At 41.1% G+C, this 60948-nt stretch overlaps 3 protein-coding genes across 3 annotated transcripts; 2 read left to right on the top strand and 1 right to left on the bottom strand.

Annotated features, from left to right (window-relative positions):
- Positions 1-2828: 2828 nt before the first annotated feature.
- On the top strand, positions 2829-12567 carry nr1d4b (nuclear receptor subfamily 1, group D, member 4b). Its single transcript, XM_054616634.1, has 8 exons — positions 2829-3279; positions 8668-8979; positions 9088-9176; positions 9294-9438; positions 10855-11417; positions 11547-11732; positions 11847-12057; positions 12150-12567. Exons 1-8 carry the CDS (start codon positions 3264-3266, stop codon positions 12344-12346), a joined length of 1719 nt encoding a protein of 572 aa, XP_054472609.1. The 5' UTR covers positions 2829-3263; the 3' UTR covers positions 12347-12567.
- Positions 12568-16847: 4280 nt separating this feature from the next.
- On the top strand, positions 16848-19707 carry faim2b (Fas apoptotic inhibitory molecule 2b). Its single transcript, XM_054617145.1, has 12 exons — positions 16848-16862; positions 17547-17595; positions 17930-17997; positions 18086-18150; positions 18241-18294; positions 18417-18467; positions 18590-18629; positions 18728-18765; positions 18872-18959; positions 19062-19157; positions 19393-19446; positions 19555-19707. Exons 1-12 carry the CDS (start codon positions 16848-16850, stop codon positions 19705-19707), a joined length of 771 nt encoding a protein of 256 aa, XP_054473120.1.
- Positions 19708-23382: 3675 nt separating this feature from the next.
- Positions 23383-49847, bottom strand: rbms2a (RNA binding motif, single stranded interacting protein 2a). Its single transcript, XM_054617221.1, has 14 exons — positions 49709-49847; positions 39290-39453; positions 35375-35433; positions 34630-34721; positions 31532-31689; positions 31336-31415; positions 31099-31208; positions 30874-30917; positions 30571-30664; positions 30329-30379; positions 29917-30027; positions 29659-29739; positions 27978-28065; positions 23383-27183 (listed from the first exon to the last, which is right to left on the bottom strand). Exons 1-13 carry the CDS (start codon positions 49778-49780, stop codon positions 27985-27987), a joined length of 1197 nt encoding a protein of 398 aa, XP_054473196.1. The 5' UTR covers positions 49781-49847; the 3' UTR covers positions 23383-27183; positions 27978-27984.
- Between the last annotated feature and the right edge of the window lie 11101 nt (positions 49848-60948).

Below are 60948 nucleotides of genomic sequence, written 5' to 3'. Positions count from 1 at the left end.
AGGAGGAGGTGCTGTGGGAGCGTGATGGGGGGAGGAGGAGGTGCTGTGGGAGCGTGATGGGGGGAGGAGGAGGTGCTGATGGGGAGGGGAGGTGCTGTGGGAGCGTGGGGGAGGAGGAGGTGCTGTGCGTGATGGAGGGGAGGAGGAGGTGCTGTGGGGCGTGATGGGGGGAGGAGGAGGAGGTGCTGTGGGAGCGTGATGGGGAGGAGGAGGAGGTGCTGTGGGAGCGTGATGGGGGGAGGAGGTGCTGTGGGAGCGGGGGGCGAGGAGGTGCTGTGGGAGCGTGATGGGGGAGGAGGAGGTGCTGTGGGAGCGTGATGGGGGGAGGAGGAGGTGCTGTGGGAGCGTGATGGGGGGAGGAGGTGCTGTGGGAGGTGCTGTGGTGCGGAGGAGGAGGAGGTGCTGTGGGAGCGTGATGGGGAGGAGGAGGAGGTGCTGTGGGAGCGTGATGGGGAGGAGGAGGTGCTGTGGGAGCGTGATGGGGGGAGGAGGAGGTGCTGTGGGAGCGTGATGGGGAGGAGGAGGTGCTGTGGGAGCGGGGGGGAGGAGCTGATGGGAGGTGCTGGGAGGAGGAGGTGCTGGGGGGGTGATGGGGAGGAGGAGGTGCTGTGGGGCGTGATGGGGAGGAGGAGGTGCTGTGGGAGCGTGATGGGGGGAGGAGGAGGAGGTGCTGTGGGGGATGGGGTGAGGAGGTGCTGTGGGAGCGTGAGGAGGAGGTGCTGTGGGAGCGTGATGGGGGGAGGAGGAGGTGCTGTGGGAGCGTGATGGGGAGGAGGAGGTGCTGTGGGAGCGTGATGGGGAGGAGGAGGTGCTGTGGGAGCGTGATGGGGAGGAGGAGGAGGTGCTGTGGGAGCGTGATGGGGAGGAGGAGGTGCTGTGGGAGCGTGATGGGGAGGAGGTGCTGTGGGAGGTGCTGCGTGATGGGGAGGAGGAGGTGCTGTGGGAGCGTGATGGGGAGGAGGAGGTGCTGTGGGAGCGTGATGGGGAGGAGGAGGTGCTGTGGGAGCGTGATGGGGAGCGGAGGAGGAGGTGCTGTGGGAGCGTGATGGGGAGGAGGAGGAGGTGCTGTCAGCGTGATGGGGAGGAGGAGGTGGATGAGGAGGAGGTGCTGTCACGGGATGGGGAGGAGGAGGTGCTGTGGGAGCGTGATGGGGGAGGAGGAGGTGCTGTGGGAGCGTGATGGGGGGAGGAGGAGGTGCTGTGATGGGGAGGAGGAGGAGGTGCTGTGGGAGCGTGATGGGGGGAGGAGGGAGGGGGAGGAGGAGGAGGTGCTGTCACGTGATGAGGAGGAGGAGGTGCTGTGCGTGATGGAGGGGGAGGAGGTGCTGTCACGTGATGGGGAGGAGGAGGAGGTGCTGTGGGAGCGTGATGGGGAGGAGGAGGAGGTGCTGTCACGTGATGGGGAGGAGGAGGAGGTGCTGTCACGTGATGGGGAGGAGGAGGAGGTGCTGTCACGTGATGGGGAGGAGGAGGTGCTGTCACGTGATGGGGAGGAGGGAGGAGGTGATGGGGAGGAGGAGGAGGTGCTGTCACGTGATGGGGAGGAGGAGGAGGTGCTGTCACGTGATGGGGAGGAGGAGGAGGTGCTGTCACGTGATGGGGATGGGGAGGAGGAGGTGCTGTCACGTGATGGGGAGGAGGAGGAGGTGCTGTCACGTGATGGGAGTCACGGTGAGCACCGCCCTTCCCGCACGTGCCAGTTTATTCAGGCAAAGATCGTCTCTGGATGGAAAGACGACCACTCGTTGATTAAAGACTGCACCAGTTTCCGTGTTGAGAACGTGGGCGTTGGCTGTTGCGCATGCGCACTGCTCGTTTATAGTTAGACACATTGCTCTGTTTTGTTTTTTATCTTCTCTGTCTTGTGTTTTATTTAAAATACGTTTTATTTGTTGCAACTTGATATTATGTCCTTTAATGTGAAGTGTGCTACTGAAATAATTACAGACTTGTTTAACTGTTTAATCGATTAATAATAAAAAATAAAATAAATAAATATAATCATAAATGTACATTTAGGCGGTTGAAACTAAAATACTTTAAACATTTCTTTGAATGATAATATCATAAAGTATTAACATCACAAATTGATATAGTTGTATAGTGATTTGTTCATACATACCCTTAATGTATTTACTATGCATACTATATACATATACACATATACATACATATACCATGTATGTATCTGTACCTGTAGCCTCACGTTATGTTTTCATCCATAAAGCTCGAAATAATCTTAAATATTCAATGCTATATATATATATATGTGTTTGTGTTAGCTAGTAATAATATATTACTTATTAAGATCACTCTCAGTAATGCCATGTAGGCTGTCCCATCACTCTGACTGCTTATAACGTCATCAACAACATCTTCTCTCAGGGCTTTACAGCCCGTTACTGTCTGTCCTCGGGATCCTGCAGAGTGAGACCTCTCTCCTCCTCTCCTCCTGTCCGCCTCTCTGCGCGTTGCCTAACCGCTCATTAGCATAGAATCTGTGTCAGTAGGGCAGCGCGAGCTCACATGCCATGCGCACACGTTCCTCTCCACGCGCGGCTCTCAGCCAATGACAGAGCGGGGAGGGGGGGGGGAGGACACACAGGGGGGGGGGGGGAGAGACATAGAGAGTAGAGGGGGAGAGAGAGGGAGAGGGGGGGAGACATAGAGAGTACAGAGAGAGAGGGGGGAGAGAGAGGGGGGGATGTTTTTCAGAGAGAGAGACACAGAGGGAGAGAGAGAGAGAGGAGAGAGAGAGACATAGAGAGAGTACAGAGAGAGAGAGAGAGTACAGAGAGGTAGAGAGACATAGAGAGTACATAGAGAGAGAGTACAGAGGGAAACATGGTCACATTTCTCGGGCACCTGAAAACGTGCTGGTTATTCTGGGCCCCGTGTTGCTGGTGAGGAGGAGTGTTTAGTTTAAACTACATCTCTGGTGACTGAACGCGTCCTCAGTAATCTACAGAGTGAGACCTCACCTCATAGACCTGTCCTCTCTACAGAGTGAGACCTCTCCTCACAGACCTCTCCTCTCCACAGAGTGAGACCTCTCCACAGAGTGAGACCTCTACAGAGTGAGACATCAGAGCCGAGCTGTCACTCTGTCTCTATACCGCGGACGTTATTTGAGCAGTCACAGATCTGCTGTAATTTATTTTGTTCTATAACTGATTTCTCTCTCGGCTGAGCGGGTGTTTGTTGTTCTGATCTTTGGATATTCTTCACTGTTTCACCGACATCAGAGGAACAACCAGAGAGACATGGAGCACAGTCCTGGTGAGTAGCCTTACATGTAGTGTGTGTTTATACATTAACATTATTACATTAACATTATTAATGTGCAGTGAGACATTATTAATGTGCAGTGAGACATTATTAATGTGCAGTTTAACATTAACATTATTACATTAACATTATTAATGTGCAGTGAGACATTAGGAACCCAATGCAACGTTTACTGGCTGATTCTAAGGCTGGTTTATCAGTGTATTTATGTGTAATTATATCTCCATAAACTCATCACAGAGTAGAAATTACCTGTTTTTTCCTGTTCCATTGCATGTCTTTAAAAAAAAAAACACTGTCTAATTAATTTAATTGTTTTATGCATTTTTCAAATGTATGTTACTGCTGTGTTTAAAACATTATGTGCAGCTGTTGGGAAAGTCACTGTTACAGGATGTAACTGGGATGTATGGACAACTGTGACAGAGTGACACCGGGCTGCAGAGTGAGAGAGAGAGAGAGTGAGAGAGAGAGTGAGAGAGAGAGTGAGAGAGAGAGAGAGAGAGAGAGAGAGAGAGAGAGAGAGAGAGAGAGTGAGAGAGAGAGAGAGAGAGTGAGGAGAGAGAGAGAGAGAGAGAGAGAGAGAGAGAGTGAGAGAGAGAGAGAGAGAGAGAGAGAGTGAGAGAGAGAGAGAGAGAGAGAGAGAGAGAGTGAGAGAGAGAGTGAGGGAGAGAGAGAGAGAGAGAGAGAGAGAGAGTGAGAGAGAGAGAGAGAGTGAGAGAGAGAGAGGAGAGAGAGAGAGAGAGAGAGAGAGAGAGGGAGTGAGGAGAGAGAGTGAGAGAGAGAGTGAGAGAGGGAGAGAGGAGAGAGAGAGAGAGAGAGAGAGAGAGAGAGAGAGTGAGAGAGGGAGTGAGAGAGAGAGAGAGAGAGAGAGAGAGAGAGAGAGAGAGAGAGGGAGTGAGAGAGAGAGAGAGAGAGAGAGTGAGAGAGAGAGAGAGAGAGAGAGAGAGTGAGAGAGTGAGTGAGGGAAGTCCTCTCATGTCTCTGCTTCCTATCCTCTGCATGTAAACAAACTCACGTGAGGCCCCCCCCCAAGACACCCCCCATTATGGCCTTTATTCTGACGTCATCAGTTCAGACGTTAAAGGGGTCTGTTACTCTGTTACTCTGTTACTCTGTTACTCTGTTACTCTGTTGGTCTGTTACTCTGTTACTCTGTTGGTCTGTTACTCTGTTACTCTGTTGGTCTGTTACTCTGTTGGTCTGTTACTCTGTTACTCTGTTACTCTGTTGGTCTGTTACTCTGTTACTCTGTTACTCTGTTACTCTGTTGGTCTGTTACTCTGTTGGTCTGTTACTCTGTTACTCTGTTGGTCTGTTACTCTGTTGGTCTGTTACTCTGTTACTCTGTTACTCTGTTGGTCTGTTACTCTGTTGGTCTGTTACTTTGTTACTTTGTTGCAGTGTCGGATACATTTAACATGTCACACGTGTGAGTCAAAAAAAAAAAAGAAGAAAATCAGGTCAGAGTCAAAATCCAAAACTAGGTTAATATGTCCCTTTAAATACCAAACAATAAGATCCTTCATATCAGGTTTAAAGCGTTCCCCGTTCACACTGAGGTTCACTGTATATTATATGTATTAAGTATTGTATGACATTGACATGACAGGCAATAATAACGTCTGTGTTCATCTCTGCTGTTGACTACAGTGGTGTACTGCTGAGATAGGTCAGAGGTCAGAGGTCAACACCGATTTAAATAGAAACCATGTCAGAGTAACCTGTCAGTGACGTAGAACATGAGATAAAAACCTCATAATACACATCTACGTCACCTCTTACACCAACATACATATTACATTCTGTGTAACCACACAGTACAAAGACATGATAACATCTTTGTACTGTCATATCTTCTCATCTGCTCCTCGCAGTGCACCCTGGGAATCATAAATACGCAGTTACCCCGCCTCGAGCTGACACACGTGTGTACAGCCCCAGAATCCACGTGCCGAGCTTGGTTCTCACCCCCGCCTCTCCCGGTCGCTCCTCTCCTCTGTGCTCAGCTTGCACGGGGATTCCTCTTCATCTGCTGATAGCTTGGTCAGTGGGTCAGAGAGGTTTAGCAGCCTTTTCTTTCCTCCTGGTTACTATAACTGGTTTAAAATGTTTAATAGTGGTTATAATGGAACATATGTAACGTGATCTTATTTTTTGGTATTTAAAGGGACATATTAACCTAGTTTTGGGTGACATGACTCACCAGTTCCTGTGAACACTACCATCGTATTTATTTAAGTTTAGTATAGTAGCAAAAATAAAAATGTTCATGCCAAAATGAACCATTATCACGCAGGCATTGAGCAATAGAGGTATTAACAAAAAAAAGCCAAAGATATTGGTACAATGTCTAAATAAGTGTCTTATGATTCATGATCATAAGACACTGATATGATTTGAAGATATGGAATTTGTAGACTGCAAGCTGTAACATATTCCTAAGCGTTCAAATGGGATGTAAATGCTCCAGTAAGTCATTAGATAGAGAGTGAATCTATTAATAGATATGCACTTAGTTTGGCCTATTGCCCTACATTCTGGCAAAAGTAATCAACCACAGTCTCTGAAAATTAAACTGTATAATTACTGCTAATAATATGGTTGTTTTATTAGTTGAATTTTAAATAGTTTGTGTCCGTTAAACAGATGATTAGCGTTATCCCATGGTATGAACGCCCCTAATGTTATCTCCAGTGTTCAGACTATGCCAGAAATTAAATGGCCAGTACCAAAAATGTCCACTATGTATAAGTAGATGAATGTGTCACAAGGGTCATTCAATAAGCTTAATGTTCTGATGCCAGTCCTGAAACAAGATTCCTTCATGTTGTTACCTTGAAAGACATTCACACAACTCGTTAATTCAGGTGTCAGATAGTATTTCTCTCTCAGTACTGGGTATCGCCTGCTAATCCTAGTCTATTATATATGTATTGGTTAACCCACAATACCAACATTTTGCACTACATATCTCCTTAAGGTTCAAACTGGAACAACATTCAATAGAGTTATGAATATTTTTTAACATAGCAATAAAAGACCAGTGGATTTAAAGTAAATGTTGGACTCTGTTCTCTGCCGTCAGAGACCCAACCCTCTGGAAACATGACATGAGGCCAGCTGTTACACGTGGAGGACGGCTTACTGCCCACGCACATTTGCAAATGTTCACACGAAAGAGGACAGACTAGTATGAAGTTAAGAGGGGGCCTCTCCCGCCCACACATGTATGCGTGCTTCCTATACATGCATGCATGCCCAGGGGGTGGGAACAAACATGAGAGTGGAAGTTCACGGTGTTCTAGCAAAAGGGAGGGGCGGTGGACTGTTATGTTTATTCCGTACTTCTTATGGCTCCACGGGTCACATGTTGTAACCTGTGCCTGAGTACAGCGGGGATGATATTCCCAGAGCTCATTCTGGCACCCAGTCAAACCAGATTCCGGGAAATGGTTACGAGGAGACAAAAAAGGAATGTTCTTTTACGGGGGAGGGGGCGGAGATGCAATTGTGAATGTAGAAAAAGGGGTGTGGAACTCATGTGACGGTACTGCGGATGATACACATGTCGGCAAAGCTTTATATTTCTCACATATACACAGAGGATACAACATGTCCAAGTCTAATATTGGAGCTCCCACTGCACACAAGACCCCCGGCCCAGAGTACTTTGCATTCAGAGTAGACACGTGTGAGCAGTGGAATTAAGAGGCCCTTTGAGATAAACAGAAAGGCAGCACGTGTTTTCTTACGGAGAGAAAGCACGAGAGATGAGGGAGGTCTTTTCTCCAATGAGTCAAGGTCATTGAGAGGAAATGTGCACGGAATAACTGTGAAGACAATCCAAGGATTTAGCTACTACTTGAGATAATACTGGCACTACGGTGAGACTGGAAGGCTGTCTGAACGTGACGCACATCACGATGATCTTGATGTGAATGAATGTGGAGCATGCCATCTCCACGCATGGGAAATATTTTGGTTAGCAGACTTTTATGCCAAGGCATTAAGACACAGTGATCTAATTGCAAATAAAAAGGAGGGCACACTCTGCAATGAATCCTACGATCATTAAATTGGAATGCGAAGTTATATTTAAAATAATTTTTTTGCAACAGTAGAGAATTCCCACCTCCTGTTTTTAGTTTGTATTTCTATGTGACTTTAAATTTAAATATTTATGTAAGGCAGAAAAGTGGGAAAATTACCGGGAGTATGCTATTTTCCCATTCTTTAACAACTGTGACATAAATGTATAATGAAATGCTCACCACAACGGATTAAAACCCCTAAAGCAAATCATTTAAATGTATAATAATAATGGGCAGAAAACAACGTGACTGTTTCTGGTGTGACTGTGGAGCCCAGTGAGTTAAGCTGGCCGTGCCCTGGTTTGCCTCCCTCTACGCATTAAAGCCCCTCTGTTCCAAACGTGATCTGCCCTAGCGCTTGTTATTGTACTGCTGCTGTTGTCTACACGGGACTGCGCAAAGAGCCTTGTGAGCCGGGCGGGAACTGTGTCAAGAGTCCATGTGAGCTCCCGGTCAGGTGGCTGGCGGATAGATGGGTCTGCATGCCCGCAGCTAGAGGGGGGAGGAGGAGGAGGAGGAGGAGGAGGAGGAGGAGGAGGATGGAGAAGAAGGGAGGGGCTGGGAGGAGTTAGAGGAGGAAAGACTGGATGCTGAAAGCGAGCAGGCAGGGAGCTGGCTGGCTGAGGCTGCACGTGAGGGGCAGGCTTTCATCCTGCAGGAAAGAACACTGTCTGAAAAACAGAGAGGGGGGCGGATGGGTGGTGCGTTGAGGGCTGTAGGGCATTTCCGACGTGATGAAATCCGTAAACTAAGGCCTGTTTACAGCATGTTGCACAATGTGGAATGTGTATGAACATTTTATGGCTACTATTCCACACAGATTCCACATTTTGTTAGGATATATAATACATTGTAGGCTATAGTATCACAGACATGTATTTTCTGTAGAAAACATCCCTTATCGGACCCAACATTTAGCTCTTCTTTTTTTATGGTTAAATAACCCATGTGTGGGTGTTGGTTCACCCAACAGATAAGGGTATTTATCTTTCCTGGCCATTGTGTGTTTAGCATTATTTATTCACATAAAACCAAACCCGCCCATTGGCATGACAAAGTTGTCGTTGCTCTAGCGCTGCCATTTTGTCCAAATTATTCATCAGATAAAATTTCTGTTGTCTCAACGTGATCGGGGTTTTGTGTGTGTTTTTGGAAGTCTGCCAAGTAAGCTCACTGGATCAAAGTAGATCATTGCTCAACACTCCCACTCGCATTGTGCATGTGAACACGACCCAGATGAGGATCAGCAAACTGAGCTTTTTTTTGCCCCTCTCTGTTCCTCCAGGTGGTGTTATCTTGTACGCTGGCTCGTCCGGCAGTGCCAGCCCGAGTCCTGGCAGCCCCTCAAGTGGATACCAGACCCAGTCGCCCTCCTCCCACTCGCAGCCCTCATCCCCAGAGGGTGTCTCCTTTCAGGAGATTGGGCCCCTGAAGCAGAGAGGGGAACGAAGGGGAGGGACGCCTTCCCCGAAATTGGTCTTCCAGTTCCCCGAAGTAAACAATGCTCCCGCTGCCCAAATATCGACAGTGTCGTCTGCAACCTACAGCCATCCCACGGTGGCCAAAAGACCTTGTGGTTTCACAGGCACGTTCACCAGTAAGTACCCACTCGTTCCCTACTTCCTGTTCTCTTCTATGTCTACCTGCTAGCACTCTGTTACTGTATTTTCCCGTCTCTGATGATGGTTGTATGCTTCTTTCATAGAAACCGGAGGTATGGTGCTTCTGTGTAAGGTGTGTGGGGACATCGCCTCTGGATTCCATTATGGCGTGCACGCCTGTGAAGGCTGCAAGGTGAGACTTTGCGAAGATACTACTATGTGATGTTTTTCTATTTAGGTTCACACACGCAGACACGTTGCCACAAAAGACGCTCTATAAAGCCTTTTCTTCTTCTTGTGTCATCCCTAGGGTTTCTTCAGACGCAGCATTCAGCAGAATATCCACTACAAGATGTGCGTGAAGAATGAAAACTGTCTCATCATGCGCATGAACAGAAACCGGTGCCAGCACTGCCGCTTTAAGAAGTGTCTCTCTGTGGGCATGTCCAGAGATGGTAAGAGACAGTAATGTTCATTAAAAAAAGATATTTAGACATATGGAAAACTAAAACTGCAATCTTGTTTTCCTAATGTAGAGGGGAGGACTTAATGTATCTATGTATGTAGGGTTACATGGAGAATCCGATGTTCCTGCTGTAGTTTTTTTTTACAAATTCAGATTCTAGTCTTGAAATTGTCCATAAGGAGGTCTCACTCCTCATCACAAAACTTAATTTTCCCTTCATCTTGCTGTTTCTTTTCTCTCTCCATTCCCTTCCTTTTTACTTGGTTCTTTCTGACATCCTCTCTCGTTGCCCTGCTGTCTGATTTACTGCAAGACAACCTCTAGAGTCCCAGTGGTCATCAGTCATGGAGAAACTGTGACAAATATAGTTTATTTTAGGAAATTGGGGCACACAGTTGTAGATTAACCTGCACATCCACCAAGATGTAACCTATTTTATTTTTTTGTCAACACTGATACTAACAATCAATCATTTGAGACATAATGCTATTCTGTCCTGTTAATCATGAAAACCTGCAGTGCTTGGCTTGAACTATAAAAATATCACTACAGTTAATCTGCTCTACTGCAACATTTCACCGCAGGACTCCAATCTCTGGGGACACAGCTAAAGTAGGCGATGATAAATCATGGTTTTTCTGGAGCAAACATTTTTAGCTGACCTAAAAAAGCCATAATGTGGAAGTGAAAAATCACCTGCTTGAGATCACAGCAGGAAACTTTGTTATTGATAACTATATTTGCATTTTCTGAAGATGCACTTAAAGTGAAAATATCCAAACCCACAATGATAAAACTATAGATCCTGAAAACCTTTTTTATTCCATGTTTATGACTTAACAACATGATAACTGCTTGCAAATCAATTTTGATCATCCAATTTTTTAACCACCTTCAACCCTTTATCTCTTCACCTCTCCTACCTGCCTTCTCTTATCATTTTGACCTTTACTCTTCTCATTTGCTGTCATTTTACAATTGGCATCATATTTAGTGTTGCTGACCCAGTTACCTACTTCCACAGAGAATAAGAGATCAATTGCTCAACTGGAAGACAGAAAGGAAGAGAGAGCTAGAGAGACTGGGGGAGGTGGTATAAAATACAGCGTGCTATAAATAGGGATGTCAGTGGAGGAGCAGAATTGAAAAGGGGGGGGAAGGGAGGATTGTAAAGGCTGGAGAAGAGGTTGAGGCAGTCGAATGAGATTGTGAAACAGCTGTGATGGACACAGAACAGCTAGACAGTAGAGAGGTATTGAGGATAGTAATCCACATAGATAGGACATTTTGAACTCTGTATTAAAACAAAAAGTGTTTATGTTGTTACATGTGTTAGTGAACATGCTGCCAGTAAGGAGTTGGCAGTGATGTCAATGCTAACCGAGGACGCTTCTCTTCTCCTCAGCTGTGCGTTTTGGGCGTATCCCCAAGCGGGAGAAGCAGAGACTATTGGATGAGATGCAGAGTTACATGAACAGTCTCAACGAATCAGCTTCCATGGAAATGGAGGTGTCACCTCCAACCGATGCCCCCTGCAGTCCACACAACCAGACCAATGAAGGAGCGGGCTCCATATCGCAGTCTTACCACAGCAACTTAATGAACAGAGACGAGAAACCTCCCAAGATGGCTGCCGGCAACGGCAACGTTGGCACTTCCTCTTTCCACAACAATTCAGCGCAGCAGCCTTCACTGTCGCACTCGGCGACCCAGACTCACCACACAGTCCACGGGGAGCATGCGAGTTACCTCGTCTCGACAAGCTGCCCTGTTACCTCCACCAACAATGAGAACTCCGCCATTGTCGACAACGCCAAGTACACCTTCTCCTCCAATCAGAATAAGTGCCCCGTCAGTGGCCGCCTATCATCTCAGTCCTACTCAGCCAATCACAACAGCTACCAAGCCAGTGATTCCCACAACCAAAGTCCCTGCCCCTGGAAGCTAAACGGAGGAGCCAAAGTGCTGGTGAGACTTTTTTTTTTTTTTTTTTTTTTTTTTTTTTTTTTAAATTAAGTTAATTTTAATATCTTTCAATTTAATATCAATAAAAAGTCCATGATGCTTATTTTCCTTTCTTCTCCCGGTCTTTTGCAGGCATGTCCACTCAACTCATGTCCTGTAGCTCCGGCCAGTCGCTCCAGTCAGGAGGTGTGGGAGTCTTTCTCCCAGTGCTTCACCCCCGCTGTTAAAGAAGTAGTGGAGTTTGCAAAGAGCATCCCAGGCTTCCAGTCTCTCAGCCAGCATGATCAGGTCATGCTGCTCAAATCCGGCACTTTCCAGGTACATTCCAGCTAAAAACGATGTGTTGGTGGGACTGTGGGATATTTTCTTCACTTTTTTTCCTAACAATTGGAGTTTTTTTCTGATGCTCATCTGGTCTGCTTCAATCCACAGGTTCTGATGGTGAGATTCTGCTCACTGTTTGACCCCAAGGAGAGGACAGTGACCTTTCTCAATGGACAGACATATTCACTGGCATCACTTAGGGCTCTGGGAATGGGCTCCCTACTTGATGCCATGTTTGATTTCAGCGAGAAGCTTGGATCTTTGTGTCTGGAGCCAGACGAGATGGCCCTTTTCATGGCTGTCGTGCTTGTTTCTGCCGGTAAGCAGGCATACTAATACATGTACGCAGAGCACATGATGTATGCACAAATTTCCTCGATTCTAAACTCCATTTCTCCCCCCTTTCTCCAGATCGCTCTGGTATAGTGGATGTGGCAGCAGTGGAGCAGCTGCAGGAGAATCTAATAAAAGCTCTGCGCTCTCTCATCACCAGTCGCCGCCCGGATGATAGCAACCTTTTCTCAAAGTTGCTGCTACGTCTGCCCGACCTGCGCACCCTGAACAACCACCACTCCGACAAGCTTTTAGCTTTCCGCATAGATCCTTGAGTTCAAAGAGCAAAAGCTTCTTGAGGTATCTGCTTTGGGGAGCCTCCCTGCTCCCCCATGCAAGCCTGGCCTGCCACTTACAGTCCACTGGCCAATGCATGACGGGCAGTTGTTGTGGTGAAGTGTGCCAAGTCTGATGCCATCAGAAAGTGAACTTGAAAAAAAAAAAAAAAACAGCAGAGAAGGATGTAGGCACAGAAAGAGGGGAAGGCTCCTGGACTGATTCTTCCTCCAGTTCCAGGATCGCTAACACAGACATTTAAACACAGAATATGTTCTTCCTCTGGTTCTTTGAGTCAACCTCCAACCACCAAGTCATCACCTCTCCCTCGGGGAGTCCGTGCTGAAGACCAAAAAGAAGCGAGAGCCTGTTATTCCTCACTAGACTTTGTCCTCCTTTTGTCCCAGCACACAAAGCTAACATGAGGGAAGCACATTCTCTTGCCCAGACAAAAAGGAACATGTACAAACATTCACCATCCATGATTTCTTACTGTACATTCATGCTACAATATGTAAAGGGCACTTTCCATACATTAACAAGTCCTCCTAAATCAATATAACATAGCAATAGAAATGTCTAATACACAGATTGGAGGGCGGTTTGTGGGTGCCCTGTTGAAATGACATAAGCTATTTTCACAACATGTCACCATGTGGGAAACCTTTATGAAAATCACCCATTTGTGATTGAGAAATGTATAACATTTTTAAGAAATGAGAGTAAATTGCATTGTATTTGTATGCGGTAATCAGGGAGAAATTATTGGTCATTTTAGACCTTGTCTGATGGGATATATGTTTAGGTGTTTTCTTGTAAATTTTGTATATAACCTTTATTCTTGGTCCTTGTTAGTTTGCAGATTCTTGGATATGTAAATGAAGCTAGTATTGAATTATTGTATGTATATCACACATAATAGATTGCTCGACAGACTATAAAGAAAAGGCAGCATTTCAACCTGACTGAGTATAAACTTTTTATTTGAAGATATATAATTGAAATAAATGTATTGTCAACTGACTGCATCACCTTGTGAATATTTTGCAAATGTTTTATGGTTGCACCATAGAATACCATTATTAAATAATGATGCATAGCATTTTACCTTGTGCTCATCTTTTTTTCATTTTCCTCTTTAACGTGACGCTACCATCAGTGTTATTAACAAGGCATACCATGGAGCCGTAGCCTAGCAACAGAGGCAATTGGCCAATCATGCTTCAGGTCTGAGAGCCATTAGGGGCTTTATTACAAACAAGAAACACCACTTTATTTTTGAGAGTGTGATAAAAGGTCAAAGCAATTTCAAATAATGTCACCTTTTAAATAAATACAAGGTGATATTCTTTGCCAAGAACACACAGTGACTTCATCCAGAGCAAACACAGAAAGTTGCCATGGAGAGAGACTATCAGCTAAGATGGTTTCTGTTCAGTGATCTATGCAAACATGGCTCTGACGACAGCTTCACTGACATGCGACCATGTAAATGCTCCTGGTACCAGAAAGCACAAGGAGAAGACGTCAGCACTGCTATCACTACAGTCTGCCTTAGAGAAAACATATTAGAATAAATGTTTTGGGAACATTTCCCATAATGAGCAACGCTGGCCTTCAAAAGTCTCCATAATAAGCTGAGTCATAAGATTGACTGACGTGGACGTATACAGTCCGTTCATATAATATATCAATTACTGCTAAAAAACACACAAATATATGTACTATTTATATACAGCAAATAGAAGGGATTTGTGCTGAGATAGAATTCTCTCCACGGTAATTATATTGACTAATGTTCAGGAGAACATGTGACTCATCACATGAATATCAGGAGACACGTATCCACCAGTATATTTCTTTTAATACAGCAACTGGCTAAAAGCAATACATCGCCTACGCATCAGGTGATTCTCTGGCAGTAAAACTAACCAACTCCAAGCAGCAGGACTGCATGAACAGCACGTATCTCTCCCTCTGTGCCAAGACATGGAAGTGAGCCTGAAGCTGCCCTCGGCCCTCTGCCCTCAATTTATTTGAACACAGACAAACTTTTATTCTCAATGCTGCAATAGATGAAGAAAAAAAAAGAAAAAAAAAACACTGAAAGCCTTCTGCAGTAAAAAATCTCTGCTGGAGCTGTGACAAACACAGTGTTCCAGTCATTTCTGTGTTGAAATGTTCTGAAGTCTTCATGTGCCACCTACTGGATAGGATGATAACAGCACATTATTCTGTGATGAGTAGACAGAGGGACCTATTAATGAAACCAAAAGTCCATTCTGTCAATCAATAGGACCGCCTATTATTGCAAAGCAAATGTAATGTCAACAAAGAGTCAGCATCTTTGTGGTGTATCAAAGTGCATCTCAAAGGACTTAGACCTGGACCGCATACTTGAGGTTCAAAGTTCATTCTCAGTTGCGAAAAAAATAATACAAATCTCAGCACATGTTCCATTAAGAAGTTGATCTGGAGCCTTTGATTGTATCACATGAGCAGATAAGAGTTTGAGCAGTCATTATTGAATTGAAGATCTTCAAATTTCCATTTGAAGAGGATTCTCGTTGTTTTATTAGGGACCAGCATCATTTCTAGGAAGTGAGTGTGTGGCTTATGTATTGTACCCAATAATCCTTTTGCTCCATGAGAAGTAAAAGAGACACTTTGTTATAAGAGTGTCCCTCTGGTCCACTGGTCTGCTTCATTTCCAAATCAAAAAATAAGGACAAAGTATCAAAGCAACTGCTTACTATGTATCTGACAAAGGTTCCTTCCTGCAAATACTAACAATATATTCTTGACTGCTGGTGCCATCTGGTGGCTACAAGAAGGAAGTGTATACAATAGATGGACTGAAGATTGGAGGAAATGTACTAATCTATCTGCATGTTCTTTAGCAATGGAATACAAGTCAGTCCGTCTGTATGAATATATTATCGAAATAATGAATCATTGAATTAATGTATGGATGGAAACACAGACACGGTGGTTCCAAACAATCTTTTGCCAGAGTAAAAGATCATTTTTCCCGCTAAACATGAAAGGAACTATATTTAACATTCAGCGCATTAATATAGCAGGAAACAATAACTGTCTATGTAAAGATATAGTAGGGTTATACGCCGGTTACAGCCGACCGACAGTGTCGTCATGGAAGCCCTCTGGTTCCCCCTGAGCCAAACACTGTTAGCTCTGTCAGCACTTCTGAAGTAGTTTGCACTGTTAACACTGTTAGCACCGTTAGCTTTGAGCTGCAGACCCGCTGTCAACATGTTGAGAGCCGGTGAAAGGCATTAGAAATGCTCAAAATCTCGGATCCAGCACCTTTTAATGTATGGTACCATCATCAGCTGTTCACCAGACATCATATCATCATGGATATAACAGAACTGTATCACTATACAGCAGACTTTTACCTTTTCTCTTAATTGGCCATCATTGAAATGTGATCATTGGTTGTTTTGTGTGGGTCCTTACTCTATGATCTACACTGAGACAAAATTCATTATGAGATATCACATTTCTTCAGAGCCCTATATCAGGTCGGAGTTGTTTCAAATGATCTTCTTGGTAAAGCAGAAAAAGGTAAAATCGGTGAGTGTAAGTAGGTGCCTGATGGTTAATCTTATTATTACTGTTTAAAAAAGGCTGCGTTTGCTCCACAATGTTCTTAACTTCAATCTCATTAGTCTGGTGCGCCGGTTACAAAACTCTTCCACAAAAACATGATGTCACACAGTAAGTTCAAGAGGTCACTGGTGTGTTGCTAAAAGTAAATATACAGAAGAAAGACAAAACGTCAACGAACAAATCATACATCATAAGCTCTCCTGATAATAATATAAATCAATGTTGTCAGTCAACATGTTAATGTATATAAGCATATTGTGCAGGGGTTGTTGGTTTTGTTTTGATAATATACTCTTACACAATATGAATATATGCTTATTATCCAATATCCTCTATGTCTGTGCCCCTCATTTCCCCCATAAAGTGGAGAAAAATAGTTATGTAATGCATTTTTAATTCAGAGGTGTAAGTCCCTTGAGTGTTATAGGATGATTAACTGTCCTGGTACACTGGTGATGAAGGTTTGTGCCAGCAATTGGGAGCCCTAAACGACACCCCTGTTTATAAACAGCATTGGTACGGTCTGGCTTCATCTCAATGTTTTGGGACTACCTGGACATTTCTAGAGCGACCTCATTAGTGCCAGGATAGGGGTGTCCTGGGATCAGGCTTAGAGAGAGATTAACCACATGGAGGCCTATAAAGCTTCAGTGTAATCCGCACACTGGAGACAAATTCAGAGCAACAACTACTCTACAAACAACCTTTTATGGTCGCAGATCGCAGTGTTTTGGACTAACCCCGTTAAACAAGAGAAGAGGCGCTGAGATTCTTTCATATTTTGGATTTGAAAGACGAGAAAGATATTTTACTTGTGATTAGTCTTCCTCATCATCAGCAACTCAAAAGGTGTGAAAGGGAAAAATCATGAAGAAGGGAAAGGTATGTTTTTAACTTTCTTGGAATACATATATATATATATATATATATATATATATATATATATATATATATATATATATATATGTTCTATATATATATATATATATATATATATACATATATATGGGTATATATATATATATATACATATATATATACATATATATATACATATATACCCATACATATATATACATATAGAGAACAATCACATTTTAATGTACTTTTTAAAGTTTGTTTCTGATAGTTATTTCTTTAATGGCAACATCACAGCCCGGCTCAAAAAAAAAAGAAAAATCATCAACCAAATAATGACGTCATGTGTATGAAATAGCTCATATAAAGAGCAGTGGTTCATTTGGGCTCTGTACTTACACTATAGTGTTATCTATGCTGGCTATAGAAATATGGAGGCCCATCACCTCCATCCTAATCCTTTAAACTAATAAAACATGGAGGCTGTTTTGTGGACAAATACGTAATGGAAAATCGTCTGCTGTAAGCTTTAACAGTAAACTCTAATGTGTCATAGACTTAAGCACAGCTAAACAACAGGTGAAAGACTTTGGTTTGTGTGTGTGAGAGTACACACATTTATGTTTAACTGTACAATGAATGCAATGACTGTTATGCCTTTTATGCATCTGATTTAAAATTGTTATCACCCTCCAACTATTTTTCTAGCAGGTGGGTGATGATAACGAGCCCCCCAGCTATCAGGAGGCGACTGCAGGTAAAAACTAATCTCTTTACTTACTTACTTCTACTACTTCCTGCATACAGTATATGCAAGTTTGATTCAAAGTATTCTCCTTTTGTTATGATAACATTTATTATCTCAATTTCATTTGTAATCTTGATTATTAATCATAATACAATTGCACTTGTTCAAGTTTTAAAGTTGTGACTTGTATTGAAAAGCAGTTAATAATAAAAAATCGTGTTAGTAGAAGTCAAACCTTCTGCATAGTGACTTAAGTTGTCGGACAAATGCTGCAGCATCATTTTAGGACACTATATGTATAAAGATAAATCCTCCCGTGTCTCCTCCTCGCCTCTTTCTTCAGGCTATGGGGAGATGGAGGCCCAGTTTGCGTGGGACGACAAGACCATCAGGCGGACCTTCATCAGGAAGGTAAATGTGTGAAACAAGTGACACCAGTACAAAACCACCATCATGGTTCCTCTCCCATTGCTCTGATACCATGTATGTCTTCCTGCAGGTCTACGCCATCCTCATGGTTCAGCTTTTAGTGACAGTGGCAATTGTTAGTCTCTTCTCATTTTGGTAACTACTCTTTTGGTAACTCAAAAGTTTTACTTTTCACCACCTTTGATTAATATATGAATTGAATCCATATATGTTTTGTCTCTACAGTGCACCTGTGAGGTTTTATATCCAGACTCATCCAGGCTTGTATATGGCGTCTTAGTAAGTGAAAACATCACAACTCACATTTTAGTCAGAGGCTTTTCTAACTGTATTTACTAAGCTTCATCATCATCATCATCATCATCATCATCATCATCTTCTTCTTCCCTTTTTTCTGACAGTCTGGTTTTCTTTGTCACCTACATCGCACTGTCCTGCTGTGGAGAGCTGAGGTAACGTTTCTTTACAATATAACTGACACCCCAGATACTTGTTAAAGCACATACTGTACATAATGTTGTGTAGATATGCATTTTTAAATTAAAGTGTATTTTCTTTTCTTTTATCTAAACAGGAGACAGTTTCCTTGGAATATCATTTTGTTAGTTCTCTTTGTGAGTATCCCTCATCATGAAAACAGAATACCATATGTTCCTCTTTTACAAACACACTCAACATAACTGTGGTGATAATCTTCACTTTTCCCCCTCAGACTTTGAGCATGGCCTCCTTGATGGGATTCGTGTCGAGGTAAATACATATTGTGACGTATGCGTGTGTTTATGCGGGTGTCTAACATGTTGAGTTCAACTCATCCGAGGCTTTCCAGAATAAAAGACTCCTTTTCTTCCTCCAGCTTTTACAACACCAAATCAGTGGTTTTGTGTCTGGGAATCACAGCTGTGGTGTGTCTTTCTGTCACCCTCTTCAGTTTCCAGAGTAAGGTGAGAAGAAACTGCTTCGACTTTACTTCAAACTGCTGTCAAACAACCAAACAAGCCAAACAAATTCATCATCATCTTTTTCTCGTTTTTCACCTGCTGCAGATCGACGTCACATCCTGCCATGGCGTCCTGTTTTCTCTGTGCATGGTCATGCTTCTCTGCGCTATCACCCTCTCCATTGTTGTCCCTTTTGGATACGTAAGTTCACGCACACCTTTTTCTAGAGGAGGTCTGACATAACTGTGATTTATGATAAGTTAAACACAAGTTGCAGGTTAAAGCCGCCGATCCTTCTGGCTGTATCTGGGTGTGCGTTAAGGAGAAGGGATTAGCCTCACAGCTAATCTTGCAAAGCACTGCTCTGTTATTCTTAAATTAGCATCCTTCTATCCTTCTTAACAGTGTTTTGTAATGCTTGTATCTTGCATCACAGGTTCCATGGTTACATGCTTTGTATGCTGTGCTAGGAGCCATCCTCTTTACTCTGGTGAGAATCCAATTATGAAAACCTGATTATAGTCCATCTGAAGTTTGTTTTTGACTATTACTTATCTGCTCTTCTTGTTTTCTCCATCTGTCTCTCTTTCTGCCACAGTTCCTGGCATTTGACACCCAGTTGTTGTTAGGAAACAAGCGCTACAGTATAAGTCCAGAGGAATATGTATTTGCCACCCTCAGCCTCTACCTGGACATCGTCTACCTGTTCAGCTTCCTGCTACAGATCATGGGAGGAGGTCGCCAGTATTAGCCTCATGAACAAGATGACATCAGGGCTTTACATTTTTTCATGAATCACTATTTTAAAAGTTAATTTTTTCCTTATGTCATTTTGTCCATACAATCCTGCTGCTTTTGTCTCTTGACATAGCCTACGCCTGCCTGATACCTCACTTTAGACAGTCATTAGGCTCACAAGTGGACAGCACATCAAAAACAGAGTATGATCTGTTTTTATACCAAGGTTGTTTATTCATCACTGAGCCAAGAAAGAAGCTTCAACAAATCTGCACTTTTAGGTTGAGTTTGCTTTAATCACAAGCTATGTAGGGTAAATACAGTTTGTTTTTATGCTTGCGTTTAATGCACATTATCATAGATGACAAGTTAGAAGATTTAATCAAAAAATTGTTGTTGGGAAAACATTGTTTGATTGGAACCTGAAGGATTTCAAATTAGACTTTCAAAGCTAAGATGCAACACTAACCACAAAGGGAAAGTGTGTGTGTGTGTGTGTGTGTGTGTGTGTGTGTGTGTGTGTGTGTGTGTGTGTGTGTGTGTGTGTGTGTGTGTGTGTGTGTGTGTGTGTGTGTGTGTGTACGTGTGTGTGTGTGTGTGTGTGTGTGTGTGTGTGTGTGTGTGTGTGTGTGTGTGTGTGTGTGTGTGTGTGTGTGTGTGTAGCATTATATATGCTTGAGTATATGACATCAGTTGCAATTTATATTGTAACTCTAATGTGGCCTTTGGGATGTGATAGAAAATGTTAGAATGTAAACAGGTTTATGATCAGAACATGAGTATTAGAAATGTTCTAACTGTATAGTGACCAAAACACAGTGCATGTTAATATTTTTTTTCTAAGAAACAATAAGCTGTGTGCGTTGGATTTTGGTATTATTAGAATAAAAGTGTCACATGAAAAGTACTGTGTCTTATATGTGTAAGATGATGAATGGTGGTAATTATGATTAAGTATAAATATAGAAATTACAGATCTATAAATTCCTGTGGGTCAAGTTACCTGCATCATAAAGAAAAAAGTGCACACTATTGCATGCCACAGTTATATTGACTACATTGTGATGTTGGATCTTTGTCCGGTCAAAATATTTGAAAAAAAAGGTTTGAAAAATGCCCTTATTCACACCCTTATTTAAACCTAATGCACATCAATCAGCGAACACGTTCTATGATGGTCATACACAACACCAGCGTGTTAAAAAAAAAAACACGCACAGTTAACAAATCAATGAAGTACAGAGAAAAGTGCATTAAAACAGTAATACAAAAGCCATACTGCCACACCCCTGCAATAGCCCTGATACTAGACTTCAAGCATCTCCTAACAGAATATGATAACTACTGATGGTCACCTTTCATGTTAGCCCTCCACACACATCATCACATAGAAATCTAATTAATGAGGCACTGTTGAATCATCCTAGAGCTTTATCAATCAGTGCTGTAACCATAACTTTTCTGTAAATTGGATAGCAGCCTTCACCCTGCAAAACTAATTTACTCAAAGTCAACTGATGGACGGGATGACAGAGAAGTGTTACAAACACACTTAGCTACATTGCCTCAGTCAATGTGAAAAGCTCATCATGGACTGCAGTACGGACTGTCCTATTTAGTGTGATGCCAGTTTGTAGGATATACTATAAATATATAAGTAGATACATAGTACATAGTAAAGTTTTCATTCCTTTTGTGTATTTCTATCTGTATATTGTTGTTATTGTGTTTTATATTGTTGCTATTGTGTTTGTAGTTCGCAGCTGCTGGCTGGCTGAGGGCTACCAAACGGAATTTCGTTGTATCACTACAATGACAATAAAAACCTCTTTATCTTTATATAGATAAAGAGAGAGAGAGATAGAGATGTATACATCTCTCTATAAGATAGATAGATAGATAGATAGATAGATAGATAGATAGATAGATAGATAGATAGATAGATAGATAGATAGATAGATAGATAGATAGATAGATAGATAGATAGATAGATAGATAGATAGATATAGCTCTAGGATATTTTGGCAGCTTATTTATTAGGGGAAAGGAAAATGTGTGTATTGTGTGTGTGAAAATGTTACTGTTTTCCTCAAAGGCAATATCAAAAATGTCCCTTCAAAACTGGAAAAAGAGGTGACTTGCCAACATCAACTGCTAATATCAAGCTTATGATAAATGATAAAGTATGGGTAACACATAAGACTTAAAAAACACACCAATGGTCACTGCTGCCCTGGACCAAACAAACTTGCAAAGAAACACTTTTAGAAACACAAATGAACAACATAGAGGCCTGTGGGCCAACGCACAGGATACCTACTGATCAATGCTGGCAGCATACTGGATATAGAATTCATGCAACTTGCCAAGAACAATCATACATATCAGATGTCTGGTGCAAACACACATCAAACATTAAACACATAAAATTAGATGGCTGCACAGTATTCCGGTTCATTACACAAGGCACACTTTAATAGCATCTGTAGCATGCTTAATAAATGCCTTTAATCAGTCATTTTAAAAAGGACTAAATTTGATCTATGCACACTGGTTAATCACTGCATCGTCATGTAGCAGGCTACATTTGTTGGTCATTTTTTTTGATAAATCATAACTAAATCTTCTATTTTCCACCCGAATCTATCAGTCTGACAGATTGATCATATCTGAATGACTGTAAAGTGACAGTAACTGGTACCTGTAGCCCCAACATGCCCCTAACAAGCAAGCTGTCTCACCTTAACCTAGTTGTGTCTGGTCATGTTACACATCTCCAGGGCACCGCTCATCCTTTTGGTTGTGATAGTTCATTCTTTTAGCCTCCAGAGCTCGAAGTTGTACACAAGCGAGTTAATTGCTTGTTTCGGGGCAGCTGTCACATTAGCAGGATTAGCTTAGCACATATTGTGATGATAGCTTTCTCACACTGCTCATTGCAGGAGGTTTTTTTTTTCCAATTAAAGCTGGTTTAAACTAGTAAAGTCAAGTTATCAGAGTGAAGACACATTAAGGCATTCAATCATTGCTTGACAACTGTCCTTTGTGCACAGATACAGTAAGAAGCCAGAGACTCGTTAGGTTTCAGAAAGAAAAATATGTGAATGCTTTTTCCTGCACTTTTTAATATTTATATCAATCTGGCTAAAATAATACATTGTTATGAAACTGGGCTTTATAAATTAAACATTTGATTTTTATTATTTAAAAAAATGTAAATTGCTGTGATATTTATATTATAATTGATAAATAGTGTCACTTTGCATTTACCTTTTGTCGATACAGCCGTCATACTGTATTGCTGATAAATTAGTTTAATTAAAATTAAAGATCAAGATTAAAATGAGCATCTTTACTCAGCACAGTCCTACACTGGCTTATCTTTTTATACATTTCCCCCCCCCCAACCCTTTAAATGTGTTCCCACGATTTTGAGAAGAATTTACACCTTTGGAGTTCAGTCCCCCATAATCTTTAACTAAAAGTGGAAATAGAAAATGGACAGTAAGCTTTGACCTGTCGAGCAGCACAAGCAGATACACATACCCTACGAGTTAAGATGAATCATGCCAGCACAGTAATTATCAATACTGCTGAAGCAACATCAGCAGGAGGTCATGACCCATGTGATGTCAATAATGCATCCCATCCATTCTAACAGTTACCGTAAATCAAAAAATTCACAGAATCACTGAAACCAGATTTTTATTAAAAAAAGGAAAAATGACATATTCAAATTCAAAGAGAAAACCAAGAAAGAAGGAAAATCTTATCTCAATCAATAAAAAAAACACAAGTTACAGACAATTTAGCAACTCTGGCACAGGAAGACAAAAGTAGCCAAGTGGCTTTGCAAAATAACCAAATATCAAAACCTATTTCCTCTTAACAAAACTGTACAAAATGAGTTCTTGTATAAATAAGAAAACTGTTAACAAGCAGGGAGTGAGATGAGCCCGTCCGATTTTCAAAAAGTCTTGGATTCACATCAACATGGTTCATACAGTGTGAAGCAACAAGTTTTTATTATTTTGTATTAAAAAATGTCACCATAAGACAATATTTATGAGTTTTAATAATGTAAATTACAACTTTAATTTTTCAAATTAAAATCATGAAGCTATGACTGAAAAATCTAACAAATTAGGGATACTCTGTTCTTACCAAATTAAAATAGAAAGGGACATTTTGAAAATTCAGAGTGGGCAACATCAAACCACCTGTTTGGAAATCCTGTTTTAGCAGCAAAACATTTTGGAGCTATGAAATAAGCCATCAAATCAACATTAGAATGGACAAAAAGAGCATTTTTTAAATTAGTTTGGACTTAAAATAATAAGTGCAACAAGATTTTGTTTTATTTTCAAATATTGTGTGTCGAGCACACCGTTGATTTCAGTATTTCTACAGTTTAACTGTAACTTTCTAGAAATCTCATGATGCTTATTCATTTTGGAGCACCATGACTTTCTGTAATATTATCTCTGCTGACAAGTTTGTAAAAAAATAAAATAAATAAAACACGTCATTGTAACAAGTGGTCATTTCATAGTTTCAAAATCCTGTTTTTGTATTAAAGTGATGGCTATTACATGGAATATCATTTCTCTGAACATATAAACAACATCCATGACATTTCCTTCATGGGTTACTGAATCTGAAAACCTTGCAAGTCACTGTGTTATCTGGACAGGCTATAAATCATTTTTTTTTAAAATTAAAAATAAAAACACACACAAAGTAACAAAGAAGGAAGTGGAAGGGAAAAAAAGGCTATTTACAAAATTTGCTCTCGTGTCTGAAAACTGTCACCATCGTAAAAGCTCTGGATGTCGCTTGGGTTGTCTGCAAATGCCAATAAAGTTCATAATGAGTCTTTTTACATATGCACCAACACTCCATTACGTAAACTGAGTGAATCTCAGCTTAATTAACACGTCAACAAAACCAGATAATTTACATGTCCTTTACTATATGACGGATACAGTAGTGGCAAAAAGTTCTCACAAAACCTTAAACTGTGGTCTTAATGTGGAATATTTTGTACATGTCACCACCCTTACTGTGATATTTCCCTTTCTGAATCTGTCGGAAGCAGAAAAAGGGGCATTTCATCCAGCTACACACAACACGTGATCGTATACGAATGCGAGCACTTTATATGTGACAGAGAGCTAAAAGATGGGTGGCTACAACATCTTTGGTTGCAGAAAGAAACAATAGAAACACACAGCACAAAGTTGACATGTGAAAAAAAAAAGAGTTAGAAACAGAATCACCGAACTGCAAAGCCCTAAGAAAGACGTTTTTATCACTGGACTCAAACATCTATGGTTGAAGATCGGGAAGAAAAGCTCCTCGTAACCCTACAGCTAACTCGACTGACGTGATGACTAACTCCATGTCATTCAAACAAGCCTGTTGTCATTTCTGTAGTATGTACAACTTTGTGTCTATCCTATGAGAGGTCAGGCAGTTCATCCAGAGAAGAAAATTAAGGCTTAGCTAAAACTTGTTTTTGCAGAATTTTGGATGACTCCTAAATTCACTCAGGCTGTCTCACTAAAGGCTGTAAGAATCATCTTTAATGGCACTTCCATGGTCTAGTGAGCAGTCCATTGTAAAACCATTATTTCTATTATCTACATATCTACAGTTTTTGATGTCTGCATAAATTAAAGATCAACATATTTGGATGCACTGTGACATGAGCTCCACTTGATAAACTGAAACATGAAACTGAAACATGCCTCTTTGAGCATCAACACTGATGCAGCATCAGTATGAATCCTTTGGATCAGCACTATATGAAGTCATTGTTTGGTTCAACTCTCCACTCTGAAAGGCTTTCCACAAACAGGCCCGACACAATATGAGGACAAACGGCACAAGGTTTGGAACGGAAATTTGAGCGAAAAACAAAACAAAAGAAAATGTGATGTGCACAAGAAAACAGCATCAATTCCTACGCAGAGAAAAAAGAAACTAACATCTACTCTCTGTAAAAAGCTAAAAATCTAATCTACTTCAAAGATAAATTCATCAAAAATAAGGCAAATTAGCTCAAAAGGTTTTCAAGAGACACATTAAAGAAAAACAGAAACATTTAACTTTCTACAAACTAAAAATCACTGACAGAGAATCAAACTCAGGTGACAACAGCAGCATTGAAAAAAGACTTAACAGCTCCCTCTCCTTCCAAACTAATTATTCTCAGGGATCGAGTTAGTCTTCTATTTGATTTCCCTCATTGCTTTTGCTAAACTATATCTTAATTTAGTAACTGCATTGTTCTTTGTACACATAATCTTTCAGTAATCTAACCGCTTAGATCTAAAGCACGTTCATTTCATCCCTACGACAGAGGTTGAATTTAATGACACCTGAAGGATTGCCACAGCAAAACCGCTTAAAACCACTTCTCATGGATCCAGATGTAAAATGGAGTTACATAATAACAAAACAGGACGACTATTATTATGAGCAGGTTTCACTTAATGGTGCATACACGACTTGAACTTAATTAAAAAGTAATTAAAGCATCAAAACTGCTAATGAGCCGAAATATTAAAGCTCATCGTTAATGCGCAGGGTTAAGTCAGTTTCACCATGTCTATATAGACTACAGTATTAAATAACTTATTTTCTATAAATGTTTGTTCCAATGATCTAAAAAGAAAAAAATAGCACTACAATTCAAATATAAATAGAAATAATTGATTGTCTTTTATTCACTTATGGAATAATTTAAAAAAAAAAGGAATTTGACTAAACAATAAACATTGTTATTATCATCTGTGCGTGAATAGAAATCTCTGCAGCAGTTACAGGAAGAAGTAGCTTTAAACGGTTCGCCTCCCCACGGTTACAATGACTCGACACATCAGACCAGCAAAAGTGTTTTTTTGAATCTGTACAAATTGATTCCTCCACTGCTGCAAATGGAACGTCAAACAACAGACAATCAGGAAATTAAAAATAAAAGTTTGCATATTTTACAAAAAAAATAAAAGACACATTGTGTTTCAACTCTTCCTTGAATCACCCTGAAACGTCCAGAATGATCTATTTTTTAAAAATAAGAATTTGTTATATTACGTGCACAAAAATAATGCTCTGTGTCTTTCCTCCTCTCCTAAGTTTTTTTTTCTTAGTTTTCTTTTTAACTTTTTGTTGTGTTCCTTTTTTTTCAGATATCAAAATAGATCAAAGCTTCTGTGAAGAAGATTCCCACCTTTGGTTGATCAACTCTTGAGGATGTGAGCAGGAAAGTCCAATGACATAAGTGTTGTCCTTTTTCTTAAAAAAAAAAAAGAATACAGACACACACACACAAACAAACACAAACACACACACACACACACACACACACATGTTCCTTTTGTTATCCATGTTCAAGTCTGGGTGCTTGGTGATGTAAAGAGCACAGTTCAGCTGAATCCTGTTTGGTTGGATTCATCTCGTGCCCTCGGCCCCACCCTGCTGGGAGCTGCAAAACACACACAGCTCAGTACCGATACACTGAACCTGCTCAACCAATGTTCAGATGTATTTACACTACAGCTGTAATGTTGCTTCTACACGTACACAAACACACACACACACACACACACACACACACACACACACACACACACACACACACACACACACACACACACACACACACACACAGTAAGCAATTTATAACAACAGATCATACTCTGAAACCGTTCAATCTAAGAATGGCTAATTGACCTTTGTTTGGGGTTTCCTCAGTTTGAACTGTGCCATCATACAATTAAATGCATTTTGTCAATTACTGGATTAAGTTGTAATTGTGTTTGTTTTTCACCAAATCTGCTACTGACTCTTACTATAAAGCAGCCATGGCCAGTTAAAAAAATTAGTGACATATTGGAAAACAGGCCTTTTAGCTTTCGATCGTTGGATTAGAAGATCAATACCACTCTCATGCCTGTTAATTCTGTTTAAAGTTGGAGCCAGCAGCCAGTTAGCTGAGCTTTGCATAAACACTTAAACAAGGGATAACAGCTAGCCCTGCTCTAGCCAAACAAAATCTCTACAAGAAGGTGAATAAGCAAAACCAAAATGTTTAATTATTCCTTTAACAAAGTTAATGCATCCTTTTGAAGCAACTGAGCCTTCATGTGCCAGCGGACATACACACACACACACACACACACATGTTATTTTACACTTTGAAGTTTAGATACTTAAAAAAACATCAGCAAACATTTGTGTAATTAGTTGGACAGAGCAGAGAAAGCGTTGCTGTCCTACCTTAGCTTCACTTGGTGTGTTGGTACGAGTAGTTTGTGTGTTCTGGGGGAGTCTCCATAGCAACCTGTTGCTGTTGACCACCATTCTCCTAAAAAGGACAGGTGTTTAGAAGAATACTCTACTTGATGATTAATGATAATGTGTCAATTAAACAGATTTTTAAACGATACAAAGAAGGAGACGGCCTGTATTTTCCCACTGCCCTCCCCACCGTTTCAAAGATGTTATATGTCTTTGAGTGGATGAACCAAAGTGCAACATCCAGATTTTTCAGATCTGTTAAAATAAAAGCCAGTGCATACTGCAGGAAATATTTACTAAAAGACATGCTTAACATTTTTCTTTGATGAGACTGACCCAGTACTACATTCACACCCGTGACTCTACTCCACCATCTCTTCTTCTCTCTCACTTGATCTCATCCATCCAATCACAGCCAGAGTTCCTGGCTTACTACTCTGCCTCTTCTCATTCATAAATCACCCCTTATTGTTCTCATTCACAGTCTTGCTCATCCTGTAAGCTCCCCACCGCTATCACAGAGCTCCACCTTCCAACAGTCAGGACTCCCTGCAGGCTCAGCCGCCCTCCTGCAGGGCGCTCAGTCAGGAACCGGCTTCAGACGGTGGAGTCTGTGCCAAACGTCTCAATGAAAGGATTGTGACTCTCATTCATGACAGGCAAAAGGCTCTTCTAGTTAAATAATGGAGGAGCTAATAAAGATCCATTATTTGGAAAGCCCACTGCTATTTGACAATAGTAAATTGGGGAAAATTTAAGTAATACTGATAAATTTGTAAGTAATAAATTATCATTAATTATTTAAAGGAAAAGTGAGAAAGACAAAAATACATTCTTAACACAATTCAATACAGTAGGTGCTGAAGTACCATTGAAATACTGTATATTTGCAGTTAGAAACTTTCTATAATACAAATTCATGAAAAATATAGTGTTATTTGAATGTTTTCTGAGAACTACACCTTCTATTGCAGTAAAGAAGCAAATTCAAAAATATTATAAAGTCTGCAAGAATGGTAATGAAGGCCGACTCTACCTCATTGACATTTCATGAAGTAATTATGCCAGTAAGAATTATAACTGTTGAATATGACTGAGGATTAGATGGATGGTGAGGAGGTCATAAACGTAACAATAACAACAAATGAGAAAATACATTTATTTTTTTGAAAATCTGTCAAGGACAAACACAGGAGTGGCGTGACTGTTCCTCGTACTATATTTGCGGTTTCATTTTACCAAATTAACACATGAACAGTTTTTACACAACACCCCTTTCTGGCATCTAAAAAAAACCAACATAATCTTTGATGGAATTTTATTTTGTAATCATAAAATACTACAGGAATCATCAAAGCCACTACTCCAGCTACTACCTGTCTGAAATACCACGCACACCTCCGAGCACATGGACAACTTCCAGCTCAATAAATCAGTCAGTTGGCAGATTGAACCTCCCATTATTTTGTCCTTTGACTCTGCCACTCCTTAAAATACATACCAATGAGACCTGGCATTCTAAAAGCAGAAGCTTTTTTTTAAGCACACATATGCATCAGGTTTTAGTAAATACGTCCCAATAAGAGTTCAATATTATTCATCCCCTTCATGGAAATATAGAATAGAATAGAAGCATCTGAGGTTGAGGCTAGCTTCATACCTCTACTGGGCCACTGGAGGGAGGCACTGGGTTGTACTGGGGGATGTAGGTCCCCTGCATAGTTGAGTTGGCCGGAATATACTGTAGGGAAGGCAGAGAGGAAAAAACAAATTGTGTGTAGATTTTGACATAAATAATATATCTTGTGATTTTCAGGAAAGTTAGCTATGGGGAAAAGTTTCTGCCTTGTGCATCGTGTGTGCGTGTGCGTGTGTGTGTGTGTGCGTGTGTGAGTGTTAGTGTGTGATTTGTACTGACTGTGCCAGTGCTGCCCAGGGACAGGTGGCTTAGCTGCTGGGCAAGAGGTCCCATCATGGACGTGGGCTGAATGGACATGGCGTGCTCCATTGTTGGGGTAAGAACTGTACCCTGTGGATGCATAGAGACACACACAAGAGACACACAGAGTCTGAATCAATAGCTCTAATGGAATGTGTTTAAAATCCATCACAAGTGAGCAAAACATGACCAAATATGTCAGGAACTACAGTTTGGCTGGAGGGAAAGGTTAACATCTCAACATTTGGCTTGAATGCAATTCAGAACACTTCCCAAGGTCTTGCATGCTTCTTGATTTGCTAATGGATAGCTATCCCATCCGCCTGAGGTTGATGGAGTAAGTTATTGGTAACATGAGGGGAAGAGATGGTGGTGAAGGAGGTTTACTCACAGCTGGCTGCATGAGGTATGACTGATGGTGCATCCAGGACGGGCTGTGTACCTATGGATCAGGAAACATGTCATCAGACTCATTTGAAATGAGTGGCTGTTGCTTGCAAAGTCCCATCAGAGCCCTTATTATGTAAGTTTGCAGAGCGATAACCTGAGAACCTGAGGAATATTATCAGTACTGTGTGATATTGTGCTCCCTCAAGTCAACATTTCAATTATGAACACAGTGAAATGCCCCACCTGGTAGGATGAGACAGGAGAATGCATGTAGGGGGAGAGGGAAGTCTGGGCGATCATTCGGTTTGGAGCCAGACTGTAGGGTGAGGAGTAGAAGCTGCCGAACAGATTGAGAAAAGCAAGAAGCAAACATGAAGACAGCCAACAACATGTCAACAATCTCAAGCATTTCTCCAACTTCATTAACAGTATGCCTCTGTTCCTGCAATGCCCAGCAGAGAGCAGCACTTGACAACAGTTTGAGCACGACTCTAGTTTCACTGGAGGGTTGGGACTGTTTTCAGTCAGTCCGAACATACCACTCACCCATTTTGTAAGGCGGTGGGGTCATACGCAAGCGTCATTCCTCCCTGGGAAAACAATGCACAGGATTCAGAAACAGTGAGGTCATGCAGACACCGGTGCAGTCCGTGCTAAAACAGACATCTAGTACAGAGCGAGAGTAATGTTGTTGGATTTCCAACAGGAAATGTAACATATGAACACAGGAAGTTGCCTTTAAGAATGATGAGTTAAAAATGGCCATCTTACCGTATCTCCATCTCTACCCCAAGGCCTTCCATTGTGGAGGTATTTCCCCTGGTTCTGCCTCTTCTTCTGACCTCCATCTGCAAACTTGCATAATAAGGGCTCTGAGGGCACTGTGGAAGCAACAGATCAAACAAGAGAGTGGGTTCAATGGTCACAACGGGGAACAAATACACTGGGTCCTGACAAGAACAACAACAATATCTGGTTACTTTAATACCAAATAAACATTCCACGCACCAGGCACTCCCGGTGGAGTTTTGATGAATTTGCCATTGAAATGCTGAATTATGGCCTCGCACTTCTCTGTGGATTCCATTCTGAAATACAGTCAAAAGTCAAACTTAATCCTGCTTGTGGAGCGCTGTTTGAATTAGGATTGGACACAGACTACTTTGTATTAACAGCATAATTTGGATAGTTCATTATGTCTGACCTGGCAAAGCCCACACCGCGGCTGGTCCCGTTAGCATCTCGGAGGATGCGTGTGGAAATGACCTGGCCAAAGGACTTGAGCATGCTCTCCAGCTCTTGTTCATCCATAGACACTGGCAGGTTGGAGATGTAGAGGTTGGTGGGGTCCTGCTCTTGTTGCTGTACAGGAAGTTGAAATGAAAATCTGTTCACATACGGGTCTTTTTTACTAACATGGAGAGATGTAATTGTTTTTGTTTCACTGAAATACCTATCCCTATATTTGTTGGTGCAAAAGACATCTGAAACCATAGCTTTACTAGTACTTACTCTTGTTCACAACTTCATTGTTTTCAGGTGTGTCATTGGAGGATTTGAGCGCAAAGTACTTAAATTAATCAAGTACTTAAATTAATGAAGTGTTTTTTAAGGCGTAATATTAAATTTAGCATAACACTTTCAAACATCTTGGCTGATGCATTTGCATTTTGAATTTTCCATCATTTTCAGAAGCTTTTTCACACTGCAGAAATCCCCGTGTAGGCAGTAGTGTGACCTGTCAACACCTGCCAACGCTCTTGGCACATTAATACTTCTAATATGCGTGCACCATGTCAAGCTTAATTTGGTAATGAGACCCATTATGCATAAAATGTTTTTAAGCAATTAGTACCAATCAGCTGAAACCTTGGATACTTTGTCACATCTATCATCGCCTCAACTACGGCTGTCTGGTTTTTAAAAATCCACACGCACATAAATATACTGACACATGCAAATATGAATTTGTCTGCAGAGATTACGTCAGATATTTTGGAGGGATGTTGCCTAATTAAGAGTCCTGGATAGCAGCAAGTAAAGAGATTATTCAGAGACTTATTTTGTGGCACTAGCTTGAAAGCGAAACCTTGTGAGACTGTGCAGAAGCAGACAGGAAGTCAGCCATGAAGTTAGGAGTTCAGAGAGCAACAGGAGCCTGGCAACCGGGAGAAAAAAGGCTGGGCTTAAAGAAAAAGGGGGAAGGGAAAACAGAAAGTGAAGGAAGAGGATAGAGCAGAGGGAGGGTGGGAGAAATGAGGAGGGTAAAAGGCTGATATTTTGTACAGAAGGAGGGAACTGACAAGATAGGAAGTAGTGGGAGTATTGAGTAATTTGGGTAATGAAAGAGGAGGATGACAGAAAGAGGATAAATGAGTGCCTGCTGATTAACCGGCTCTTCTTTTCCATCAAAAAATATTTTATCGCTATCATTTTCCATTTCGTCCATTCTTCTAAAAAGCTATCAGATATCTCTGCAAACCAGTTTGTCACTTATGCATGAAATGAACTGTCAGACGTAAGTCAAAGAGCTTTCTCAAATGAAGATTTACTGCCTATATGAGTAGCCTCGGTTCTCCGCCGGGAGCCACATGGCAAAGAGATCTTCTGTGATTGTCGTCATTTTGGGTGCGGTCATATGTCCATTATGTAACACAGCGGCACAGTGCAGGAGGTCACGGGCCAGATGAGACTAATGGAGTTCATGACAGAGGAAACATTCACTCCCTTTTTTATCTTGTATTTACCATCTACCTCAGCTAGTTCACATGATATCTCATTTCATATTCAAGCATATATTCATCCTGTCGTAGAGATGAAAAAGCTGTTGGACCGAGCCCTGGGACATGTGAATGGGATTTGCTGAGGCGTCATAGTTTCATTTTTCTATGCCAAGCCCTAGGTGAGCCGTGTCTGTTGAGGTGTGTCTCTGTGTATTTTCCTGCTTGTATGTTGTGCTGACGTCTGAGTTTGAACAGGGAGGTACAGGGAAATAAGAAGAGATCTATTTTTATCTCTGCCATGTTTCTCCTAACCCGTGTGCGCTCCTCTAGGGCCCGCAGCCTCAGGGCCGGGGTGGCCCGCTTGGGGACTTAGCATACTCTGAGGACGGCCAGTGCGAGGTGTGGCTGATTCTGTTTGTGAACAACACTCTGCAGCAGCCATGGTGAAGGCTGCAAACAGGAGAGACTGCACTTGAGAGTTTGATATTGAGCTAATTTAAGACTGATTCTTGGTTTTTTTTCTGACCTGATGTGACCCAGTGACTCTGAAGCAGCTGTGTATGTTTAGGTTTTTATAGTGGTTATCAACACCTCTGACTGAGCCAATGATGTCTCAATGAGTCAAGTCTTGGTGTCCAGTTGCACTTGTCGGGTATTGAGATACACAGGATTGTGTTGCACTCTTACAGAGGAGCTGCAGAGAACTTAGACTCCGGGTTTAGTTGCACTGACTGACTCGGTCAGCTGGCAGCGTGGATCCGTTACAGTTTTCTGGGGCTGGGGCTGAGGGAGACCCTAGTGTTACATTGCAGTGGGTCTGTTTGGGTGCAGGACACGGGGAGGGGGCAGAGACACTGGTGGTGGAGTGTATTAAGTGCTGGTGTCTGCCCCAGGCCTGGGCCCAGACGATGGACAATGCCAGCCCATTGTGCCTGTCCCATTGACAGGGGGTGTAGTGGCACCCTCCCCTGGGCTCCCTCAATGGGGAGCCTGAGAGCCAGAGGGATCAGCTTAATGGGCCGACAAGAGTTGCTTTGACTGCAGACACTTGGACAAAGACCTCAGAACAAGCGCTACAACAGGAGCAGGTTAGCAACATACACAGGGACGAGGGTGTGAGGGGAGAGGAGACAGACGGTGGTGAGGAGGGCGAAGAAGAAAGAGGAGACCAAATGAGGATGGAAGGGAAGGCAGTAAAGGAATAACAAAGCAGCAAAAGCGTGAAATAAAAGAAACCGAAAAAGAGAGTAGTCTGCATCAAGCCAGACCTTATCCTTCGTTCATCTGTCCATAATTGGCACAGGTTCACCCAACGAACACACGCCTCCCTAGAAAGAGTTTATCTTGCACCCTTGCCAACAGGACACCGGCTGCCAATCAGGCCCCTGCATGTAACCTTTCACATCACAGAGAGGGCGAGTGCGTGCTTGTGAAGAAAGGGACTATGACTCTCGGTGGTCAAAGTTTAGCAAGTGGACCTTTGGAAATCAATACAGTTTTGAGAATCGCCAAGTTTAACCTAATGGTGATGGGTGAATTTGGGGGTAGATCAAGTGTAAAAGAGCTGACTAACTCTTACTTTGGCCATCTGAGCCTGGACCCCACTGGACTTCAGAGCTGTAACAGCTTTCTGTGCTGCTGCTGGACTGTCAAAGTCCACAAAGCCATATCCTGTAAAATAGACAAAAACATATTCAAATTGCTGTTGTTGTTGTTTTGTTTTGGAGTTATGTGCTCCATTACACTCTCATATCTGTCTATTAAGTATGAAGCTAAAAAAAGAAAACGGTTAGCTTGAGGTAAACAGTTGACTCTGTCCAAAGATTCTTTACGGATTAAACAAACGCAAAATCAAATGTTAATGGGAAAGCTTTCGAGGTGCTGGTGAACGGATTAAATGTAACTTTTGACAGAGCTAGGTTAGCTTTCTCACCCTGTTTCAAGTTGTTGGGGCTAAGCTAAGCTAACCTTTGCGGGCTGAAGCTTTATAGTTTGCATTATATATGAAAAAACCAAACTAGCAGGGATAAGTGATGGCAACAGTCATGAAAAATCATGATCTCAACTCTCAATTACAAAAAATAAAATACTCACATTACATTACAGTCATTTAGCAGACGCGACTTACAGGAAGTGTATTCAACATAGGTATTCAAGAGAACTACTAGTCACCAGAAGTCATCAGTGCATCTCCTTTCTTAAACAAGCATCTTAAAGCATAAACCAGAGCTACAGTGCAGAGACAAACTAATACGAATACAATAAGACAGAGTGGAACGCTCAGGGTAGCACTTCTTACTACTTCAAACGGCAGCTTAACTCACCTTTACATTTGTTGGTGGTTTTATCCAAGATGGCCTTGGTCGACACAATCTTCCCATACCTGCAGAGACAGACAGACAGGAAATCAGACAGACAGAGAGAACAGACAGAGAACAGGGTCAATGATAGATGAGGTGACTGTAGGGCAACAAGAGGAATGCGCTCCAACCTCTGCATACCAATCCTGCCACACTTCCTCAGGCTGACTGACTACAGGTGTAAACATGAACACACACTCCTTCGTGCAATTAACAGTGTCTTTTTAACGAGTGTCACAGAAAACTTGTCTGCCTCCACCCTTCTGTCTTTGTCTGCAGCTCAAGAAGGATGTACACCAACCCTGTTCCTTGGCATTGTTTTTGACAGACGGGTGAAAGAACCCCAGGGCCAAAAAAAATATTTGGTCTGGGCCTGTCTTTACCACATACACACAAACAAACACCTCTCTACTAAATTCAGCTTGGCTCTCGGGTATTTTGGGCTCAAACAAAGCTTTACAGTGTTGTCACTAGCCATGTCTGACTCGCAAATAGAAACATTGACTTCGATAGAACAGTCTGTATGCTTGATCCATTTAACACACAGAAGAAGTCCAACGGTGTTTAAGACATAAGCCTGTGTCATAACCTTTTGTATCGCTCCACGGTTGTCAATAGAAAAAAATAAATGACAAAGGCCAATCAGTAAAAGAGGAGGATGAATTAGAGCATTGATGCAGTAGCTTTAAAACATTCATGCTCTATGAAAACCACCTTAAAAGCAGTGTATGAGAAGTGCTATGGGAGATGTGGAGACTATAAGTCGGTGCATTAGCACTGCAGTATAATAGACCTGCCCTTGTCTGGTGTATTTAGCCAGTGAGTTGCTCTGTTTGGGCGACATGGCGTCTGGGCGGAATGTACACTGTAACCTGATGCTTCACCAGGTTCGCCTTCCTTCCCCCCACATCCCTCTCTCGGTTTTTCCACCCTCACATCGCACCGCTGGGTCCTACACTCCCACCTAGTTTCCATGGTCATCTGCCCCCCCCCCAATGAAGCATATTTTTGTAGCTCAACCACGAAGTTAGCACTCGGGTATTTACGGACATATTCTATATCGTAGAACAAAACATTAAAATCTCCTAAACTTGTGTTAACCACAGACCTTAATCCAGGCTTCTAACCAAAAACCCATTAAAAAAAACATTGATTTAAAGACAAGGATACCGGAAGTGCAAATCTAATTTCAGTGTTTTCAGAGATTCCTCCAGCTCTCTATTACCATCAGGGCGGATACTTTAAAAAGGACACAAATTAATTATTCATCATCCGCTGCCACATAGCCAGATGACTTTTCCATTAGCTATGTTTATTATTTCCCACTGCCATATACAGTATATAAGCTTGATTTAATTTAACCCAGTCAAGTCCAAATGAACTTTTACATTTCTTTTCACTTTAAAATCTGTAGAAAATGTACAAAGTTTTTAGTTAAAACAAAGCAATAATATATTCACATGAGGGGCTTTAACAGATGAACCATATCAAAATACCTTCCACTTAATTAATAATAGGCATACATTACTTGAAACTGACACGCACAACTCCACTGGTTTTGTTTGCTAGCAGTTCATTTCAGGAATATTCTTTTTTGATTGATTTTAAGCCTCAGAATGCACTCATTTGAAAGATCTCGTATTGTACACACACTAATTATTTGCTCTCTTTTTAGACCTTTTACCTTTGTAGCCGTATGGTTACATAAGATGCCATACACCTGCAACGTTGCTGTTTCAATTCTGGCCTTGGGACCTTTTTGCACGTCATGCCCCTCTGCCTCCATTTTTATGCTTTACTATATCAAATAAAAGGCAAAACTGCCAAATAAATCTTCTTTAGAAAAAAGAAACAAAGAACTGAAGAGAACAAACAAATGGTTGGTTTGTTGTTGACGATATACACATACAATACATAAACTATGAATACAACTCGGAATATTTTTGTGGAATATAGGTCATAGTTATTTTATGGATTTTTTTCTTTATTCCTTTGTCCAATAATCAAATATCAATAAACAGTTTAAAGGAAAATATCAAAGTTAGGGATTGAAATGTATATCAAAACAAAAGTATGGCCTGCTGATTATTCTCAATTTAAGCTCATACCTTCAGATTGAAAAACACTGAAGTACTATTGATCAGTTTGACTGACTAGAATTATGAAAAAGAAAAACAGAAGTTGTGTTTCATGTTTGAGAGTACAAAGGCCTGATGGCAGCAACTCTGTGACCTTCCGCTTACCTCAGTCCCTCTGCAGCCAAACAGCAGCCCGACACACTGTGGAGGCCACAGAGACTTAAAAGACAGCTCTGACCCACATACAGCTGTCTGGCATTCTTTCCCAGCAGGCCATGCTACTCTTCCCAGAGGTAGCCCTTCTACCCACCCTTAAAGTCTCCTTCCTCTCTCATCTTCTCTCTCAACCCCACAATGACTTCTCTGTCAGTCCCCCTGCTTTAACTCTCAAATCGCTGAGGTTCACATACCAACTGCAGATTTCAGATTTTCATTGATTGTTCCAGCTTTGACAGTGTGTGTGTACAATCAAATATTAACATAATTATCAGATGCAAGTTGTGTATATTTGCACTTGGAATTTGATGTTTCTGAGGCTTCCTTATGAAGGGTCAGAGTGGCTAAACTGGAGAATGACTCAAAAACTCAAAAAGAGGAGCTGTTCGTTCTATTAGACATGGCCAGTGCTTGTTCAGGGAGGCGTGTTGTTGCTGTGAATGACCGGTGGAGAAACGGATGTATGGCTGAAGTTCACGTATCCCTTTTGTGACACACAACATAGCCCTGACCTGCAGGAGGCAAAACTAGTTTGTTTGCTTTATCACTGGCTTTTACCCGTGTGTGCGTGTGTGTGTGGGGGTGTGTACGTGTGTTTGTAAGGCCGACATACTATAGAGGCTTGACTGTTTGTCCAGGGGTATGTAAGCCTTTAAGTTCACTGCTGTGGAGTCAATTCAGCCTCCCAAAGTGAAAGGTTAGATCAGGACATGAGGAGGCAACATGCTGTACCCTTCTCTGGCCCCTTTCCTCCTTCTTTACCCCGTCCTGTCCTTTTCCCGACTCTCTGCATTCGTTCCCTCTTTCCACTAATTCCCTCCAAGGCTCTATCATTTTGCTGACATTTTCTAGTGTTTACTGGGACTGTTAAGATTTAATCAAACTCATTTCAGTTGTGGTTATTCAGCATTCTTATTCAGAAACCACTTTTCTTCCTTCCTGCTTAAACATGTCCTTTTTCTGAACATCAAATTAAACAATTTAATTTCATGTGTCCAACAGATGGAGAGCAGGCTCCAGACAGCACAGATGTTATCTGCTTACAAGAGGTTAAGTTTCTACATTACTCTTTCTACCATTATCGTCAAAGATAACTGAAGGAAACATTTTCCAGTTAGAGTGGACTAAAACGTACGTGTGACGTTATACGATGTGTGGCGTTACGATGTGTGGCGGGACGTTACGCTGCTGGACGTTACGTTGCTGGACGTTACGCTGTGTGACGTTGCGACGTTACGTGTGACGACGTTACGCTGTGTGACGTTACGCTGTGTGACGTTACGCTGTGTGACGTTACGCTGTGTGACGTTACGTTGCTGGACGTTACGCTGTGTGACGTTACGCTGTGTGACGTTACGCCCAACCTGGAGGGCGCAATCCACCATTTTCCGACGTAGAAACGTGGCCTCAGGCTCGGAGGTTCTGACTTCAAGCATAACGAGGTTCCAGTCTTTATGCTAAGGTAATTGTCTCCTGGCTCTATCTTCATGCTCTGACATGAGAGTGACACTGATTTATTTATATAACTCAAGAGAGCGAATAATCTGTTGCAATTTCAATAATTTTATTATGTAATATAACTCACGGTTGGCAGAGCTTGACCAGGTCTTGGTCCGTGGTCCCAGGATGAAGGCCACGGATGTACAGGTTAGTCTTACTCAGCTGTTCCCCTCCCACACTGCTGTTGCTGCTACTGTTGTTGTTGGGACTTGGGGGAGCCATCTGATGGCCGGAGGACACATAGGTCTGCTGAAATAAGAAAGAAATCGAATTAGTTGACCGTGCATGAACACACAAAAGAAGTCATTGTGAAAAAAAACTAAAATTCTTTAACACCAACATTTGGAAAAGTACAGCAATGGAAAAGTGTGAAAACTCAAAAGAGGTTCTAGACATTTCGAGACATAGAAAGTAATCCTGCACGAGACTGATGATGTTATGGGAGCTGCGTCAAATAATATCAAACAGGCCTCATGTCAACACTCACCAATAGTGCATTCTGAGGGGAATGTGGGGCCTCTTGGCTGCCTACTCCATATAGGGAAAAGGGGCCTCTTATGCTTTCTCTGAGTAGCTTCTTTTTTACATTTGGAACCACAAAAAAATATTGTGGTGCAAATCAGAACCAAAGCTCTAATGATGTAAAACTAACATTTAGTCAGTCTGATTATGCATAATTAAATACAGAGAACAAGTTTTATACTTCAGGTATTTCTCTTATTTTATTTCTACTTATGAAAGCAGGTATTTATAAATCAATTTGATCAGGCTTTAATTTTGGTGTCCTCAATGCAGAAGCCTCAGGTTCAATACTGTCCTTCTGACATTTCCCTATCAAACAGTATCTGAGGTTAACAACTAACAGGATCATCAGTAGCACGACGGAAAAACAGGGGTCAGTTCAGTCCACATAACATACAAAGTTCACTGATCAAAACAGAGAAAATTTTAAGAGATGAGTTACAAAAGCACACCAGGAGTTTGTTACTACATGACAACACTAACATGCTCATGTTGCGACCATCTCTCATCATCTGATAAGGACTTAGTGCCGGTGAATACTAGTCGTAAACTATGGCAGTCAACCAATCGATGACTCACCACTAGGAACATGACAGGCTGTTTCGCAACAACCGCCTCTCACTATGGGATTCTGGCTCACTTTGGAGAAATTAAAGAAACGGTTGTGTAACCGTGCAGAGGAATATTTTTTTAAATGGGATAAATGAAAATGTAGCAATTTGAAAATAAAAACTGTCTTTCCAGGAATAGATCTACTGGCTTATTCCCAAAAAAGACTGAGGCAATAAATAGCAACACTTGAGTGCCGAACAAGCATGCTAGAACTGGCAACGGTCTGTTTGCTGCGAGAGATTGACTTTAATCACGTTGATCTAACGGCCAAATGTTTAAATTCAGTGTTGCATATGAAGGATTAAGAATAAATATGTCTCAGTGCTGTGCCGATGGAGCGTCACATTTGAGAGAGCGATTGGACAAGAAGAGGACAATGGGTTAATTTCAGGGGAGAGGAGCGGGTCACTGAGCGGACTGCTGGTGTTTAGGAAAAGCCCAGCAGGAAGTCAAGGTCACGCCAGGACCACCAGCAACGTCAACCAATCACGCTAATTAGACGGCATCTATAAGGCCCCTCTCAGACAGCCCCTCTGACCTCCATCAGCCTTTTCAAAAAGAGGCTCATTTTTCTTCTGATAATCCCTTCTTCCTCTATTGCTGAAGGAATGAGAAAAGTATGCATGTCTTTGTTCGTGTTTGGTAAGATCGAGACACGACCTGCTCAAAGTAAAACAAAGAAAAAGAGCGCTCTTTCCTTTCACATCTTTCATTCCAGGGATTTGTGCCCACAACAAACTACAGCATAAGAATCATCTATCTTTATCTGTAAATTTGAACGATAAATAAAGCACCATCGCTGTCAGACCAGAACATTTTCAGGGCCAGTTTGGCCCAAACATACACACTGCAAAAGGCTGCCCATAAGAGTTGATCTATCTCTCACATGATGAGTATACATTTTTGATGGAAGCTAATTTGTGAATGAAAGAGCAGTCAGCAGAGATCTTTAATCTCTTTCACACACTCTTTACCAGAGTGCCAAGACCCAATCAAGCTCCAGACCAATGCAACATAACCCCTCAATCACCAGATCGCAACCACACACACATACACACAAAAACCAGGCACAACACATTCATGCATACACACTAGTAGCCTACTGCTGGAGAATGCTTGATTGATATGCATAATAGCTTAAATCAAAATATATTGTTTAGGACATTTAAACTGCTTAGGAAATATAATTACAGACATCTCAAACTGACCTAACCAAGTAAAACAATGAGAAACATCCCTTCTGGTTTCTGATTACATTTCATGATAGTTCAGTGTCCTTATGCATTTCATTTGCATGTGTTCTGTTGAAGACCAACACCATTTTCTTTTTTGATTAGTTAATCAGTATTTTTTGAGAGAGCAGCAAGAGCTTAAGAAACAAATAAACCAAGTACCTAATCTATGACCGCAACAAACTAAGTTCCCACCTCTGGGAAATAATGACAGCCAAGGGCCAACAGCACAAAATCCAAAAGATATTACATTTACAATGACAGTAACAACATAGCAGCAAATCCTCACATTAGAAAAATATAAAGACCCGAACCTCAAGAGACAATTTATGGGTTTTGATAGATTTACAATTCTCCTCCTCTGCTGAAACACTCCAACTTCATAACAAAAGGCTAAAAAAATCTAAGAGGATATTTTTAGGACCAAACTTTATAATAAAAATCAGGAACACTTCTATAAATAAAACCATGTCCTCTACCTTGATGTAAACTTCAATAATCAAAAGCTGCCAGGAAATGTCTTTCTCAAACACAGCATGTTGTCTTTTAATCTCTCAATACATCAAAAAATAGTCTTTCATTTTTGGTTAAAAGTCAAAATAGGCTATCAAGAGTAATTAATTTATATGACAACTTTAAACGCCTGCTGCTGTATCTCTGCACAAATCAGTTTCGATGTCCAACCCTCTTTTGAGTCTGACTCCACCTCTGGTTTTATCTCCGTCTCTCCCTGTGGGGGCTTCTCCAGTCGACCCCAGTTTGACCCACAGAATTCCATGGATTTCCTGGCTGTTGGGGGGTCTGCTTGCCTTCCCATGTCCTGGCTGCCTGTCTTCTCCTCAGGCAGGAAGAGCCATGGCTGTCTGACCAGCTGACCGACTTACATGCTAATGCAGAGATTTATAGCCTGGCTGAATGAGGGCGCAGCTTCCGGCTTGTATAGAGTTACGACTGTGAGCTGCCGCTTTGCACCAGCTCCACTTTAGGACTGACTAGGAAATGAGTCACAGGAAAAATAAATGATGCCTAAAAATCTCCACTTCTGAAACATTTTGGAAAAGCTATTTGATTCTAAAAAAACATGTCATTCCCTGTTCGACATGTGAATAAAAATAAAACGGAGAAAAAACATGTTTAAATACTAATTTATCATACTACTAGATATCTACGGAAAATAGTATTTTGCAATAGCCGAGGGTTAGGTGAGGCCTGTGTGTCTAGTGAAGCGGTAAGCTGCAGTATAGCAGCAGGCAGGAAATCCTCTGTATCTGCTCCTGATCTTATCACACAGCCATCTGAATGAGGAGCTCTGCATTCCAACCAGGTGACAGGGACACCGAACTCACGTCCAGACTCGTTCCCGAATCCTTCTTCCTTTCTGCCTCCAACACTCCCCTCACTTTTGTCTTTTTATAGGCCCCTTTTAATCCTTAAACTGTCCGTCTCTTATTGTTGTTGATCACACGTTGATGCACATGAACAGTGCAGCTGCACATGCATGCCTGGCTTTAAAGCTGGGTCAGGTGGCCAAAGGCGGGGAGCTTGGAAACGGATACCTACAAACGCTGTCCCTCAGCTCAGCTAGAGTTCTAACAAAATGTGAGGCGCACCGAGTGTCTGGCATCACTGCGGTACTTGGCATCGGATTTCTGACAGCTGTGCTTTCTCCAAGGACTCTGACTCTCTACCTGCTCACCTTGGCCGGTGCATGCGGCTGGCATTGAAGTTGGGGGCCAATCCGAAACATCTGACACATTAAACAAAGAGATAGATAAACTTATAACTGGCGGAGGGCCAGAGGGACAAAGGTGACTGTACAGGAGAGTTCACTGAGGACTGTCACTGCAGCAGAACATCTGGTTTAATACAAACAAATGAAAAAAGTAGCCCTTTAAACAGCAACTGTTTTTATATGTTATGCATTTCCTGTTGTGTGTTGTTACAAGCATGCACTTATGAGTTCCGGCCTTTTATACACAGCATTTATCTTTGGCATATAGAAAAATGTGACTAAAGCAAGGTTGTAATGTTGTTATTTCAGCCTGACCAATACTGGACATTTTAAGGTGGTATTTACTCCATAGTACTCCCAAGTATATATAGGTTTAAAAAAACAAAAAACTGATAGCCATATATTGGTAGTTATTATTCCTTTTTCTAAAATAATAATGGTACGTTAAATGTTTTTTTTTGTGACCAAGATACATCCTGAATGGGACAATTTACAACCTAAAATCATTTTGTCTGTTCTCTCTGGTGGACGTAATGGAGACACACAATCATTGACATTTCTGTATTGCATCTTCTTGTTACTTATCAACCAACATTTCCTTAAGATTTAACTCTATTTGCCAAACTCTAAAGGCCATTTTAGGGATTCAGATTGAATTAGTTCGGTTGTATGTTATTTGTTCTTGATGTTACTGCTTGCCGTCGCTTTGCCGTTTGATGCAAACCGCTGCCATGCTGGAAATAGGATTAATGAGAGCCGAGAGACACAACCGTGCTAGAAATGTGCGGACTTGAAAACTGAAAAAGTGGCTAAAAGGCTGAGAAGTTTTTTAAAAGCAGGGAGAATTCACACACGTCATTTGATTCAATGTTAATAAGTAGTAATTGATGATGCTTTGAGGATTCAAGGTGGAACTTGTAACTGGACAGAATCTTTCCTCAATAGAAAATTACTCACTACTTTCATCTTTAGTAAATTCCTGTAAATGCATGTTTTAGATGGAATGTATAAGTCACATTACTTGTGACAATTTTACAAAGTAAAACCAGTACTTCTAAGTTGATTTTCTGCCTCGCAGACATCAGTTCATGTCAGTTTGAAAGGAAAATAGACTTGCATAGACTTGAATCATGCTTGATGTGCTGTAGGTAAAGTACAGTCACAGAGACTTAGTTTGTTCTGCTGTTTTTGTTCAAAGTTACCATGTTGCTGCGGGGTAAAACAGATACAATCAGCAAAAACCCCCGTATTGCTACGATTCAAGAACACCTGACATTTGACACTTGGCACGACTGATAACTTTTGACATTAGATAGTGGCTGATAAAAGTTCTCACATAAGCATTGTCCTGTTAGAAAAGAAGAAGAAAACGAATTAATCGATGAAGTACCACTATAAGTACACAGGGTCATCATTGAAAAGATGTGAACTTGGTCAATTTATTTCATAAAAATGTTTACTGTTAAGCAGCCAACTCTCAAGTCTAATTTTTGAGGCATAGGAAAAACTAAGTGTTAAACTTCACCAGGTATTAAACCACCACTCACTTAAGTTCATTTCCTTTATCCTGTTTTCCTGTTTTCCTGTTTTCCAGTTAAAAGTGAAGTGAATTGAAAGTTAATAAAATATTAAAATGGTTACACCACTTTACATCACACAGTAACTACATTAATGTTTATCACAATGAAATAAATTAATATTAATAAGTCTAAATACTTACAGTAAAAGTCTTCTTCAAGCTAAACATAAATTTAAGTTAACCATACGAATGGAAATGAAAGGAATTAAAGCAAAGGTTCTATCAATAAATACCATTTCATTGTAGGTTCCATGTGTACCTAAAATGCTCTTGGCTCCAGTGTTGAGAGCAGAGTGATTAATCGCTGTCGGCTCCAAATAAACCCTTGTGATTGGACAGTTTACATGTGAATTGTTTAAGTGCACGAGTTGATTCACCAAAGCAGGCAAGCTAAACACAAACTGTCCTCAAACGCAGCCCTGATCTGGACTAACTTTAATCATCGGGCCTTTTCTCTCCCGAAATTACTGAGAGGGTTATTCAATGTCTTTTTCACAGCAACATAAATGATACATATATACAGAGCATAAAACATAATATACATAAAATATCACTAATGGAATTTCTTTGTTAAATTATTCTGGACTTTTTTAGCCGAACCTGCTTTACCAAACTCTATTTATCATAAACTAGATGTTTATGAGAATCATTTCTCCTTCTGTGTTACAAGGTAAAAAACAATCGTTCCTAAATGTTTTATGTATGTCGATGTGTTTTTGTTCTGATGCATTTTTTTTTTATTCAATTAATTCCAGTGCTACCACACACAGCAGTCAAACTCTGACGAACAAATTCACAAAGAAAGGAATGCGGCCACTGATAGCACCATAAATTCCACGTCACTTGCAACGGCTATCTGTCCACGTCTCAACGTCTGATTCCCAAAAGATATTGTGCTAAAGATATAACAGCGGACGTGCACATGATTTCAATTATCTATGTGGCAAAGTATAAACACAGGAGACAGTACAATGAAGAGAAAAATAATTTAAATTAAAATGTAATTTTCTGACTGCGAGCTACAAATCCTTTAGGACGCGATGCAAATTAATTCATCAAAACTTCAGGCAATGAATTTAAACGTGACAGACAGAAACCGTAGTTGGGATATAATATACCAGCCTGTCAGTGTTGTTGGCGTTTTCAAACGCACACTTTCAGACTGTAAAAGAAGATGCATGATTGAAGCAGAGGAAGAAAAACATGTCATTCATGATCACTGGAAGGCCTGGGTGTGACGCCCTTTATAAATGCGCTTCGGTTACCAACAACTCTCTAAGGACGCTAATAATTTCCCCTATAGCTGCGTGTGTCTATTAGTGCTGATCTCTCTGAATTGGAATGTTTTTGCAATGAGGCTCATTTACTGGAAAAGGGCCGCAAATTTGGCTCCAAATATGCATACTACCTGATTTATATACCTGCAGATAGCACAGGAGCGTTAGACGCTATTTGCTTGGCAGTGATGGAGCTTTGCAATCCTTTTGTGAATTTGCCAGAGTGTTGTCAAAGAGTAATGTCAAAAAAGTTAAGAAATACTGAGGACTGGCACAAAATAGGAAATACTGGTGACGCCTAAAAGGCTTGTGGAGTTGAAAGTGAAAGTGTGAATTCACTGATTTATAGAAGCACTGCAGACTTTAATTCTGCTTTTCTGCCATGTCTAAATCACCCGTCTGGAAATTTGAAGCTCCAGTTAATGTGTTTCTTTCAATTATTTTCTAGTTGTGTTTCTAGCTCTATATTCTCTAATAGACTATGCGTTGAAGCATCCAGATCTTCAAAATCACAGAAGTAAGTTGACATTGAGAAGGACTCCCGCCAACATGAGCACAAAAATCTGATTGACGAGTAAAAAAAAACAAGGCATTGAATGAGCCCCCGAGACAGACGTGTGAGACCTTGAGAAGCGACAAGCCTCCTGTTATTTTTCCATCCGGGGAGCTTTACATGGAAACCGACCAAATTTGATTTGAGGACATTAATTCTATTTATTTGAGTGAGGAAATGAGGTGCTGGGTCAGGGGAGGAGCAGCAGGCTTTAAGCACAACAGAAACCAAACGCCTCTGTAATCAACGCGCACACAAAAAGAGCTTTTCTCACCAATCGGCGGGTTTATTTTGAGATCAGCTTTTTATTTTGTGTACTCGTGCAGCTAAGGTATGGCAGAATGTGAGCAAGAGATTAAAAGAATGAGGAGGAGGTGGATTTGGGAGGAGGAAATGTCAGGAACACAGGAACTTGACCTTACTGTGAACCTTCACTCCACAAAATAGAGAAGCACTAAAACAACTGGAGGAGCAAACTCGACTTCCTTTTACATTCGTTATTTAACACCACCACTCCAAAACACAAAGATATGTTTCATATCATATTTCATATATATCATATATGAAAAAGAAAAGCAAGAAATCCTTAAGATTTGAAAAGCTTATGTTTGGCATGTTTGCTTTAAAAATGACTAAAATAAATAATCAATTATCAAAATATTTGCAGATTCCTTTCCAGACACATTGATGCTTAAACTGAGGACAGCTCATTTAACACGTAATCATTTAAGACAATGTCTATATTTAATGGTTACCTAGACAATGGCCACTTCATCTATATTATTATATTAGCATACTTGTAAAACATATAGTTAGAAACAACAGGGACCAATACTGACACTTAAAAGACGACACTCTTGATTGCTCATACAGCGTACTTACTTTTAAAAAGTGACATTTAACATGTTATCGGTCCGTCGTCAGCTAAACGACGTTTGCTCTGATAGTTTAAGGAAGGATTTGTTTGTCAAATAGTCTCCTCATAGCAACTAACGAGGTCCATGTATGTTCAGTAAATATGCAATGTGAGTTACTTAAAATGAATTGCAAAATGTGTACGTGTGTTAGTCAGTGTTTTCCCCAGACTGGCCCTAGTGTTGACATCAGATCTGGGAGGGATGAGCAGCCAGGTGCTGCCCAAGATCACAGAAAGACAATATGTCAATATACATTTTCCAAATGCCATTTAGAGTTCAGGAGCTCACAGCCTCCGACTGAGCAGGAGGAGGACACTGTGAATCCAATGGATGTGAAATCACAACATAATGCCGCCTGTACAATGAGAGAGCTTTATCATCACTGCTAAGCCATCACAGTCTAGAGAGAGAAGACACAAGATACTGCAACACATCTCACACACCACTCAGGGGGGGGGAAGGATTATGAGGCAATTTTAAAATGTAGAAACTTCAGTTTGCCATGTAGCTACTTAAAACAGGCGTTTGGTTGGTTTTCCTCCATCATGTGCTGTTTAGACTTTCCTGTCCTCACGTATTGGTTACAAAGTGACAATGTCAACACTGACTGTAGTTCTGGGAATGTAGTCACAATGGCCTGGTGGGATGTTTCCAAGGGGTGGGGCATGTTCCTCCCAGAGGGAAACGGGAGGAAAAAAGAAAAACTTTGCAAACTTACGATGAAGAGATTTTAACATTAGAAAAAATGAGGAAAACATTTAACATTGCAAACTTACGATGAAGAGATTTTAACATTAGATATGAGGAATAACTCATTTAACATTAGATATGAGGAATAACTCATTTAACATTAGATATGAGGAATAACTCATTTAACATTAGATATGAGGAATAACTCATTTAACATTAGATATGAGGAATAACTCATTTAACATTAGATATGAGGAATAACTCATTTAACATTAGATATGAGGAATAACTCATTTAACATTAGATATGAGGAATAACTCATTTAACATTAGATATGAGGAATAACTCATTTAACATTAGATATGAGGAATAACTCATTTAACATTAGATATGAGAATAACTCATTTAACATTAGAATAACTCATTTAACATTAGATATGAGGAATAACTCATTTAACATTAGATAATAATAACTCATTTAACATTAGATATGAGGAATAACTCATTTAACATTAGATATGAGGAATAACTCATTTAACATTAGATAATAACTCATTTAACATTAGATAACATTAGATAATAACTCATTTAACATTAGATATGAGGAATAACTCATTTAGGACCATGTTGCCCCCCCCACACACACACACACACACACACACACACACACACACACACACACACACACACACACACACTCACACACACACACACACACACACACACACACACACACACACTACACACACAGATACACACACACACACACACACACACACACACACACACACACACACACACACACACACACACACACACACACACACACACACACACACACACACACACACACACACACACACACACACACACACACACACACACACACACACACACACACACACACACACACGCACACACACACACACACACACACACACACACACACACACACACACACACACACTCACACACACACACACACACACACACACACACACACACACTAAAGTTGCTCCACCATTGACTTTTTTTTTTTTTTCCAAATGAGTGAGCAGAGCGGCACCGTCCTCCCTGTAGTACAGAGATACTAGATACACTACAAACTAATGAAACCAGGTCCAACGTGAAGGAGCCCATGTCCCACATACAGCCGGACCCGGACCGGACCGGACCGGACCGGCTGCTACTCTCTGTGGAGGGTTTTTGTGTTTTTCACTCCATGAAGTCCGAAGTTATATTGAGTACGTTTCGCTTCTCAAGGACACTGCAGCTCCCTGTCACCAGCTCTCTCTGTGTCTCTCTCTCTCTCTCTCTCTCTCTCTCTCTCTCTCTCTCTCCTCCCTGCAGGACATAAGCAGACAATAAGGCAGAATCCCGAAAGCTTTACCTTTTTGCTGTTCCTGCTGTTGTAGCCGTTGTACGGGTTGATTCCTGCCCTTGGCGGTACGGAGAGCAGCATTTTCCTCAATGTCCGGAGCGGCGAGCACAGCCCAGCCTGCCAGCTGACGTCAGCAGCTGAGGAAGGATGGAGTCCCGATGCTGGACTGAGAGGGGTGCTGCTGCTGCTGATGATGATGATGTGCTGCTGCTGCTGCTGGACTGAGAGGGGTGCTGGTGCTACTGCTGATGATGATGGTGATGGTGCTGCTGCTGGTGCTGCTGCTGGCTGCTGGTGGTGGCTGCTGCTGATGTGCTGCTGGCTGCTGGTGCTGCTGCTGGACTGAGAGTGCTGGTGCTGTGATGATGCTGATGGTGCTGCTGACTGATGGTGCTGCTGCTGCTGGTGGACTGGACTGATGGTGATGATGGCTGATGGACTGCTGGTGCTGCTGCTGCTGCTGGTGATGATGGTGCTGCTGATGGTGATGGTGCTGCTGCTGGTGGACTGAGAGGGGTGCTGGTGGACTGGTGCTGCTGATGGTGATGTGCTGCTGCTGCTGGTGCTGCTGGTGCTGCTGCTGCTGAGGGTGCTGGTGGACTGGTGCTGCTGATGATGATGTGATGGTGCTGCTGCTGGTGGACTGAGAGGGGTGCTGGTGGACTGGGTGGTGGTGCTGCTGCTGGACTGGTGGGTGCTGGTGCTGCTGCTGCTGCTGGTGGTGCTGCTGGTGTGGTGGTGGTGCTGCTGCTGTGGTGGTGCTGCTGGTGGTGCTGGTGGTGCTGCTGGTGGTGCTGCTGGTGGTGCTGCTGGTGCTGCTGGTGGTGGTGCTGGTGGTGCTGCTGGTGCTGCTGGTGGTGCTGCTGCTGCTGCTGGTGGTGCTGGTGGTGGTGCTGGTGGTGGTGCTGCTGGTGCTGCTGGTGCTGCTGGTGGTGCTGCTGGTGGTGCTGGTGGTGCTGGTGGTGGTGGTGCTGGTGCTGGTGCTGCTGGTGGTGGTGGTGGTGCTGGTGGTGCTGCTGGTGGTGCTGCTGGGCCCTGGGCTCCTCTTAGGGGGTCCAGAGAGAAGAGGGGTATAAGCTGGACTTCACTTACCAGCCACTGTTATTTCTCTCACCAGGGGAGAGTTTGGAAGAATAACTAACTTCTCCAAACTGTGACACTGAATACGAGACGCTCTGTAAACCAGAGTATAGCTCATGTTTTTGTTTGGGGGTCCTTAATTGGCTCTTTGACTTCACTTCATTAGAGATATTCATTTATTCTTGACTTTGTCTCCCTTAAACAAGCAATATAACATAATCAGTTTTACTAGCATTTAAATATCACAACAAAAACCTGCATGCAAGATCTTAAATAAAATCTTACTGGGCTATACATTCAGTTTATTCTATCCATATTGTTGACTGTGAGTTACATAGTTTAACTCCTTATAGGTTAAGCCTATGCAAAGATAACTTTTTGTACATATAAACCAACTTTATAGAAACACAGGGCTTAGTGGATATGATTTTAAAAATAACAATAACGTTCTCCCAAAGGTTAAGGGCAACATATACTACAAACTACAAATTTCCAAGAGAGTTTAAGGCATTTATGAAGTAACATGCCAGACAATTTCAGTGTGACATAGTTTTTGATATATGTGTTATGCCTGCTCTTCAAAAATATTGAATCAGCGCCAGTCTATAATGCTAAGAATGCTGACGACAGCATTAAGACTCTTTATCTGTGTTAATAGCATACTATTTAACCCAACCAGAGAGTGTGAACCCTGTACTCCTCTTTACTCTTGTTACCTTCCTTTGCGTGTGTCTGTATTGATTGCTATGCACTCTTTTAAGTTTGTTTCATAAATATTTGCTACACAAACAATATTATACATATAAAACTATGACAAGTACTATTCATATTTGAACATGACATTTCAGACAGTTCATGAAAGCAAAAAGCTTTATTGGAGCACCTCCATTACAAAGATGAATGTATCAGTAACAATTCTCTGCTTTCTGTTCAAAGGCTTAACAAAAAAATATATAAGATTCATGAACAATCAAACTTTTCCAACGCTGATATCACAAATCATTCTGGACAGCCAGTATTTTTTTATACATATCTTATTTAATCAGAAAAAATGACAGAATGTATGATCTTTAATCTTCAGTCTACGAATGGTATTAAACACTTAATTGCTGCAAAAAGGAAAGAAAAAAAAAGATGAACCGAATGTTTCTATAATGAATGTCAACTAGAAAGCACCCCATAATAGATGATTTAAGATTAGAGTCCCAGACCTACTCAACAGGCCAAAAAAAAGAACTTAATAGAAACAATGTCATCAGTAAGATTTTCCTTCACCGCAGCCTCCTCTGCTCCAGTCGTCCCCTCATCAGTTCCTTTTAGATAAAAAATAAAGCAAGCTACAAAAAACACATGCTACAGAGTATCTTGTAAACAAATTGAGGTCGGAAATATTGAGCAATTTTGTACATGTGTGGAGATATGACCAACTTCTCATTTGTGTTGTGAACACCTTGTCATCGTCAACTTGCATGCAAGTGACACAGGTTTTTTTTACAGGATATGGATGATAATGATAACAGGACTAAAACAGCCTGTATTTTCTTTATGTACTTGTTACGTTTAGTATTTACAAGTATCTATGTAAATACACTGACTAATTTGGGCTTTTAAGTAGAATAATACTGTAGCTTGGACTTGGAGTTTTCTCTGTTATTTAGCCTTGTCTGACGTTATGCACAGGAGCAACCACGGATTATAAATCCATCATATAGTTTGGTTTGTGCTGCCCTACATCTGACTCAAACTGCTGGTGATCCTGCTGCCTTCCTACCACGCAGCCCATTATTTCTTCCATTAACATCCTATGATTAATTATGCAGCATCACATTGATGCAAAGCAGCTTCACACAAGTCGCACACATATCGAGTCAGAAGCGAAAACTCTTTAGGGTGTAGTCAGAGGCAAGTATCAGTCCAGCACAGCCTATTACAGAGATACATTCTTGTAAATGTCCTAAAATAGAAACATCTGCATGATGCAGTGATGTGGACTGGACTGATTGTGCGAAACAGTTGGTTCAGCACATCTGGTGACCCCTCTAAATTTGTCCTGCAGTTTCCTCTGAAGGTCACAGACGAAGGTTGTTAAACAGCAGACACACACACCGAGGGTACTAAACCTAAACATTTGCCATCGGAGTGCGAATGAGCCGTGTCCTGAATTTACCTTTCACATATCATCCTCGTCAGTGACTCTGGCTTCTTATCTACTTCTTCTGCATTATAAATAGCCATTGGCTGGGAGATGTTTCTCAATGCAGGTGAAACCTGATGCTTTAGATTCAGAGGCGTTCAAAGTAATCAGTGCTGGTAACACTACAAAGCAATGCATATTAATTACACTACAAAGCATTTCTGCTATCTCGGGGTTGCCTGAATTATGCAATTTACAGGTCGTATGCTCCATCAGTGCCAAATCCTGCAAGCTATGAATAGCATTAAATATAATTTCATGATGTATGCCAAAACCCCCGCAAGAAAAAAGCGTGAATCATGTTTTTGGTGGGCAGTCTGAACCTCCCCTCAGAATCTATGTGCCTGTTATTCAAATGAGCAAATGAGTTAGAGGACTTTGCTAAGCCTCAAAACTTAGATTTGCTTGTAGCTCAATACAGATTCAAACAAGTATTTTAAAATGTAGAGGATTAATGAATCCTGTAAAAAGCCATCAAAGTGACAATTATATGTAACATCTATTGTTTATATATATTTTTTTAAATAAATGCAGATTATAATTTAGGTTAAAAAGTTGAGAAATAGCATCTTCCGCTTAGTTTTCTAAAAAAAAAAAAAGAGTATATATCCCTTCCCTGTCTCCTAGTACACACATCTGTCTCCATATTTCAAAGGCTGTCCACTCCTCTAGCTGTGAGCACTACATGCCCTTCTGCATGGACCGTAAAATGACAAATACAGGGTTGTGAACAGCATTTCTATGAATTAGCGCTGTAAGCACTTTGTGTTGGTCTCTGTGTGTAATTCAGTCTGTTGGCTGTTCCTCTGTCTGCATTTAGGAGCACACCAGTGACATTGTTAAACTCAGCAGAACCTAAGTCTGGCACAACCAGCCACTTTGACGACATGAACATTGTTTGGACGTCAACAGGCTCGTTGCTAGGTAACATCGCCCCCTCCATCCCAAGTGTTCTGGCCTGTGAATCCATACTTATTACCTCTAGGGTAGCTAAGCAGTGTGTGTGTGTGTGTGTGTGTGTGTGTGTGTGTGTGTGTGTGTGTGTGTGTGTGTGTGTGTGTGTGTGTGTGTGTGTGTGTGTGTGTGTGTGTGTGTGTTTGTGTGTGTATCACTCTTTTTTACTCATCACATCTTTTCTCCACACATTTACAAGCAAGTGTTTATGTGTCGTGTGTGCGTTAGTGTGTGTGTGTGTGTGTGTGGGGGGGGGGTTGCTTTATTGCCCAATGATTTGTCAGTATTGGGGATAGAAGAGTTGGTGCGTTGTCTACATTTTTCAGTTTCATTTATCACAACCTCGAAATGGGAGTGAACCCTAACATTCCCATGTTTCATTCCATAAAACCCAGGCTTCATCTGGTACAGTTTTTATACTGTCTATATTTGAAACATACTCCCTTTTCTTGTTGTTATCTAAAATAATACATAAAGTCTACCTAAATGGGGACAACAAAACAGCTACAAATACCAACCATATTAAACCTATTTAAAGACAAAAGCACATGTTGAGGAAACACCACCCTTTGCCTTCATGAACTACCCACACACACACACACACACACACACACACACACACACACACACACACACACACACACACACACACACACACACACACACACACACACAGACAACAGCGTCAATGCCGTGGGTGTGACCCTCTGTCATCAAAGTGGGCCGTTGTTTGGGAGGAAGGGGAGCTGTGTGAGGAGGAAGGAGGATATGAATGGCGTGGAAGGGTTCAGGGAGTTCATGTGTGAGTGAGGGGCTCGGTCATTGAGACTGTCACTGTGGGGTTCAAGGTCAGCATGGCTAACAGGGGGGAAGGACAGCAAACGGTGGCTGAACATAAAGGAGTAGGCCAAAAGAGGATCAAAGGGAAAAGTTCAGTTTTAAAAGTTTAGATTTGAAAGTTGTGTGATTTAGGCAGAGCACACTAGTAAACACACTGGAGTGAAAGTAAAAAATAATCACTCTTAAAAAGTGTACCTGAACTTCATATGAAACTGTAATCTGCATATATAAGAAATATATGTACACACGTAGCTCAAGTTAAACATACTATACATTGTTATCATCATTGGACGTTAACCAGCTATACTTTACTCACATATTAAACAACAACAGTTTGGTTTTGCATTTGCTGAATGGTTAGTTTCAGAATTAATGACGTGAATTTCAAAAATAAACTATTATTCAAGGTAATGGACATAATGTACGCAATAAAACGTATAATACCACATATTGAGCTCACAAAAAGTAGTTAAAGATTGCCTTAAGTTACATTTTTAAATTGTTGTTTTTATAACAAACTACATATGTTTAATTGTAATTGTGCTCAACAGGAATTCAGCTGGGTATTTCAGTACTATTTACATCCTTTGTTGTAGTAAATGAGAAACTATAAAGTTATGCATGTCCCACAGCACAGAAAAACAGCTGTATGTATGTATGCTTGCTTCACGTGAGAGAAGTTGCTTTACAAGTCTGCTGAGCAGACCACACACACACACACACACACACACGCCCTCACACACTCAGACAATCACTCAAGCATTCCCTGTGGTTGGAATGTGTTTTTGAGGGAGAGTGTGAAAGAGGAAGTTTTGGCGAGGAAGGCTTGAGGGGAACAAAAAATAAATAAATGCGAGTAGCTTATGTGCACATAGATGAATACCTATAGTATTTATTGGTGAATGTAAATACATATTATATATAAGGACTTAACCTACAGAGCCTATAAAGTATAAAGTTTAGGTATCGGTCACTGTTGCTTGGTTGGAACAGGTATTTAACAACTAAACCATCTCAGGATATCATTAACAGGTTGTCCCTGAGAAACCTGATTTGTAAATAAAAGGCATACAAATTCAGTCCTGAGCATCTCTTCTGGCAAAACATTCGCCGCAATTTTATCAAGTTCAGGAAACCCGTTTCCCCTAAATGTTATGATCTCTTTTGTTTTCTTTTTGTAAATTACCTTCCAAGAATCTCTTGAGTGGGCTTTTACTCTATGTTCCAGCTGGAAGTAATCTGAGCAGCAGATTTGAGAGTAAAGAGGAGAAAGAGAGCCGGTTGATGGAGTGGGAGGGAAGGAAAGAAGGGGAAGAGGGCAGGGGGAAGGGGGGAGAGAGCTGAGCGGATGGGGGAAGGGCTGTTTGTGCATGCTTCGAATTCCTTAGGTGTTATCAGCATTGCCCACTCCATAATTGTTCCTTTGGAAGAGGTAAAAAAGTTAAGATACTGTACGACACTGTAATGCTTCCTCTTTGTTAGAAAACCAAAAGAGGCAGAGGAGGGAGGAGGGTCGAGATCTTGGAACTCTTTTACCGCCAATTTTGACTTTGTTATTCTTGCATTATCGGAGATTCAAATCAAAGATAATGTCTTACTCTTTTTTTTTTATCACTATAGTTAATAATGCATTGTCAGCAAAACAAATGTTCAGGATTTGAATAGAATCGTGACACTTTGTAAGAGTTTGTCATGGCTTTTTTAATGTTGATGTTATAACTGATATAGTTCTCTAAAAGTTAAAAAAATAAAACTATTCAAGTTTCTATTTTCTTCTTATGGGTGGAGATAGTCTTGCAAGAACTAATCTAAATCCTAAATCTTTGGGAATGTACTTGTTCTTGTCAATTTTTAGTTTTAAATTATTTTTTCTAATTTAAGTGGGTTCTTTACAGCGACCGTAAAAGGTGACTGACATCCCTGATGTGTCAAGGCCACTCAACCCCCCCAGCCCCCGCCAGACACTTTCATAACGCAATTATCTCAAACAGTGTTACAGAGAGCAGCTTCCTGTGCGACTCCCTCAGAATGAGCAGATGAATAGAAAGGAATGATAAGTAATTACTTGAAACATTTTTTGGGGAGGTTATCACAAAATGGCTGCAGTGAGTATACCTCACAATGTTTTTCCTACTGAATGGAGACACTGCATTGGTGGGACACACACGAGACGTGATTCTGGGAACTTTGATTGATGAGGTAATCCATCTGGCTCTGAAGCAAGGGAGGGGAGGACGAGAGGACCAGCGAAGGGAGGGAGAGAAAAGGAGTGTAGAAGATGAGTGATGATGTAGGTCCAAATCATGATGCAGTTTAGAGATTTATGAGTGTGTTTGAAGGCAGATGTGTGTGTGTGTGTGTGTGTGTGTGTGTGTGTGTGTGTGTGTGTGTGTGTGTGTGTGTGTGTGTGTGTGTGTGTGTGTGTGTGTGTGTGTGTGTGTGTGTGTGTGTGTGTGTGTATGTATACGTGGGGGAGTTTTATAGGAAACGACCAGATATTGATATTCATTCTTTAAACTGTTCATATTGAGTTGGAATTTTTAGAAACATCATGTATCTTAAAAAACAATTCAGTGTGAGAACCAGCACTGACCCGTTTCTGGACTTCAACCTGGCTTCCATCACAGCTGCAGTAAACTGGGCGGAGGTGCATCATGGGCCTTAGCTGTGGATGAAAGAATGACGCATGAAATATTTGCTCCAGTCATGACACAAACCAGATGAATGGTGTTTTCACTTACTCCAACAATAAAAATCGCCCTGGAAAGAAACTCAGCAGCAGCTCAGGAGTGGTCTTTTTATCCGGAGACTAATAACCAGCAGCTCTCTGATAATTTAGACTTAGACGTGAAAATCAATCTCACAAGGAGAGGTATAACTCAGTCAGTGTCTATCCTCTGAGATAGACTGTAAGGAGGGAGTGAGAGATGCTTCACTGCTGCACTTGTGCTCAATGATACCATACTTTAATACATCTTGTCTTGAAAGATATTGAGGACTATTAACATCTAGCACCTGCTTTTATTTTTAGATAGGAATGTTATTTCTTCCACCTTTTACACTGTGCTATTCAGTGTTTTTAAATACTTTAATTTGAAGACATCAAGGTAGGTATATCAAACAAGGCAAAGTAATCAGGGTACAATGATTCGACTGGCAGTAGAGACACTGAACCTGACAAAGAAAATTAATTTCTTTAATACTATTTCTTTCAGAACTGCAGCGTAACTCATGAGTCATTCAACAGATAGAGTATGATGTTACACCATGATGCTGCAGAGGCACAGATCAATATACCAGAGCTACAGATAGAAGATAAAATTGCCCAGAGATGGATGAGTAGAGGCATTAATGCTGCGCAAAATGTCAGTGTAATGAATGCTGTGTACATACAGTATCAATGAGTCACCTTCTAACGACTGCAGGGTCAAATATCAGCATAAGTCATTAGAGCTGATCTTCCTCCCTATGTCTCTATTTCAGACACACACACACACACACACACACACACACACACACACACACACACACACACACACACACACACACACACAAACTTGTTGATATAAGGTGAGTAGAAAATATTGCGTAAAAAAGAGTGTTCCTTGGAGGTTGATGAGAGAGCCACTTATGATCGGATGTCAACAATCTTTTAACATTTTCGGCTTTTATTGTGATGGCTAGATTATCATAATGAGAAATGAGTGAAAATATTGTCAACTATAGAACTATAGACATTGCATATGATGGGAAACATTAACATTTGTAGAGATGTACATCCATTTGTAATTTTCATTGCTTTACTTTTTCTCTTTCATTGCTTTACACATTTTGTGAAACAAAGAGATTCTGTTTTCCAAAATATATAAAAATAAGATTATTATTCAGTTTACATATTGTTTGATTATGCACAAGACTGATGTCTGACCTTTGGAAATTACATTCAAATGAAGGGAATGTTTGTAGGGATCCTGGACGGCCCTCAGTCAGGATTGTCTGTCATCTGTGTTATGCTTCCATCTGCTGGTAGATCGTGTTAAACATCGACTCATCGACTCATGCATCATACTCAGGTCAAGATTTCACTTTCAATGAACCAAAAGAAATTGAAAAACAGCAGTATCATTGAGAAGCCTTGTGCTCAGCATGTGTTATATAGCTTCACACAATCAATCCTCGCTTTAAGTGAGTGGTTCCTACTTTTTTTGTCTGACTCCTTAATATGAAGTCATATCTACTTGTGATTCCTCGACACAGGACCGGTAGATTTGTTTCATTTAAAAAAACTGAAAATAAGTGTTCCTCACACATGTGCATGCCTGTGGTGTATGTTGTATGTGTGGGTTTGTGCGTTTGATGATGTCTACTGTGTTTCTTTTGTGCTTTTATTTTGAAAGTCTTTGTAGTTGTCTTCCCTTTTCTTCCACTGAATGTCTGTTTTTGGTTTAGTAGGATTGCGTGAAAGCATTGCGCATGAGGACATTTTTGGACTTGAACTCAACTTTTGATACGTTAAGAGTGAGTGTTGTGGGACTGTTGCTATGTGAACCATGCTCACATCACTAAATTAAGCACTGCAAGCTTTGGCGATCACCTCAGTGAAAATAAAAACACTAAAAACTGGAGAGGGAATTGGGGAAATAGTTTACAATCCACAGATTGTTTAAAGTGGCGTCTTGTCTGCCACAACCTCATTTCAAAAAATGAAGAGCTGTTTCTCTTCACGCTGCCAGCAGTGTGAGCTCAATAGATGAAATGGTGACATTAAACTGACATGTTGTTATAACATTCTCTTTCTAAAAACAGTTCCGTAAAGCTTTTTGCTGGATAATGTTTGTGATCATTTTGCATTTTATCACTGTAAAAGAATCTCTGAAAGAGGCACACTTTGGCTTTAAGGGACAGAAACGAGCAGCCTACTTAAAGGGGCAGTTCACCACCAAAACAAAATACACACATTTCCCAATTAACATAGTGCTTTTCATCAATCTAAATTGTTTTGGTGTGAGTAGCGGATATCACCATTATAATGGCACCCGGCGTGTGGTGTTCAAAAATACCTTTGAAAAACTCAATAGCAACGTCTCTTTCCAGAAATCGTGACTCAATACAATCCAGAGACATCCCTGTGAGCAGTTTCCCCCAGGAACTATGGTTAAAAGAAAATAATTACCACAATTTAACTGACCAAAAGTCACTTTGGTGCTTTGTTAAATAAAGGCCTTTTTGACACAAAGAACCTATTGTTACTTGAAATGCTGGCAGTGTAGACCCACTAGGTGTCAGTGCTGTGCAGCATTTCTCAGACAGGTCCGTGTGGATGTGATGGTTGTTCTTAAGGTACACGACTTGGTATAATCACTCTAAAAACTGATGAATAATAACAGTGTACGTCAAATCAGCCTAACAAGGATGCTTCTGAATGGAATATGTCATGCTGTCTGTGCCTGGTATAGAATTACCTGGAAAAAAAAAAAAGATTTTCACTTGTGCTTTCTTGAACATATTAGAGATGTAGATATGATTCGACTAAAATCCCTGCTCCTTAAAGCCAACTCATGAGACTACAGATATGCCACCATGTTTCCTCCAGCTCTGATGTGTTGTGCCAGATGTTTCCTAAATGTATTTTATACTGAAAAGGAAAGGGTAAAATTACAGATGTATGTGAAATGTAAAAAGCAAAAATGAGATGTGAAGACTTGGACATGATGGTTGCTTACCAAAGGTGTGGATTTGCACGATTGGTCATATGCTTTCGTTTAGAGACTAACTCTAATCCCAAATAATAATAAAATATCATACCTGATATAAAATGAGTCAACATGACTTTGAGCTGTGATGTCAGACTTGAATGGCTTGTTACTCTCCAAAGAACAGAGTAGAATAACCATGGACCCAAAAGAATATTCAGAGACTTTTAGGGTCAAGGTCATTCCAATATTATTTGTTAGTATTTATATTTTGAAAGGCTATTTCCTGTGGGGAAAACACATCATGACATCTTTAAGACTCAGGGCTAGGAGCTGGAATGGGACTTGGGACTTGGGTGTCAAGACTTACGCATTAAATAACAATACAATACAGTGGGCAAATTCACTTCCACCATCTCCAGGATGATTTAAAAACGATGTTCTTTCAGATGGCTTGTTTATGATTATGGCACAGTCCTGTCATGTAA

Source organism: Anoplopoma fimbria, chromosome 17 (assembly GCF_027596085.1).
Source record: "Anoplopoma fimbria isolate UVic2021 breed Golden Eagle Sablefish chromosome 17, Afim_UVic_2022, whole genome shotgun sequence".
Classification (NCBI taxonomy): Eukaryota; Metazoa; Chordata; class Actinopteri; order Perciformes; family Anoplopomatidae; genus Anoplopoma; species Anoplopoma fimbria.
This window is presented reverse-complemented; position numbering and strand designations above follow the sequence as displayed.

What these genes read in the sequence shown, in the direction of transcription:
- nr1d4b (XM_054616634.1), top strand. An exon ending in TGTGGGCATGTCCAGAGATG is followed by an intron (nt 9,439 to 10,854) that starts GTAAGAGACAGT and finishes TCTTCTCCTCAG; the next exon opens with CTGTGCGTTTTGGGCGTATC. An exon ending in TGTCGTGCTTGTTTCTGCCG is followed by an intron (nt 12,058 to 12,149) that starts GTAAGCAGGCAT and finishes CCCTTTCTCCAG; the next exon opens with ATCGCTCTGGTATAGTGGAT.
- faim2b (XM_054617145.1), top strand. An exon ending in CTATCAGGAGGCGACTGCAG is followed by an intron (nt 17,596 to 17,929) that starts GTAAAAACTAAT and finishes CTCTTTCTTCAG; the next exon opens with GCTATGGGGAGATGGAGGCC. An exon ending in TCTTCAGTTTCCAGAGTAAG is followed by an intron (nt 18,960 to 19,061) that starts GTGAGAAGAAAC and finishes CACCTGCTGCAG; the next exon opens with ATCGACGTCACATCCTGCCA.
- rbms2a (XM_054617221.1), bottom strand. Translation starts at nt 49,780, where the DNA reads ATGCTGCTCTCCGTACCGCCAAGGGCAGGAATCAACCCGTACAACGGC. An exon ending in TCCAGGCTCAGATGGCCAAA is followed by an intron (nt 31,690 to 34,629) that starts GTAAGAGTTAGT and finishes CTTCCTGTACAG; the next exon opens with CAACAAGAGCAGGACCCCAC. An exon ending in CATACCTCATGCAGCCAGCT is followed by an intron (nt 30,028 to 30,328) that starts GTGAGTAAACCT and finishes ATGCATCCACAG; the next exon opens with GGTACAGTTCTTACCCCAAC.